A 72089-nucleotide genomic window follows, 5' to 3' on the forward strand; every position below is an offset into this window, starting at 1 on the left:
AAAAATCTCCACTATTACAATAATGGGAATACACAGGTCTATCCGAAATATTCAGATGACAATAATATCACCAATACCAACCAAGCCAATCTGCTACAAAATCACCCCCCAAAAATTATAACTGTCAAAGAAGTGAGTTTGGAAAGGTGTTACCAAACGAAGAGAAAATCCGAAATTTGAATCGGTAGATAAGTAGAGCTTGACAAGAGGATCGCGTGGGTAAAATTTCGTTTCAATCGGGTTTCGAATCGCCCTCCAATTAAGACCTTGAAGTCTCTCTCTCTAGCCTTTTCTCTCTCTTTGTCTCACTCAAAGGTGGCGGCTGGCCTTTTTTTTCTCTTTCTCGCACGAGGACCGAAGCTTGAATTCTCATTTTGCGGCTGCTTCTGCTTTTTATTTAAAGCTTGAGAAGCCCTCAAGCTTTTGCATAAGTGGGTTGGCCCACAAATGGGCTGGCCCACTCCCAACAGGGGGCAGGATACAACTTATAAAATCTATGCTAAATGGTGTTTTCTTATATTGGGTGCAGGCTTTTATCCTTCCTAAGTAGAGCTGTTAATCGAACCGGGCAGCTCGCGAGCCGAGCTCGACCCGGCTCAATAAGAGCTCGGCTCGGCTCGTTAACAGAGAGAAACGAGCCGAGCTCGAGCTCTCATAGGTACTCGTTTAATATACGAACCGAGCAGGGCTCGACTCGTTTAAGCCCGGTAGGCTCGAAAAATAAGGACATTTTCGTCATTTCCACGTGTATGTGGTAATCTAGTCAAAGGCATCTCTTGTCCGTCTGTAGCCCTAATTCATGCTTTCCTCCTTCAGTCCTTTGGTCTTTCGTTTTCTCCTCCCACAGCCGTCACCCCGCAGCCTCCATTCTCACACCACCGCACGCCGCATCCCTCAACCTCCATTCTCACGCCGCATCCCTCAGCCTCCATTCTCACCGCCAAGCGCCATCCCTAATTTTTGATTTCCCCTTTCTGTCATCTCTTTCCCGTTCCACAGCTGCAGCCACCATACGGAGCAGCGCCATACGGAGCCATCTCGGTAGAGCCAGCCGCCAGGGGCCTCTACCATACCCCGATTCACTGCATTCTGGTAAGTAGCCTTGATGGTTTTTTATCGTAGCCTTGATGTTTTGATAATTATTTGCCGTGGTTGATTTCTGTTCACATGTTTACTGTGTCACTGAGTGAGAGCCGTTGAAATAGGCCATACCCCAGTAAAAAATTTTCGCCATAGTGCCTATCTTGATCTCTGGAGTAGTGTTTGTTGCAGGGAAAAATGTGAGAAAGTAAAGAAAAATTAGTTATTTTTTCTTTCATATACGCTTGTTTACTAGGAAAATCAAAAACATTTCTTGCACTTTCGCTCACTTTCCTACATTTTATATCTTGCAAAATCTGCAAGATTTCAGGACTTTGTATACTGATCCATTATATTATATTTTTAAAGTCTTAGCAACTGCCAGCCACGGAGACCGCACGAGTATGCATTTTGCAGATTTATTGTGATTTTGCTTGTAGTTTTTTCTTCATTATCACTTACTAACAAAGCCAAAGGCTTCCCATGGGATTTTTTTTTTTAAGAAAATAAAAAAGATTGGGACTTTGCATAGAACAAGGCAGCAAAGAAAACAACAAATACTTCTGGAACTCGATTATTGTGACGGGTGTAGACATACTTCTGGAACCTTAAATCACTTGCCCAAATTGTTGTTTTGAAACTGGTGATGGTTAAATATCCAGCCATGGCAGATGGATTTTTATGCAGCAAATTGACTATTAGAAGCCTTTTTATTATGATTAATTATGGCCTTAGCATGTGAATAAATGTCTACCATCCATCTTGGATAGTTGAACAGATAGGTTCTTTCAACATTTGATTGGCGCCTCGCGCCTGGATTATTCTCTGCCCTTTTCAATTTTACTCCTTAAAAAAGGAAGATTCATTTGTCATTTGTCAATTCAGAATCTGAGGAATAATTCGATTAGCAAATATTTTTTAATCCTTGACCCTAATATTATTTTATCTTTATCACTTTCTTGTGGGTTATTTATACATTTATCACTTTCTTGTGGGTTCCAATTCAAGATCCCTTACTTGACCCTTTAACTTACCATCTATCAACTCCACAGGTCAGAAAGAAAGAGACAACCTTCAACCTGGGAACTTCACACATATTAAGAGTTCTTGAGCTGATGAATTGACATTTCTTAGATGGATATATCATTTCTTTCCTTGTTTAATATAAATGTCTACTAGAAATGCCACTATACTGTCCTTTCATTACTGTCCCCATGCACAAACTAATTGGAACTATGGATTCAGTATTTCCCTGGAATTCATCACTGTCCCTTGTTTGGATTGCCATTTTAAGAGTTTTTAAGAGCTTTTCTCTGTTATTTCATTAATCTGAATGTAAGCTTGAGAATTGAGATAGGAACAAGTTAAAGAAATGTTAAAATTAGCTTGAAGTGGGCATTATTTTTTGAAATCTGTTTTATTACTTTTGTACCTTATTTCTTAGAAATGTTATTCTAAATTTCTGTTTTAACTAATCAGAATCTGTATTGGTTATTAAATGTTTTTTATTAAGGAATGTACAACTCATTTCAAGGTTCATCATCAAGTCCTGCGATGGAGCAAAATAATGAAAACGTGGAACAATTGAATTACAACGAAGAAAGAGCTGATGAAATGAGTGAAGAAGAAATAGAAATAATAGAAGATGATGGCAATGAAGGAGGACAACAAGTAGATGGAGATGGAGGAGCTGGTCCTTTTGAGAAAAAGCAAAGGAAGAAGAAATCCAGCATATGGGATGAAATGACTGAAGTAGTGCTAGATAATGGGACGGTCAAAGTGAAGTGCAACCATTGCAAGGAGTTTTCACCAAGAGTACAACCGGAGCCACATCTCAGCACAAGAGACACCTGACTTCTTGCCTCCAAAGAAAGATGGCCATTGGGGAGCAAAGCAAACAAAAGCAACAAGTGCTTTCATTCACCGAAGGTGGACCATCACTTCCATCACAAATTTCTCGTATGATCATGCCAAGGTAAGAGAGCTTGCGTCACACATGATTCTTGCACATGAGTACCCATTTTCTATGATGGAGCATGTAGTTTTCAACAAATTCATGAAAGCAGTTTCTCCGTTTTATAAAAAGATTAATCGGCAGACTGTTAAGGAAGATTGTATGAGTACTTATACAATTGAAAAAAGGAAGCTGAAATCATTGTTGAAAGGTCCTGGTAGGATTAGTATTACAACTGATTTGTGGAAATCTGGTCAAAAAATTCAATATATGGTTGTGACTGGTCATTTTATTGATTCTGATTGGGTGCTTCAAAAACGTGTGTTGAATTTTTGCAATGTTCCTCCTCCTCATACTGGAGTTATTATAGCTGATGCTCTAAGTAAGTGCTTCATTGATTGGGGGATTGAGAATAAGGTTTCTAGCATAACTGTTGATAATGCTTCATACAATGATGTGTGCATTAGGAGACTTAGAGAGGATTTTTCTCTAAGAAAGAGATTAAGTATTGGAGGAAAAATTTTTCATGTTAGATGTTGTGCACATATACTTAATCTCTTAGTGCAAGATGGTCTTGGTCAACTTGGTGGTGTGATTGATGTTGTTAGAGAAGGGATAAAATACTTGAACAATTCAGAATCTAGGCTTCTTGAATTTGCCAAAATTAAAAAACAGCTTCAGTTGCCCTCTAGAAAACTAATTTTGGACTGTCCAACAAGGTGGAATAGCACCTATTTGATGTTAGCTTCAGGTTTAGAGTTCAAGGATGTCTTTCCAAGATATGCAGACATAGACCCTGGATTTCACTATGTTCCTACTGATTTTGAGTGGATGAAAGTGGAAGAAGTGTGCAAATTTCTAGGAATATTTCATGAAATCACTGATATGATTTCCGGGACTGAGTATCCAACATCTAACATTTTTCTTGTGGAGCTCTATAGGATTAAAGAGCTTTTAAATGAAAAAGCTCTTGATCCTTTTGAGCATATTCGGGCAATGGCTGGAAGTATGTCTGCTAAATTTGATAAGTATTGGGGGGAAAGTAATGTGCTGCTATCTTTGGGTGCAATTTTGGATCCGAGATACAAAATGTTCCTTATTAATCATGCTTTTCCGGTGATTTATGGTGAGGATGCAGCTCCTAGATTCATGGCTGAGATTAGAGACATTCTTTATGAGCTTTACAATGAATATGTTGATTGTCATGTTGTTTCCCATTCTGAACAACAGAGGCAGGTTGTAAAAAGGAGACAAAATGAAGGTTCTACTTCTTCTAGTAAGAAACAGAAAATGACTGCACCCGCCGTTTTAACTGGCAAAGAAAAGTTTCACATGCATGTGAGTGAAATTGATAGGGCTTCACCAGAAAAATCAGATTTAGATGTTTATTTAGAGGAAAGTAGGTATGCTTGTGATGCAAGGGCAAATCTGGATGTTTTGGGTTGGTGGAAAGGAGAAAGATTGAGATTTTATGAGGACCCGAAAATTTTCCGAATTTCTAGGCTTTATTTTATTGAATTGCACACTTTTATACCTTTTCTTTATTAGAAAATTCCCCAGATAATTTTTATGAGCAAAATATAGTTTTTAAATTATTTTTCTAGTATAAGTTAGTTCATGTGAAATTAAAAGTGTATATCCACACAATCATATTCATATTAAAACAGAAAAATCCCCAATAATTACAAAACTTCATCAATTCAACCAAAAATCACAATATAATCCATAAAGTTGCATCTTATATCACCACTAAGCATAAATTAAGCATCATTAGAGGGAGGAGAGTGGTTCTTCATAACTCACCTTAGAAACAAGAGAGAGAGAGCAACAAGTCCTCTTAGCTTTCCAAACAACTCTACCAAACCCCACACAAACACTCACTTAAGGTTTTCTATGCAACAAAAGTAAGATTAAGTGGTTGTTTTGATGATTTGGAGCAAGATGGAATCAAGAACTTGGAGAGTTTCCTTCTTTCTTCTTGAGAGAGAGGGCCGGCCAAGATGAAGAGAAAAATGGTGATTTTTTGGTGATTTTTGTGATTTATTTGGTCAATTGGACAAAAGGTGAATAGTGGTCTTACTTAAGACCAAATCCCATGGTGACACTTGTCACCTTCATTAATGCTTGCCTAACTTTTGTCTCTCTTATACCAATCCACTTAACATCCTCTACTTATCTCTTAACACCCGGTAAATTAAATCCAGTATCCAAAATTTAACCTAGTAGACCGAATTTTTCCAAACTTTTCGCACTAGTGGGTGTGTAAAGGACCTGGGAGGTGGAAAAAGTGGATAATTGCAATCAATTTCTGTTTTGGAAGAAATTTTGGAAAGTTAGGGTTTATGAAATTACATTCTGCCCGATTTTGTAGCTCATAGTTAGCGGCCGAATTAGCCTTGGATTAAAACATAAAAGTTGTAGGGAATGATATTTTAGAGGTGCCTGAAAAATTTCAGGTCAATCGGAGTAGCGTAGCTTGAGAAAAGTCAAAATTACCCTTGCTGTCCTGGTTTTACCCGAATTTGGGAATTGCTTCTGTAATTGGTTATTTTGGTAAGGAATGATTCCGAATTGGTTGTTGAGGCCTTCTGATAAAATGTATCCCTGTTTCTTAACTTTCAGATGGCTTTGGAATTTATGGATTTGGACTTATGTAGGCTGTTTGATGATGTTTGTACTAGAATGCGTTCTGTGAATCTGGTTTTGCGGTTCTGGTATAGTAGATTGCATTTTTGACCTAGTTACACTCGAAACTGGGTTGAGTGACCTTCTGTAATATTGTAGCCCTATCTCTTAGCTTCGAAACGGTGCATCTTGGACCTTCATCCGATAATTGTAGTTCCTTTGGTGCCATTACCGTAAAATGAGGTCAAAAACTATTTTTTTCAGGGCTAAAGCTAATGTCATTTCCGGATTTTCTGGTTTCCCCTAATGCTTGTATATGCTTATGGAACCCTATTTCAGTAGTATTTGGCATTAGTTTATGACTTGTAATCGAGTCTTATTGTGCTTATTGGAATATTTTAGGGCTTGACTTTCCTTTCCGGTCATTTTCCTAGGTAAATGACTTGAATGATTTTAAGCCTTTTGAGCTTGGTTTTGCTCGATAAACGGTAATGTGTTCTCTTGTTCAATCTTAGGTTTCACTGGTGACTAAGGGTAATATCCGGAAGGATATTTTGCACGTTATTTTGCATAACTAGGTGAGTGTTCCTTGTTTGCTATATTCCTTGACTTATTGGCTTGTTATTATTGATTGATAATGTGTTAAGTGCTTTCAATGATTGTTAAAACGAGTTTTCTAGGCGAGTGTGTACTTTATCGCACTCGACCTAAATAAATGTGAAAGTTTCAATGATTAATGATTAAATGCTAGTTGCGCATGAATGTAAGACGTTTGGCTGAATTGGGCCCTGCCCTTCGTTACCGATCGACTCGAGCCAGAAGCGGACTCGGTCGGGCGATATGGTGATCCTGGGTGAATTTGGTATACTCGAGTATTACCTTGTAGTCCGGCCACGTCCGGATGGGTGGAGTCCGGCCAATGTCCGGATGGGTGGAGTCCGGTCAACGTCCGGAAAAGGGATGAACGAACAAAAGGATGAACGAGGGATTCTACTTACAAAAAATGTATTTTTAAACGATTGGAGGAATAAGGGGAAAAGTCAGGGGAACGAACGACCAAACAAATAGCTCCATGTGGGTCGTATCCTTTTAATGAATGTTACTATCGCTTTCCATTGAAAATGTTTCTTGAATTATTGATATTCCATGTTTAATGTATTGAATTGATTGTTCGATTATCTGTTCGGAACCTCACTGAGCTTTTAGCTCACCCTTTTAGTTTTGTTTTCCTTAACAGGGGACGGCGAGCAGAATGAGAGCATAGACTAGCCAGTCTAGTTCTTTTGTTTCTTTTGTAGTGGTTCTCGCCTAGTGCTTGGCACGGACTGGACGTATGAAGGATTGAGAACCTTTGTATATTCGATCTTTACACGCCCGTTTGGGGATGACAATGTATATAAGTTTCGCTTTAAGTTTTGGATCGTTGCCCTATTTATTCTTGTGATTTATTCAGATTTTAAGTGAGGACTGTGGTGAACGACTGAATCTCGGCGAGAGCTGGGCAGGCGACCCGCCGAACCCTTTGGTTTGCCTTAGGGGGTGGTGGGGCCGTCACAGGTGGTATCAGAGCCTGCTTCGCGTGGTCTCTGCGCGGCGTGAGCCTGGACTAAGTGGTGAATGAGTATAAAGGACTAAGTGCTCATTTGAGCATAAGTTATGAATTGTGAATGTTATAGGCCTTAAATCTCTCTCATGGTATCTGAGGACCATAGATAGGTATGTCAGGTAGGAATTCCGATTGTAGATAGTTTACTCTTGGGACTGCAGCTCGAGATGTGAATTATCTTATTTCGGATTCTCGTGCCTGAGTACTTTAGAGTTGCGGCGCTGCTAAGTGCTTAAGACTTGCATTTTTGGAACATGAACAGGCTTTTTCTGACTAGAATGAGCACAAGAGGTCAGAGACATCTAGTTTGGATAGTAAGTGACGTGAGAGACCGGACGGGCTGATACTGGGACGACTTCACCTTTTCCTTCTGATTTACCTGTATATTGTTACTACATGACGTTAGTACACCTGTGTGTACATGGTTATCTATCCAACTTGATATGTATTTGTGTATTTGCTTATCCGTCTTCTTGCTATGGCGTGTTATGTGCGTATATATTTATTTGTGTATTTGGAATGCTAGAATTTGTTACTGTAGTCAATTTACTGTGTTTATTTACTAAATTACCTTTTTGGGGAAAAGAAAAGAAAAGAGAGAGGGAAAACATATATATGGACGGGAGACGTAGTCGTGGACGTGGAGCTAGTCGTGGCCGTGGAGCTAGGCAAGCTCAAGAACCGAGAGAAGAAAGAGAAACAGTGGCCGAGCAAGAACAGGGACCGAGGGTTGAGGCTGGAGATCAAATGGCGACGGCGATGCACCAAATGACAAATATCCTAGCACGATTGGTAGATCAACAAGGTCAAATGCCAGTGAATCAACCCCGGAATCCTGAGATCGGAGAGGATAAGGCTCTTGAGAGGTTCCAAAAGTTTCTACCTCCGAAACTTCAAAGAGGGCCTGATCCGGATATAGCTGAACAGTGGTTGGAGGTAATGATTAATATCTTAGCGGCTTTGAATTACACGGAGCAAAGACAAGTAAATTTTGCTGTATTTCAATTCGAAGGACTAGCCCGCGCGTGGTGGAATGTAATTAAGACCAAGTGGGAAAGAGAACAGACGGTATGGACATGGGCGAACTTTGTAAGGGAATTTAACGAAAAGTATCTCCCACCTTTAGTCCAAGAAAGGAGAGAGGACGAATTTATTGGGTTGCGTCAGGGAACCCTAAGTATGGCCGAATATGAGACCAAATTTACTAGACTGTCTAAATTCGCTTCCGAATTGGTGGTTACGGAGCAACGGAGAATAAGACGATTTAGACAAGGACTAAATTTGGAAATCCAGGAGGCATTAGCGGCAGTTCAAGTTAATACGTTTACAGAGGCTCTTGAGAAGGCCCAAAGAATTGAGGATGTGAAAGCCCAAGTAAAAGCCTGTCAAACGCGAAAAAGAGATACATCCAGCAGTATACCTGAGGAAGCCGGAGAAAAGATAATGCTCTCCAAAGTGCAAAAAGTGAACCATTCACCTCGCCTGCCTTGGACATTAAGAACATTAGATGAAAGGTCCATGAAAGGAAGTCAGATCGGATCAAAGGACATTTCTCGAGAAGATCCAACAGTAGCTCCTCGATTGGCCTGTGGATACTGTGGAAAGGCAAATCACACTGATAACGATTGTTGGCGGAAAGGGCAGAAATGCTTGATTTGTGGGAGTGGTGAGCACCAAGTTAGCAACTGTCCGCGGAGACAGTCACGCGGAGGTAGTATTCTGCAACTGGAGGGAACTAAAACAAAACAAGCAAATGAAAGAGGGAACCGAACTAGTGGGCCAGCAAAAATTTATGCGTTTGGCAACCAAGCAGTTCCGGACTCGTCTGAGGCAAATGAAGGTAAAAATTTCGAGGACGAAATTTCTTAAGGGGGAGAGAGTGTGAGGACCCGAAAATTTTCCGAATTTCTAGGCTTTATTTTATTGAATTGCACACTTTTATACCTTTTCTTTATTAGAAAATTCCCCAGATAATTTTTATGAGCAAAATATAGTTTTTAAATTATTTTTCTAGTATAAGTTAGTTCATGTGAAATTAAAAGTGTATATCGAACATGAGACCCACTAGTGCGAAAAGTTTGGAAAAATTCGATCAATTAGGTTAAGTTTTGGATACTGGATTTAATTTACCGGGTGTTAAGAGATAAGTAGAGGATGCTAAGTGGATTGGTATAAGAGAGACAAAAGTTAGGCAAGCATTAATGAAGGTGACAAGTGTCACCATGGGATTTGGTCTTAAGTAAGACCACTATTCACCTTTTGTCCAATTGACCAAATAAATCACAAAAATCACCAAAAATTCACCATTTTTCTCTTCATCTTGGCCGGCCCTCTCTCTCAAGAAGAAAGAAGGAAACTCTCCAAGTTCTTGATTCCGTCTTGCTCCAAATCATCAAAACAACCACTTAATCTTACTTTTGTTCCATAGAAAACCTTAAGTGAGTGTTTGTGTGGGGTTTGGTGGAGTTGTTTGGAAAGCTAAGAGGACTTTTTGCTCTCTCTCTCTTGTTTCTAAGGTGAGTTATGAAGAACCACTCTCCTCCTTCTAATGATGCTTAATTTATGTTTAGTGGTGGTATAAGATGCAACTTTATGGATTATATTGTGATTTTTGGTTGAATTGATGAAGTTTTGTAATTATTGGAGATTTTTCTGTTTTAATATTAATATGATTGTGTGGCTATGTATGATGATTGGAAATGGTGTGTAAAGGACCTAGGAGGTGGAAAAAGTGGATAATTGCAATCAATTTCTGTTTTGGAAGAAATTTTGGAAAGTTAGGGTTTATGAAATTACATTCTGCCCGGTTTTGTAGCTCATAGTTAGAGGCCGAATTGGCCTTGGATTAAAACATGAAAGTTTTATAGAATGATATTTTAGAGGTGCCTACAAAATTTCAGGTCAATCGGAGTAGCGTAGCTTGAGAAAAGTCGAAATTACCCTTGCTGTCCTGGTTTTACCCGAATTTGGGAATTTCTTCTGTAATTGGTTATTTTGGTTAGGAATGCTTCAGAATTGGTTGTTTAGGCCTTCTGATGAAATGTATCCCTATTTCTTATCTTTCAGATGGCTTTGGAATTTCTGGATTTGGACTTATGTAGGCTGTTTTGTGATGTTTGCACTAGAATGCGTTCTGTAAATCTGTTTTTGAGGTTCTGGTATAGTAGATTGCATTTTTGACCTAGTTACACTCGAAACTGGGTTGAGTGACCTTCTGTAATATTGTAGCACTATCTCTTAGCTTAGAAACGGTGGGTCTTGGACCTTCATCCGATAATTGTAGTGCCTTTGGTGCCATTACCGTAAAATGAGGTCAAAAACTATTTTTTTTAGGGCTAAAGCTAATGTCATTTCCGGATTTTCTGGTTTCCCCTAATGCTTGTATATGCTTATGGAACCCTATTTCAGTAGTATTTGGCATTGGTTTATGACTTGTAATCGAGTTTTATTGTGCTTATTGGAATATTTTAGGGCTTGACTTTCCTTTCCGGTCATTTTCCTAGCTAAATGACTTGAATGATTTTAAGCCTTTTGAGCTTGGTTTTGCCCGATAAACGGTAATGTGTTCTCTTGTTCAATCTTAGGTTTCACTGGTGACTAAGGGTAATATCCGGAAGGATATTTTGCACGTTATTTTGCATAACTAGGTGAGTGTTCCTTGTTTGTTATATTCCTTGACTTATTGGCTTGTTATTGTTGATTGATAATGTGTTAAGTGCTTTCAATGATTGTTAAAACGAGTTTTCTAGGCGAGTGTGTACTTTATCGCACTCGACCTAAATAAATGTGAAAATTTCAATGATTAATGATTAAATGCTAGTTGCGCATGAATGTAAGCCGTTTGGCTGAATTGGGCCCTGCCCTTCGTTACCGATCGACTCGAGCCAGAAGCGGACTCGGTCGGGCGATATGGTGATCCTGGGTGAATTTGGTATACCCGAGTATTACCTTGTAGTCCGGCCACGTCCGGATGGGTGGAGTCCGGCCAATGTCCGGATGGGTGGAGTCCGGTCAACGTCCGGAAAAGGGATGAACGAACAAAAGGATGAACGAGGGATTCTACTTACAAAAAATGTATTTTTAAACGATTGGAGGAATAAGGGGAAAAGTCAGGGGAACGAACGAACAAACAAATAGCTCCATGTGGGCCGTATCCTTTTAATGAATGTTACTATCGCTTTCCATTATAAATGTTTCTTGAATTATTGATATTCCATGTTTAATGTATTGAATTGATTGTCCGATTATCTGTTCGGAACCTCACTGAGCTTTTAGCTCACCCCTTTAGTTTTGTTTTCCTTAACAGGGGACGGCGAGCAGAATGAGAGCATAGACTAGCCAGTCTAGTTCTTTTGTTTCTTTTGTAGTGGTTCTCGCCTAGTGCTTGGCACGGGCTGGACGTATGAAGGATTGAGAACCTTTGTATATTCGATCTTTACACGCCCGTTTGGGGATGACAATGTATATAAGTTTCGCTTTAAATTTTGGATCGTTGCCCTATTTATTCTTGTGATTTATTCAGATTTTAAGTGAGGACTGTGGTGAACGACTGAGTCCCGGCAAGAGCTGGGCAGGCGACCCGCCGAACCCTTTGGTTCGCCTTAGAGGGAGGTGGGGCCGTCACAGATTTCCCATCTTGTCGAGGATGGCTGCCGATATACTCTCCGTTCCTGTTACCACTGAGGCTTCAGAATCTACCTTCAGCGCTGGAGGGAGAGTAATTGATGATCGACGAGCTTCTATGTCGGTTGAGACGGTGCAAAAGTTGCTTTGCGGCAACGATTGGATCCGCAGTCTTCATGGCCTAAAGAATAAGTCTCGTGTAAGTAATTGATTGGATGTTTTTGTTGTTGTTACAGTTGCTTTATTTCGGATTTTGATGAATTTTTTAACTTTCATACTTTTATTCTGTAGGAATCACTTGATGTGGCCGAATCAATCACATTTGAAGAAGTTGAACTTCCTGAATCATTCAATGACTAATTTGGTGGCTGTTGTCCGTTGATGTTGCTTGGGGACAGTTTATGTAATTTTTTATGTTGTAATCTGATCTGGTTTGGACAGTTGATGTTGCTTGGTGGCTGTTTATGTAATTTTTCATGTTATAATCTGATCTGGTTTGGACATTTTGGGTTGGACATGTTGTAATCTGATCTGGTTTGGATATTTTGGTGTGGACATGTGGTAATCTGATCTGGTTTGGATTACTGGTGGCTGTTGATATTGTAATGTGGCTGTTTATATAATTTTTCAGGTTGTAATGTGGACATTTTGGTGTGGACGTGGTAATCTGACCTGGTTTGCTGAAGTTTTAACTTCTTGTATTGTCATTTGGTGTAGTTTTAACTTCTTGCTGCAGTTTTAACTTCTTGTAATTTGATGTGGTTTGGACATTGTAATCCCGCTTTGGACATTTTGTTTCTCCATTTGATGGTTTTTGCTGTAGTTTTAACTTTAGACTCTGCCTTGTATTGTCATTTGGCATGGCTTGTTGAATTGAATCAGGGAAATACGAGTATTGTCATTTGGCATGGCTTGTATTGTCATTCTGGCTTCAAATGATAAATCAGAGAAAGTGTATCTTCTTGTGATATGGGCTCTCCCGTAAACGAGCTTGAGCTTCGAACTCGAGCTCAAGCTCGAAAAGCTCGACTCGAGTTTTTCGCGAGCTCGAGTTCGAGCTTCGAGCTCGGCGGCTCGATTTCAAAACTCGAGCTCGAGCCTGAGCTCGAGTTTTCTACCAACACATCGAGTCGAGTTCGAGCACCTTGTAGAGCTCGAATTACCAATCGAGCGAGCTCGAACTAGCTCGATTAGGGATTCGAGTCGAGCTCGATTGTCCTATGCTCGAGCTCGACTCGGCTCGTTTAACAGCTCTATTCCTAAGGCACTAGTAAAGAAAATAAACAGCTTACTGGCTTCCTTTTTATGGTCAGGGGATGCGATGCAGCATTTTAATGCTAAAGTCAGCTGGAAGGAACTTTGTACACCAAAGAAGGAAGGGGGTTTGGGATTATTTGATTGGCAGCTTTGGAATAAATGTCCTATATTCAAGCTGATTTGGAATATTTGTTGCAAAGAGGGATTACTTTGGGTAAAATGGGTGCATAGTTTGTCGTTGTGAAATTCTTGTTTTTGGGGAGTGAAGATTCCCGGGGATTGCTCGTCGGGATGGCGGAAAATTTTGCAGTTAAGGCCTCTTGTTCAGGATTATATTAAGATTATAGTGGGTAATGGCAGTAGTACAAGTTTCTGGTATGATAATTGGCATCCTATTGACCCATTATACCAAAAATTTTCAATTCAGCTGTTGCCTGCTTTTGGATTTACCATGCAAGAGTCGGTTGCTAAATGCTAAGCGTATTGACTCTGCACAGTGGAAATGGCCGGTGGGAAGGAGAATCAATTCAGAACTCAGGAAATTAATGCTAGCCACTCCTGAATATTTTCTTCCTTTGCCTGAGCATGAGGACCACCAGATTAGTTGCACTGCCAATGCTTCTGACATTTTTACAGTGAAATCTGTTATGGAAAAACTGAAAGAATCAGGACCTAAGGTGCAATGGTACAATATGGTGTGGGGAAATGGAAACATTCCACGCTTTCCCTCTATTCTTTGGCTATTGTGCAAGCATAGGCTTAAGACTAAGGATAGGTTGAAGCAATGGGGGGATTCAGTTGACTCTGATCAATGTGTACTTTGTAATCAGGATGCTGCAAGTATCGATCATTTACTTTTTATCTGTAGTCACTCAAGCTATTTGGCAAAAAGTGCAGCAAATGTGCCTTACAGCGGTGCTTACGCTTGGGATGAAGAATTGCCTATATCAATAAAATAGTTACGTGTGTAAGCTGTTTTCTTGCGTAGACCAATAAAATAGTTACTATTTTGCCTAAAAAATAAAGAACTTTTATTTCTTGATTGTCTTGGTGTGTAAAACATGCCTAGGTTTCCTGTGGTGTGAAAGGAACCATGCTAGTGCTGATTGTATTGGAAAAGCTGACATTTCGTTGGATTTTGATTTATCTTTTGATTGACAATTTGAAAACGCGTTACATTACGTGCTCATTTTGATGTCTAATGTAAGACCATTAAGGCAGTCACCATATTCCAGCTTTATACGTGGATGTGGAAAATGACTCCAAAGTTCAAAATCTTCCGAGCTGACTAGTTAATTAAAGAACCTTGAAAGCAAAGGACATCATGGTTTATTTTACAATATATATCAAACATGCTATTACATTTTAATGACGAGGCCTAAACTATATCTTGCAATGGCAAATCTATGCATACAACTCATCTTCTTGGTATTTCTCCTTCCAGTTTCTGCTTTGGCTCAAAATAATGGTACTGTGCCCAATAACAGTACTTTGACTGCAGGTGAAACATCCAGTTACTGGCTTTCACCTTCTGGTGAGTTTGCATTTGGATTCCAGCAACTTCAGGAGAAGGATCTTTTCTTGTTTTCCATATGGTATCACAAGATACCAGACAAAACTGTAGTTTGGTATGTTAATACAATCAACTCGGTTCCTCGTAACTCGACCGTGGTGCTTGATGGTCAAATTGGTCTTGTGCTTCGTAACCCTCAGGGCTCACAACTTTGGACTACTGATGTCAATTCTAATCAAGTTGATCATGGTTTTATGAATAATACAGGCAATTTTATACTCAAGGGGAGTGATGATAGCTGGCTGTGGGAAAGCTTCAAATTTCCTAGTGATACCATATTGCCAAATCAAGGATTGGCAATTGGCAATTCTCTTAGCTCTCGACAGTCAGCAACAAACTTCTCTCAAGGAAGATTTTATCTCCATTTTGATGGTGACGGGAATCTAGTACTTGCTACCAGAAGTGTACCAACGAATGTGTATGATGAAGTTCAGTACTACAATAGTCAGACTTCTAGTTCCACAGATGCATTGAATTCTGGTTATCAAGTTACTTTTGAGGGCACAGGCGCCATGTACATAAGGAAGGCGATCAATCAAACACAACAGCTGAATCTGGTTGCAGAATCATTACCACAAGCATCAGAATACTATCATAGGGCAACAATAGATTTTTATGGGGTTTTCACACATTATTATCATCCTAGGACTTTTACTGGCAACCCGAACTGGACAATTTTTTGGTATGTGCCGATTAATATATGTTATATTCAAGGAGAAATGGGGAGTGGAGCTTGTGGATTTAACAGCGTTTGCTACCTCGAAGATAATGGAAGACCGGCTTGCAAGTGTCCAAACGGGTATATATTGCTTGATCCAAAGGACGCGTATGGCAGCTGCATACCAAACTCTTCTCTTGGCTGTGGTGAAGTAGAGGGCTCTTCAGAAAGCCTTTTTGATTTAGAGGTGGTCAATGACATAAATTGGCCTCTGTCCGACTATGAGCGAATATATCCTTCACAAGAACCAGTTTGTAAGCAATCTTGCTTGCAGGATTGTTTCTGTGCTGTGGCCATTTTCAGTGGCAGTGGTTGCTGGAAGAAGAGGCTGCCACTTGCTAATGGGAGGGCAGAAAGCACTGGCGGTCAGTCAAAAGCTTTCATAAAATATCGCAAAAATGATGCTCCTCCAGTATGTCAAACTCTTCCCCCAGTTGGTCAAACTCTTCCTCCAGTTCTGACAGGATCAAAGCCAAAAAACCGAGGAACTGTGGTACTTGTGGGATCTCTGCTCCTTGGAAGCTCTTTCTTCGTAAATTTGGTGTTCATTGCCACTGCTTGTTTCGGTTTTTACTTCATATACCACAAAAAGAAGGTAATAACTCATCCAAATACTGATGCACTGAATACAAATTTGCTTTATTTTGCGTACAAAGAGCTTGCAGATGCTACAAATGAATTCAAGGAAGAGTTGGGCAGGGGATCTTTTGGTACTGTTTATAAAGGTGACTTGCAAATCAGATCCAAAAACACTACTTTTGCAGTGAAAAAGTTATACAGAATGGATCAAGATGCTGACAAGGAGTTTCGTGCTGAAGTGGAATCAATAGGCCAGACTAACCACAAGAATTTGGTCCGCTTGCTTGGATTCTGTGATGAAGGGCAACATCGTCTATTGGTGTATGAATATATGAGCTGTGGCACTCTCGCGAGATTGTTGTTCAATAATCCCAAACCTAGTTGGAGTATGAGGACTCAAATTGCTATTGGGATTGCAAGGGGACTGGTATACCTTCATGAAGAATGCAATACTCAAATTATTCATTGTGACATAAAGCCCCAGAATGTGCTCCTTGATGAGTATTTCAATGCTCGGATTTCTGACTTTGGATTGGCAAAACTTTTGATGATCAATCAGAGTCGAACATTTACTAGTATTCGAGGAACAAAAGGGTATGTTGCTCCCGAATGGTTCAGGAGCAACCAAATCACTGCAAAGGTTGATGTTTATAGTTTTGGTGTCTTGTTACTGGAGATCATTTCTTGCCGCAGATGTGTGGAGAACATTGAAAACCTTGGTGAAGGAGAAAACCCAATTTTAATTGACTGGGCTTGGGATTGCTTTCAAGAAGGAAGATTGGATATGTTTGTTGAAAATGATTTAGAGGCCCTAGAAGATCAAATGATGCTGGAGAGATTTCAGATGGTTGCCATGTGGTGTATCCAAGAAAACTCTTCGCTTAGGCCTAAAATGAGGAAGGTGAGCCAGATGCTTGAAGGAATTGTGGAAGTTATCGCACCCCCTTGTCCGTCTCCTTTTTCCACTACGGGATGAGTTTAGTTCGGTACTGCTTTGTGTCATTTCAATTGACGTCTGGGGAGAGTATTTTTATGCTGTTTTTACTTTCTTGGACTTTTTTTTTTTTTTTTCTGCTTTTATCCAGTGTATGAGATTTTCTTAGTGGGCAAACTTCCTGTTGGGATGGTGGCAGCGCATTTATTCAAAGTAAGATGATATAATAATAAGCTTGTTTGCTTTTTGTGTATCAATTATATTGTATTGTGGGAAAATACTGTAGTAACTATCGTTATGATAACTAAACAGTTTTTGCCTGATATAACATGTTATTTTATTTTTAGCGACCATTTAATTACCTGTTGAATCTATCCACCTAATTAGGATAATGCCTAAAAATAAGGAAGTAAGTTTCTCATCTAAAATAGTAAGTTAACCGTAATAATTAGTATTTTTTGTGTCTCAAAAGGTAAATTGGTATAAATATGAAACTTACTTTTTAAAGAGATAAATTACTATTTTATATCGCAAACATACTTTTGAGAGAGTAAGTTTAGTTCAAGTAATAGTAAGTTTTTATACACAAATAGTAATTCTTACTTATAACATAGTAAATTTGATTAATGACCAAAACTTACTAATTTATAGCACAAATGTACTATTTTGCTTAAAAAACTTATACCAAACCAATACTAGGAAGTTTATTTGAAATAACAATAAAATGTTTTATTAATGATTAAAACTTAGTACCTTAATTAGTAAGTACTCGTAATATACTTGTATAATACATGATTAATGAAACAAGTATTAGGAAGTTTATTTGAAATAATGCTAAGATTTTTTCATTAATGATTGAAACTTAGTATTATAGTTAGTAATTACTCGTAATGTAAATGTATGATACACAATTGTATGTATCATTTATAAATGTTATATGTTTTAAGCATTTTAAATATATTATGAAACCTATTTTTTTCACATGACCTTATAAAATATGTAAGAATAATTTGTCATATTATAAATTCTTAAGTATTTTTGAATTTGTGAAAGGTTAGAAAGTTTGGATTACAATAACAACAAATCTTTCGAGTTATATATAGAATTGCACTTATCTATACATCACAATTTCCATCTATTAATACCTATGAATATAATAAAATGGTAAAGTTTTAATAAATTTATTTTTTTGGGTCACAACTATAAAAATTAAAGTTATATTACAATTACAACAAATCTTTCTTTTTTTTTAAATAGACGAGAACAATTTATAGATATTAATGCTTGATAATACAAGAGTTAATTACAAAAAGGGGTAACTACCCCCATATCTTTCCTAGCTAAATCTGTTAACCATGTTGGGAAAGAAGTTTCCCATTCAATATTCCTAACCAACTTGACAGCGAGTTGTGCCATTGCATGACTACAACCATTCGTAGTCCTGGGAGCAAAGAGAACTAAGCAACTGTCAAAGCTATCCTTGAGGACCACAATGTCTTCTAGGATTGTTTGTATCTTACAATCCTGAACATTACCCGTATTAATAGAGCTCACAACATTTTTGCAGTCTGACTGGACTTCTACTTTTGTCCATCCTGCAGCTTGAGCCATTTCCAGCGCACTCCTGATCGCTAACGCTTCCTCCGTGGTAGCCTCCCCTCTTCTTCTTCCAACAATTCCTCGGGCTTTCACTAATTCCCCACGCCAGTTCCTTGCAACTATCCCTTGACCAGTTCTAACCATTTTTGCTGAAACTGCTGCATCCGTGTTAATCCTCATGATTCCCTCCTTGGGTGGCTCCCAAGTGTGCTGAGCCAGTCTTCCCCTCTCGGATGATGCAGCTGCCCAGGGATCTATTCCATTTGCCTCATCGTATTTGATCCATTCCTGTTGAGCTTTGTCGATGATCCCTTTTGCATCCACACTTTCCAGCTGAAATGCCATCTTGTTCCTCGCTTTCCAGAGCTGCCAGAGGATATTTACTGTGAGTTTTATTCGATCCATTCCTTGCGCTTCCTTAGCTGATTCCAACACCGCATCCCACCATCTCTACACATTGCATTGTAGTTCAACGAGCCCTTCCCATCTCACAGGAGCTAACCTCCACACCATTTGAGCTTTTGGGCAAAAGAAAAATATGTGTTCAATGGGTTCGGTAGCCTCTCCACAGCAATAACAAATGTTGCTTCCTTTTCCAACTCTCTGACGTAGTGCTTCATTAGTGGCCAGCCCACCTCCATAAAAAATGCTTCAGCTTCATCTTAATATTTAGACTCCCCACTCTTTTCCACACCGCCGTGCTTCCTTACTTCCCAGCTAGTCTCTGAATCAGGTTCTAATCTACGGTTTATGGTGTCCCTTCCCCCTTTTGCAAAAACATAACCTGATTTCACTGTATAGACCCCAGCTTTACTATGGTTCCAATATAGTCTGTCCTTCCTATCATAAAGGCTTAGAGGAATACTAGTAATATGCTCTACATCAGCTGCATTAAACCAGTGCTGCAAGAGATCAGTCTTTCACCTCCCTCCCTCAATTAACTCATGGACAAACTCTATCTGGCATCCCACTTGTCTTGCTGTGGCTACTTTCCCAGCAGTTGATCCAGGTAACCACCTATCTTTCCAGATTTTTATCGCCCTTCCATCTCCCACCCTTTTGTATAACCCTTGTTGAAGGAGCTCTCCCCTCTTGTGCAAGCTTTTCCAGCACCAGGAAGCTGTGTGCAGGGGCTTTTGGTCTAACCAATCCTCATCCTTCATGTACTTAGGTTTCAGGACCTTGCTTACTAACAAATTAGGATTGGTGACAACTCTCCAAATTTGTTTTGCAAGCAAGGCCACGTTGAGAGCTTCCAAGTCTCTAAAGCCCAAACCCCCTTTCCCTTTAACCTCCGACAGCTTACTCCATCTAACCTAATGAATTTTATTTTCTGCAACCCCACCACCCCACCAGAATCTAGCTATGGTTGCACTAATGGCCTTACACAAGCCTTTAGGGAGCTTGAAGCAAGACATAATGTATGTAGGCATGGCCATAATGACTGATTTGATTAAAACCTCCTTACCCCCTGGACTAAGCAACTTATGTTTCCACCCTTGAAGTTTTCTTGTGATTACACTTTTCAGGTACCCAAAAATCTGATTCTTAGCTCTCCCAATAGTCATAGGTAAGCCTTAGTATTTACCACTAGAGACTTCTCTCATGTTGTCCAAGACCTCACTAATTTCCCTTCTAATCAAGTTGGGAGTATTTTTAGAGAAAAACATAGCTGGCTTATCAAAATTTACTACCTGTCCCGTGGCTTGACCATATATCTGAATGATCTCCTTGACCTTTTGTGCCTCCTCCTTGCTTGCTTTGCAACACAATAATGAGTCATCTGCAAAAAATAGATGTGAAACCATAGGGCTGTCCTTGCAGACTTTGATGCCAGTTAGTTGCTTTTTTCCCACAAATTTCTTGATTAAATTAGACAGCCCTTCCGTACATATAATGAACAGGTAGGGAGAAAGGGGGTCTCCTTGTCGGATTCCTCTGGAAGGTTTGACGTTGCCCACCTTTTGTCCATTTAAATTAAAGGAGTAGTGGACTGTGGAAATACATAATTCTGCCTAGGAATTTCCACTCCACTCTGTCATAGGCTTTAGACATATCAAGCTTTAATGTCATGAAGCCTACTCTACCTCTCCTCTTGTTGTTCAAAAAATGCAACATTTCATGAGCTATGATCACATTGTCTAGAATTTGTCGCCCTGGTACAAAGCAGATTGTGATGGGCTAATACAATGCTTGAGGACTTTTTTCAGTCTATTGGCCAAGATCTTAGATATAATTTTATAAATCACCGTGCAAAGACTAATGGGTCTGAAGTTAGTAAGCACAACAGGATTTTCAACTTTAGGGATTAAGGAGATAATGGTCTCATTGATGGCCGTTAAGATTTTGCTAGAATGGAAAAAGCTAGTCACAGCATTAACAACATCATTTTTGATAATATGCCTGTATGTTTGGAAGAATAAATGGGGCATACCATCAACTCCAGGAGCTTTATTAGGGAACATGGAAAAAATGGCTTGTTGAATCTCCAACTCAGTCACAGGTTTAATCAACTATGTGTTCATGAGACTGGAAATAGTGCGAGGTATGCCTAGCAACACTTCTTCAAATTTGGTAGGATCATTAGACTTGAAGAGCTCCGCATAGTGTTTGCTAATTTCAGCTTCAATTTCCTCTTCACTTGCACATCACACCCCATTTGTCTTCTGGAGTATGCTGATATTGTTCTGTTTCCTATTAGCCATGACACTTAGGTGAAAGTAAGCTGTATTCTTATCCCCCTCCTTGAGCCATCTGCTTCTTGATTTCTGGCTCCAATATAGCTCTTCATCCTTGTATGCTTTACTCAATTGTAGCTTCAAGTTTGCAAAAGCTCCTTTCTTATCCAGCTCACTCCCCTCACGTGCTACCCTTAGTTGCTCCTTTAGCTCCTCAATTTTTGCCTTTGTATTGCCTTTATTTGCCTTGTGCCATTCAATCAAAGCTACTCTACATTCCTTGATTCGTCTCACCACTCTAAACATTCTAGACCCATGTTGCTCCAGCTCCCAAGCTCTTTGGATAACAGCCACAGACTCCTCATCCTTTGCCCATCTCTAATCAAAACAGAACCTTCTTTTTATACCCCTTTGCTTCAGTTTAGTATCCACCATTAGCAGGCAGTGATCTGATGCTTCTTTCTCAATGTGTTCAACTGTAGTATTCTCATACGCTTGCACCCATCCAACACTCCCTGAACATCGATCTAGCTTCTCTTTTATCTCTCCCTCCCCTTCCCATGTGTTGCTCCATGTCCAAGGAACCCCTTTATACCCTATATCCACCAATTCGTTCCCAAAGATAAAACTATTGAACTCCCTAAAACTACCCTTTGATCTCTATTTCCCTCCCCATTTCTCCCCATTTGAGCAGATATCATTGAAGTCTCCCACTATTATCCATTTTTCCCCCCATTCCCTTTTCTTTTCCTTTATAGTCTCCCATTGTTGCACTCTTACTCTTTCCTCAGTACTTGCATATATTCCTACCAGCCACCAGTGATCATTTAACTCCTTATCTACCACCATTGCTGCAATGTACCACTCAGTACTGTGTACATCAAGCAGTTGCACCCCCTCCTTCCAAAGCAAAGCTAATTCCCCTGCTCTACCCTTGGGATTCACGACAAGGCTATGTTCAAATTTAATCCTTTTTTGTACTTGCTTCATGTACCATTCTTTGTTTTTTGTTTCACACAAAAATACTATACTAGGAGAGTGGAGGTGGAGTACCTCCTTAAGTTGGGGAATTGTCAAGGGGTCTCCTGCACCTCAACAATTCCACACTGCCACCTTCATTGTGTTGGTGGAGGCATTGCGGGGCTAGCCTCCAATTCCTCTCCATGTTGTGCATCATCTTAATCCCTTTTTAAGCACTTGTGGTGTGGACCTTGTACTGTGTCCTTTTCCATTAGATCCAAGTCATGGCATTCTTCCTGTGTTTTTCTTTTCTCTCCAATGTTGCTCTCTGTTCCCCTGTCCTTGATATCTTTCAATGGTACTCTTTTGGTGCGCAAACTCCTCCTCCACTAATTTTTCCTTCCTGGTATGCTTTCACTTACTTGGATTCGGCTCATGGCATCTATTGTGTTACTGTCCTTGCTATTCAAACTCCCCTTTCCTGACTTGTCTATCCTCTCTCTAACAACACAATCATCTAACACCATATTCTCTGGGATCTGATTTTCTTTTCTAATCAAGTCTACTCCCAGGTCCACTACCACCTTATGGGCTTCAATATTTCCCTGCACTATAGTTCCACTCCCCTCTTTTTGTTTTCCCTCACCCTTACCCTCTTTCTCTACTCGTCCTTTCAGTCCTGTACTTTCCCTCAGAATCTCTCCCCATTTTTCCTCCATTGCCAGTTTTTCCTGATCATTTCCCTTAGTCTCCTTGTCACCCCCTGCTACTTATACCACCCATGACTCCAGATCCTTCCTCAAGTATCCCCCCTATCCTGCTATTGGATCCTTTGTCTACCATTGTCAACTCTTTAGGTTTCTGACTCGCCTCTGTGTTAGACGTGAAGCATGCTTTCAAGGGGGAGGCCATTATATTTCCTGCCCTCATCCAAGCACCATACTGGCCTTCCCTACAAGACAGTCCTTCCCTTTTGTCCCCTGTACATGACTTGTCCCCATGCCCAATGATCCCACAATTGTAGTAAAAATCTGGGCATCTCTCGTACTTAAATTCCACCCATGTGTTCACTCCCTCAAGCTTTACCAACGTACCCCTCGGGAGAGGTTGTAGCATATCCACTTCAGCCATAATCTTCAGATGTCTCCCAGACTTTCCCTCCCCTGGTGGAACCAGTACCTCTCTCACCGACCTAAAAATCTTTCCTAACTTAAAGCCCACTGACTTACACAACCAATGGACTGGAAGATTCCAAATTTGTACCCATATGTGTGCAAATCTAAAATGGTGGAGCTTCCTTTCATACCTAACCTCCCATTCCTTAATCACTAGAATCTGATTATCCATAATCCACGGTCCTCCCAACAGGATTTTTTCACAGTCCTTTCCCCTTTCTAACTGGAATTGAAAAAAATTTGGACCCAGCTCAGTAACAGTTAAGTTCCTGGGATATCCCCATGCATGATTAGTAAAATTCTTAATACCCGTGAAATGTGCAACCTTTTTGCCTATCAACCTTCGCACCAGACTCTGCCTACGGTCTTGGATCCCCTCACTTATATCGTCAGATGTCGCGCCCCACTTTTTGATGGTGTGGTGTGTGAGTAGTGGAATGTGAGCGTGTTCGAAATGAAAAGTAAAAAGGCCATGGGACTTGAGAATGCGACGATTTGGCCAAGCAAAGTTCAAAAAGGGTTTTTAATGAAAAAATGGAGTCGCCACTTGGTATAGAGTTAGGGTGTACCAAGTCACCCAAAAGTGATTTTTTGGAAAGCGAAATAAACAAACCCTTTTTAGAACTTTTAGGTCTACGTAACCAAAGCGAGGGATCGGGGGTCACATTTGATAAGGGAGAAGGCAAAGGCAAAGCCTAAGGCACTCCCTTACCCTAGCAAAAGCTAGTTGCGTGACTAGCCCTTCTTTTCCTAGTTTTTCTACCCAAGGTATGTATCGCATGTTGGACGAACTATATGAATGCAAAAAACCTAGACCTAGGGGGACATGGGGGAAATTTCTCTTCAAAGGTTGAGTGGTGCCAATCACATTAATTGTGAAGCCCAATAATGATCCTTTGGAGAGGTCACACATAATCCTAAATGACGTAAAAATGAGTGGAATGCATGCCATGTGAAAATGTGAGTTTGTGTGAAGTGAGAAAAGTGATAAAAATAATAGGATGTAAGTGGAGGTGTGCAAATGTATTTACAAGGTAAGGTGAGTAAAGAATGATAATGTGAAAATAACATAAAGTGCATGTGTGCGAGTGATATGGTATAAAGTGTGAGTAGTTAAATGAAAACATCCAAAAGTAGTGTGAAGTGAGAATGTGGAAAAAGGGATAGAGTATAAAGTAGAAGTGTATAGGATAGTGAATAAATGAAATGCATGAACCCTAGAGGAATGCATCAAGACGGGAACGGGGAGTCCTAACTTTGTGACTTTAATCTTCCCTTTGATTAGAAGGAAAAACTAGCGTGCTAAGGCTATTTCGTAGCCAAACTCGCTCGTTTCCCTTATCGAAAGGGGACTCTTCAGGCAAATGTACCCTAACTAGCATGAGATGCAAGACCTAAAGTGAGGGGAAAGGGGAATCGAGGAGCATGCCAAATGATAAAACTAAGGAAAAATGCATGATATGTAGTGAACAAGCAAATAATGCATTAATGAAAAACAAAGGAAAAATCCTATTGGGTCTAGCGTTGGACTAGCCCTTTCTATGAATTCCTACTAGCATTAGACTAGTGGAAACGATAAAAGAAGCCACAACTAGCGTTGGACTAGTGTGGTGACGTACATTCATCCATTCCATTCATCCACACTATGGAAAGCAAGTAGACATACCAAACACGTAGCACGTAACATTTAGCATGCTCGACTAGATGCAAAAGCCTAATAAAATGAATAACACTTAACACGTAGGCATGCAACCAAGCTAATGAACCTATTACATTCACTAACTAAAACAAAAGGGGAAGGGGAAAATGGACCAAATTGCTCGCCACAGCCCTATCTATTACAAGCCAAGAGGTGTACACATACCCCATTAAAATAATAACTTAAATAAAAGCAAAAGTAAATGAAATAAATGCAAGGAATTAAGGAAAGGCAAGGAAAGCGAAGTAGACATGCATATTCACATAACACGTAGGAGCACGTAGGGTCAAATGAAGTGCAAATAAGGGATAGGGTGTACCTCCCTTGAATCGATGCCCTAGCGAGGCGAAACTACTAATTTACCCTCCAAAATAATAAAAGGGTCAAGGTACCAATTTATTTGGAAAAACTAAAGAAAATGTACAAACACAAGCTCAATTGATCATAAAACCTTTAAAATTGTGACTTAAGTGCAATTTAAGCAAAGCATGGTAGCCAATTAAAGCAAACAAACAATGAAGTTGCAAAATTAGAGTTGCCAAGGACCAAATTGATGAAATTCTTCAATTGACTGGGTCATAGTAGAACGAGGGGAGACTTGGAGGGTCAAAATGCAAAACTCAGAATTTTTCCATGCATGCATACGTAGAAGATTTCTGCATTTTAAAGCTTTCTGCAGCTAGAAAACAAAGGCTGTTCCTTTTTATTTCCAAAGCTTCGGCAATACCCAGCAACAACTACATCCATTTCATCATACAAACAAGTTCATCAAACCAGAAATTATTGACCCAAATCTAGACATGACAATTTGTTTGCAAGATTAAGATGGCAAATCTGAGTTGATGACCGCCCAAGATAAGGAAAAACAACAAGACAGAATGCCGCAAGAATTTCTGCAAAGCTAGGAAGCTTTTGGCAACCCATAATGAATCAGGATTTTTAACCAAGCATCAAAGGCTTTAGATTAAACAACAGCTATCCAAAACCGCAAGCCCAAACAAGGAAACAAAAACTCAAGAAAGCTATCATGCAAATCTGGAAAATCAGAAGCTTTGCTGCAATTTTCAGCCGCGACTTGTCCAGAATTTCTAGTTTATCATGCAAACAGATTCAACAAGGAACCAGAATTCTACCTATCCATCATCAACTAAACACGCAACTTCGTAGCAGGATCGAAAACAGAAAAATGAAGCTGACCAACAAAAAATGAAAGTAAACAGCAAAAACAACGATAGAAAGAAAGAGACAAAGTGCCGCAAGCTTTTCTGCAATTTTACCCAGCCGCGACTTTTCATTTCATCAAGCAAACCAGATTCAGGTAACCAAACAACAAGCTGCTTAACTTTAAAGCTCCAAACAAACAAACAACAATGAAAGAACTGATTGCAACAAAGAAATTCTGAACAATACATTCACATAAAATGGTTTAGCAGCCCGAAAGATCAAATTTTTATCAAGATTGCTGCTAAGAGGTTTTGATCAACGGAAAAAATCTAGCCTTTCCCATAAAATCCTTGACAACGGAACCAAGAAAAGGAAGAAACAGAACAATATCCAAGATTACAGTTCATCCCTTCCTCAACAGATTTATGGAGAAGAAAAACAATCCTGACTTCAAGTAAAAATCTAAAACATAGCTTTGATGGATAGCTTGGAAATATACCTTGAAAGATGGATAGAAGCTAGTGCAGTCTGTGAAAGAACAAAGACAGCCGATGAAGAAAGTTTCCGGCAATTCCTCCTCCTCCCTGCTTTGGTTGCTGCTCCCTTTCTCTTTCGGCCGTAGCCTCTCCCTTTTCTTTTGCTCCGAATCTGTCCCAGCTTCACTCTCCACTCTCTTTCTCTCTCAGACCTCAGCCCAGATTTCTCTCCTTTGCTCTCGGTTTTTCCTTAGCCGTTCCTCAAAGAAAAACTTCCTCTCTTTTTTGTTTTCTTCTCTCCCCCCGACTCTCTCTGCCCGTCACCTTCCTTTTGGTTTCTTTCTTTTCCTTGTTGCTCCGCTCCTCTTCGATCTTCCTCAGTCTGTAGCTTCCTCACTCGAGCCTCCTCACTCCGAAAGCTCTCTCCTTTTTTCACTCCCGTTTTATCGCTTCCTTTTTTGCTTCCTATTTTCAGCCGTCATCTCTTAATCCTCTCTCTCCTTCTCCTGTTGCGGCTGCCTGCCTTTTTCTATTTATATGGGAGCCAAACCAACCCTAACACCCAGCCACTTCTTCTGTATTTGCAGCCAAGGGCTGCCCGAAGCCCTTCCTTGCAAGCTGCGAAAAACGCAGCTTGCAAGTCGCGTATCATTTTTTTTTTTTTTTTTAAACTTAAATAACAAAATTGAAAATAATAAAAATTAAAAACAAAAACAATTTAATTAACATTAGAAACAACAAAATGCAAATTCAATTTTCCCTTTTTTTTCATTTTTTCAAATTTTTCATCTTTTTTCTTTCTTTTTTCCTTCAAGAAAACATGGAATTTAAATCAAAACAACTAAAGCATATTTTTTGAATGCTTTTCTTTTTTTCTTTTTTTTTTCTTTCGAGAGATTCTATGCTAAAAACTTACAAATAAAAATAATAAAATAAAAACTAAAAACTAAAAACTAAAAAGTGAATAAAACTTAACACGACAAATAAAAATTAAGACAAAATAGTAAATGCAAAATACGCTAAAATTTTGGTGTCTACATCAGAGGAGAGATCTACACCTTCTAGTTCCGACTGAGACAGGTCGGACTTTCTAAAAGCTCTTGTTAAATCTTCCTCCATCCTCCAGATTCTAGTTGTAGAGGCGCTACCTTGCACTATTTCCAATCGCAGAAGATCCAGTTGAGTACCCCTGCAAAACAGAATAGGAAGGCACCAAAAAACAGCAAAAAAACCTAATCTATACTACCAAAAAAGACAACTACGAAATCACGCACATCAGCTCATCGAAAGTTCAAGTCACCTTTTCTGGGTTGCATCCTTCAAATGTTCCTAGGATCATGACCATTTCCACACAAGAAACAGAGTTACAGCTCAGAGAAGAGTTTATGGACGTGGGTTTGGGTGTCTCGGTTGTACGAAAGTTGAACAGTCACTATTGGAAGTAAAGCTAGCTCTGTGTAACTTTCTATTTTGGGTTGGCGCTGCAATTTTGAAACCTCCTACAATGAGAAGAAAAGCTCTCAAACTAGAGAGAGATGCTCTCAAGCAAGAGAGAGAGTACTACAAGAATAATTACAACAAATCATTCGAGTTGTATATAAAATAGCACTTACTTATGTATTGATAGGTTGCGATTTTATCATTTATTTTATTATTAATTTTTCCTATTACCTGACCCGATGTAGATTAATTATTAGATTCTACTCACTTTTCGTAATTTACATTTATTTCAGGGAGTAGAATTAAAATACCACAACCAATGCCAATTTGACAGTCATCGGGAAAGAGTTCAAATAGCAGGCATTCAGGGACATTTTTGGAATAAGGGGATGCAAGCCCTTTTTGGTAATTTGGCCGAAGACAGCAAGAAAAAAAAAGAGGAAGCTGGAGTCTTCGGTTTGGAGGCTGGGCCACCGCACAGTGGATGAGAGCAGGCATTAGATAGAAACTAGAAATTGCAGAGGATTAGCACTACTTGGGGAGTTTTTTTAGCTTTTGATTTTTCCTTCGGTGTTTTTGAGTAGTACTTCTCCTGCGCATGTCAGGAGCAATTAGGAGAGCTTTGACTTTTCTTCCTTTTAGCTCTTAGTAATTTCTTTTCCTTCTTCGTATGTCATCCGAAGTGAAACAAGGGATCACCTTTTGTAACTTTGCTATCTTTTCTTGATTGGAGCGAATTGAATTCTCCAAATTTCTGAGACAATGGCTGCTGCTTTCTCTTCAATTTTGCGTGGGTTTTTCGCATAAAATATGAACTAATTTCCTCACTCTAGTCAAGGAACAACGGAGGCTTTGATTCGCCTAAAAATTGTGAAATCGATTTAATTTTATCTTTCTCTTTTATTTATTGTTATTCGCATATTCCCTGGATACAGTTTGTTCAATTAATTGTTTGTCTTGGATCCGAATAATTAGTTAACTTGATAATCTATTGTCAATTAGGGCATTTAAATCCGTAATTGTTTAATTGTCTTGAATTAGTGACAACTGGCATGATTAGATTTGTGTCAAAGGGATACGCAGGCTAATTTGAAATAACCCTGGTAGTGTGTTATTTGGTTAGAATAGGGCTCCTCTAATACGTAAGGCAATTGGGGAATTAAATCTTATAGGTGTACTTAGGATTATTTCTCAATTAGAGTAGTGATTAACGGGCGTACCTTAATCACCAATACAATAAGGAGGGGTTGACTGCCATCACTTGTTTGATAGTTATAACCTATTTATTAATAAATAATTGGAATTGCTTGTGCATCGATGATCAATTAGGTGAACCATTGCTGAAATTATTTCTTGGCTAGACCTTTAATTATTGTTACTCTAATTTTAGTGAATTGTCATTTAATTTCTAGTTAACTATTTATTTTTTTTTATTCGAATTTCTTTGATTGTCATCGTTTATACAAAAACACCCCCTGTGTTATTTTGGATTTCTTAAGAGACAAATATCCTCAATTTCTGAGAATACGACCCTACTTGCCCTGTCTACGAATTCATAATTATTTGTGAAAAAAGTCATTCCGTTCGAATATATCGGATCAAGCAAACTCTTCGGGAATAGGGTGAATCAAGTAACTAATTGCACACCTAGAGTCCCTACTCTAGTACTTGGAATCGGGTTTTGGTTACTTTAACTAGCAATTAGGTTTATTTTATTATTGCACAGGTCTCGACAACCAGTCAATTTTTGGCGCCGCTGCCGGGGACTGTCATTTAATTGTTTCTTTTTTAGTTCATTTTTGTTCTAATTTTCTGGTATTTTTCGAGTGTATGCCTCGTTCTTCTAGTACAGGTGAATTAATTTTTGACCCTGAGGTAGAGAAAACTGGGCGCAGAATAAGGAAAGAGACCAGACAACTCAAAGAAGACCACTCCAGTGCTGCATCTCAGAGACTTGAGCCAGAAGTTGAACCAACAGATTCGTTTGGCGATACTTCGAGTGACTCAGATCAAGAAGAAGTCACTATGGCGAATGCACGAACATTAAGAGAGTTGACTGCTACTGATTTAAATCAGCAGCCTTTATGCATTACTTTCCCAAGTTTAAATGATAACACTCCATTTGAATTAAAATCTGGTCTAATTCATCTTTTGCCATAATTCCATGGTTTACCAGGTGAGGAGCCGTATAAGCACTTGCAAGAGTTTGATGTCGTTTGCAACAGCATGAAGCCCCCGGGCATTACAGAAGAGCAGATAAAAATGAGGGCATTCTCCTTCTCCTTGAAGGACTCTGCAAAAGATTGGCTGTACTCCTACCATCAGGTAGTATCACCACGTGGGACCAGCTGAAGAAAAAGTTCTTAGACAAGTATTTTTCCGCGTCTCGAGCTGCAAGTCTAAGGAAGGAGATCTGTGGTAACAAGCAGCACCCAGGGGAGTCGCTTTATGATTACTGGGAGCGATTCAAGAAATTATGCATCAAGTGCCCTTAGCACCAAATAAGTGAGCAGTTGCTCATACAATATTTTTACGAGAGGCTACTCTTCAGAGACAGGAGTATAATTGATGCTGCGAATGGAGGGGCACTGGTGAACAAGACCCTTCGAGCAGCGTGTGAGCTAATCGAAGAAATGGCGGAGAATTCGCAGCAATTTGGTACGAAGGAGGATGTCCCGATACACAAGGTGAATGAGGTAGAGACATCCTCTATCCAGCAGCAGCTGACTAAGTTGACTTCTTTTGTTAGACAACTGGTTGTAGGAAATGCATCTTAGACCAAGGTATGCGGGATTTGCACTGGTATGGGTCATTCTACGGAGATGTGTCCAATGATTCAAGAGGAAAGTGTAGAGCAACTAAACATGGCTGGTCACGCGCCCGCACCAAGAAAGCCCTACGACCCATATTCAAGTACCTACAACCCCAGTTGGAGGGACCATCCCAACCTCAACTATGCAGGGAACAGGCAGTCTAACTTTGTGCCAAATAAACAACAAGAGTACCAGCAGCAGTACCAACCCCGACCACCTCCGCCACCGAACTCTAGTCTATATTTGAAGGAGATGATGAAACAACTGATGGCTACCACCGCGCAACATCAACAAAAGACGGACTCCGAACTACATAATATAAGAAATCAAATGAGCCAGATGCAATCCATTCAAAATCAGATGAATCAAATGGCCATAACAATCAACCGTTTGGAGTCCCAAGTCCAAGGTAAATTGCCGTCTCAGCTTGAATTGAACCCGAAGAACGTAAGCGTGATGACCCTAAGGAGCGGGAAGGAAATTCAGGGGTCTGAACCTACGATTCCAAAGGACAAGGATGAGGAAAAGATCGAAAATGATCTTGAAAAGGAGGACAGCAATGACACAAATCCAAAGATACTCCCGGACTCAGTCATTACAGTTAAGACTAACCCACCTCCCTTTCCTAGCAGACTGGAGAAACTAAGAAAGCAAGACAATGAGAAGGAGATCTTGGAGGTATTTCGCAAGATAGAGATCAATATCCCCCTGTTAGATGCAATTAAACAGGTGCCGAAGTACGCAAAGTTTTTGAGGGACTTGTACGTCAATCGAAGGAGGCTGAGGGAAGATGAAAGAGTCATTGTTGGAGAGAATGTGTTAGCGGTCTTACGGAGAAAACTCTCACCGAAGTGTGGAGACTTAGGTATATTTACTATCCCCTGTAGGATAGACAACACTTTGATTAGGAAGGCCATGTTAGACCTAGGAGCATCGATCAATGTAATGTCAAAATCTATCTATGCTTCCCTAAACCTAGATCCATTAAAAGAAACTGGATAATCATTCAATTAGCTGATCGAACTAATGCATATCCTGATGGGTTGGTTGAAAATGTGTTGGTTAAAATTAATGATTTAGTATTCTCAACTGACTTTTATGTACTTGACATGGATGATGATCACTCACCCGATCCCTCACCCTTGCCATTAGATAGACCCTTTTTTAGTACAGCAGAAACAAAAATTGATGTTAATAAGGGTACCTTGTCCATGAAATTTGATGAAAAAATTGTGCATTTTAATATTTTTGATACTATGAAATACCCCTCAAACTCCAATTTTAGCTCTGTTTTCTCTGTAAGTGCCATTGACACTGCGGTGCAGGAAGTATTTGAAACTGTTGGCAGGGATGAGTTGGAGGTTGTTTTAACTAATCACCTCGAGTTGGAGACAACTCTTGAGGTGGAGTGGAGTGAAGATTTGAAATGTACAATAGGAGCATTACACTCGTTGCCAACCACAACGAAAGGTATGAAGTTTCACCTATTTTCATTCCTGAACCTCACCGAAGGGTATTACCATCTGTGATGCAGGCACCTGTGTTGGAGTTAAACCTCCTGCCGTAGCACTCGAAATATGCGTATTTGGGTGACAACAAAACACTCCCGGTGATTATATCAACTGCACTCTCGGAAACCCAGGAGGAGAAGATAATCCGAGTCCTTAGAGAGCATAAAGATGCGATGGGATGGACCATCGGTGACATCAAAGGGATCAGCCCCTCCATCTGTATGCACCGGATTAGGCTGGAAGAGGATGCCAAACCTGTACGACAAGCCCAAAGGAGGCTCAACCCCCTCATGATGGAAGTGGTGAAGAAAGAAATTTTGAAATTGCTAGATGTGGGGATCATCTTCGCGATATCGGATAGCCCATGGGTGAGCCCGGTCCAGGTAGTTCCAAAGAAAGCAGGAGTGACAGTGGAGGCTAACCAAACGGATGAGTTCGTACCAGTGCGCAAACCCATTGGATGGAGGCAGTGTATTGACTACCGTATGCTGAACGCCGTCACCAAAAAGGACCATTTTCCTCTTCCTTTCATTGACCAAATGGTTGAGCGTTTAGCTTGCCGGGCTTATTATTGTTTTCTGGATGGATTTTCAGGGTATTTTCAGATTGCCATCGCACCGGAGGATCAAGAAAAGACGACCTTCACGTGCCCATTCAGAACTTTTGCTTCTAGACAGATGCCATTCGAGTTGTACAATGCACCTGTAACATTCCAAAGATGTATGGTAAGTATTTTTTCTGAATATGTTGAGAAAATCATTGAGATTTTCATGGACGATTTCAGCGTATACGGTGATAGCTTCGATACCTGTCTAGATAACCTGAAACTGATTCTGTTGAGGTGTATAGAGACTAATCTCATGCTTAACTGGAAAAAATATCATTTTATGGTTTAACATGGGATAGTCCTGGGTCATATTGTGTCTTCTAAAGGTATCGAGGTTGACAGGGTGAAAATAGATGTTATATTTGCTTTACCTTACTCCGCGAGTATGCTGGAAGTGTGCTCTTTTCTTGGACATACAGGATTTTACCGAAAGTTCATCAAGGATTTTTCGAAAATTGGAGCCCCGTTGTTCCAGTTTTTACAAAAAGATGTGGCCTTCAAATTCGATAACAAATGTGAGAGAGCCTTCGACAAGTTGAAGGAGTTATTGACCTCGCCACCGATCATTCAACCCCCTGACTGGAGTTTGCCATTTGAGATCATGTGCGATACCAGTGATCATGCTGTAGGGGCTGTATTAGGATAAAAAGTAGGAAAGACAGCTCGCGTCATCTATTATGCATCCCGAGTCTTGAATGGGGCTCAACTGAATTATTCAACCACTGAGAAGGAGCTACTTGTGGTCATTTTTGTTTTAGAAAAATTCAGGTCATATTTGTTAGGTGCTAAAATTATTATATTTTATGATTATGCAGCGTTAAGGTACCTAATGACCAAGAAAGATGCAAAATCGAGGCTCATAAGGTGGATATTGCTCCCACAGGAATTTGACCTGGAGATAAGGGATAAAAAAGGCTCAGAGAATCTAGTAGCCGACCATTTGAGTCGCATACCAGTTAGAGAGGAGAACGAGCCATTGAAGGATGCATTCCCTGAAGAGCATTTATTTTCTCTAAATTCTCAATTACCTTGGTATGCTAATCTAATTAACTACTTGGTGACTGGTAATTTTCCTGTAAGTAGGCCAAAATCGAAGAGAGATAAATTGAAGAGCGACGCCAAATATTTCATCTGGGATGATCCATACTTGTGGAAGAGATGTGCTGACCAAGTGATGAAACGATATGTAAGCAAAACTGAATTTCAATCGATTTTAAGTTATTGTCATACTTTTGCTTGTGGAGGTCATTTTAGACCTAAGAGAACTGCTCATAAGGTATTAGAAAGTGGGTTTTATTGGTCTTCTTTGTTTAAAGATGCGTATGTGTTTTGTAAGTCCTGTGATCGATGTCAAAGGATAAGTAATATAACTCGTAGAGATCATATGCCCCAAGTCCCATTAATTTTTGATGTTTGGGGTATCGATTTTATGGGGCCTTTTCCTACTTCATTTGGGTTTATATATATTTTTTTGGCAGTCGATTATGTGTCTAAATGGGTGGAGGCTAAGGCCACCCGAACTAATGATTCGAAAGTGGTTGCAGATTTTATCAGGTCTAATATTTTTGTGTGTTTTGGGATACCAAGAGCCATTGTTAGTGACAGGGGGACGCACATCTGCAACAAAACTATAGCCGCGCTATTTCGCAAGTACGGTGTACTCCACAGGGTCTCAACGTCATACCACCCTCAGACCAATGGTCTAGCGGAGGTATCGAATTGAAAAATTAAGTCCATCTTGGAGAAAATGGTGCGCCCCGATAGGAAAGATTGGAGTCAACGGTTGGAAGATGCACTTTGAGCCTATCGGACGATGTACAAGACCCCCATAGGGATGTCACCGTACAGATTGGTATTTGGGAAGCCGTGTCACCTTCCAGTGGAGTTTGAGCACAAGATTTTTTGGGCAATAAAATAGTGTAACATGAATCTAGAAAAGGCCGGTGCTCAACGAAAATTGGATTTGCAAGAATTGGAGGAGATTTGGAACGAAGCGTACGAGAATGTATTAATTTACAAGGAGAGAAGCGGGGGCATTTTATGATCAACAAATCTCTAGGAAAACCTTTGAAGTTGGTCAGAAGGTCCTCCTGTACCAATCCAGGCTTAAACTCTTCCCAGGTAAACTACGTTCCCGTTGGATTGGACCTTTTATTGCTACTCATTTCTTTCCTTATGGTGCAGTTGAAATCTAGAGTGTTAAGACAGACAATAAGTTTGTGGTGAATGGACACCGTCTCAAGCATTATTACGAAGGTTTTCCAAGTGGAGAAGTGGAGACGATAAGTCTAGATGCACCGTCGTGTCTCAATTATTGACACCTTGCCTTGTCTAGCCAAAGATATTAAAGAAAGACTCTCATTGGGAGGCAACCCAATTTCTTTTAATTGTTTGTTTGGTTTTGTGTGATAGTTTAAATCTGTTTTCCTTGAATTTGACTGATTTCGAGTTTCAATTTTCATTTTTGATGATTTGTAGATGTCTCTTTGACATGATGCGCCCGCGTCAAGTCGTATGGAGAGCTCATGATCAGAAGGGTTCCTGCCCTCTTGATGTGCCTACGTTACGTTCGCGGGAAAGACAAGTATTCAAAGCTTGAGGACAGTTTTCGATTTTCTATTATTCTCTAATTTTGAATTTTGAAAATAGATTTGTATCATATTAATAATATTCAACAATAAAAATATATAAAAAAATAAAAAATATAAAGAAATGGAAAAATATAAAAAAAATTAAATAAATTTAAAATAATAATAATAAATAAATACATTCGAATTAATTAATTAAATAAAAAATTTTAATAAAAAGAATTCAAAAAAATCTTTTTTAATTAATTAATTTGATTTTAAAAAAAACAAATACTATTTTGTTTTTCTTTTTCTCTTTACTTTTTCTTACTTTTCTTTCTTTTTTCTTTCTTTCTTCCTTCTTCTTTCTCTCTTCTTCTTTCTTTCTCCCCCCGCTGTTTCTTCCTTTCGTTCGATCGAAAACCATCGTGCGCCGGCCCACTCCGTCGTCGCCGTGCGGCGACCCCTCGTCTCTCTCTCTACTCGACCGACTCATCGCGCCACCCATCTCCTCCACCTCGCTCGCCGCAGCCACCTCTTCCTTCCGTAGCAATGTGCGCCGCCAACGATCTCGCAGACGCCACCATTGCGCCATCGCCGCTGCTAAAGCCCCGGTGCAGGCGCGACCCAAAAGCTTCTGCCAACCACCGCTGCTCCCTTGTGCGTGCGACTCCAGTCCAAGCCCGCGCGTCTCTCTCAGCTCTCACTCTCTCCTCGTGTCTCTCTCTCTCTCTTCGATCCATAGCCGACAGCTCCACCGACTCCTTGGTCGAACCACTGCTCGCTGCCCTCGCACGCCACCCCCTTTTTCCTCCACTCACCGCGCCACCCATCTCCTCTGCCGTTAGCGCCCCACTGCCTCACTCTCACGCCCCGCACGCAGGACATCAGTCACCACCACTTCCACTTTCTTTATTTGGACTACAGTGGAGGTAATTGAAGTTCGATTTCAAATTTCTGATTTTATTTGGTATTGCTTGGCTTTGGCAGTCGTGGGGTTTGACCGTTTTGAGGGGTTTCATTTACTGTGATTTGCACCAGTGGTACTGGTTGGAATTTTTTTCACTTGAATTTGCTAATTCTTTTGGGTTGGTTGAAATTGTGCGATTAACTGTCAAGTTGGAACCATTTGTTGGGACTCTGGTTGAACCTTGCTTGCTTTTGACTGTTTAATTTAGGAGTCATTATTGTGATTTCGGGAGGGTATAGACTTCACTGTTGCCCTGTTGGGAGTTGGTTTGCCCAATGTTAATATTGGTGGCATTCAACTGCTTTGTCGGGTGGAAGTGAGTTCTATGGCATCATTAGGGTTATCACTGGTATTGGTTGGCCATTTGAGATATTTTTTTTCATTTACTGCGATTTGCGACTAGTGGTACTGGTTGACATATTTTCCCTTGCATTTGTTAACTCTATGTGGTTGGGTATTTGATTGACTACCAAGGGCTTGTCACTGTATTGTTCTTGCTAAACTTCTGGACTGCTATTGCTAGATTTAGCATATTGTTGGGGACATTTACTAAAATTTTGGGTAGACCGTGTTTGTTTTTGACTGTTGAATTGGGATCACTGGTGACTACTGAATTGCATTTGTTGGGTCCTATAATTGTTGGCATTTTTATATCTTATTGATTTGAGTTGACTGTTTGCGGCCATGGTGAGACCCAAATCATCTTCTAGATCTAGAGCCTCTCAGTCTCAGTCTCAACCCTAACCCTCCATTCCAGTCAATGCCCCTATCAACCAAACTTCCGCTTCCGGTGTTCGAACCCGGTTAGGCAGGGGGAGAGGTGCCCACGTGGCCTCCGCTGCTCACCTCGGAGGGCATTTAGAGTTCACTAGACCCGCCGATCAGTGGCGCTATGCTAAAGCCTGTGAGCGGCGTATCATTCCGTGCAAGTGCTCGGATGCCTTGAGTATGGCTTTTCTGGGTATCCAGGAGGAGGTTGAACACATGTACACCGCCATTGGATGACACCCCTATCTCGCTGTCTTCCAACCCGTCTTTGTCGAGTTGACTAGGGAGTTTTACTCCACTTTTGAGTTTGAATTACCTGCGAGGTATACTGTTGAGACTCCCAATGTCATCCATTTCCGTCTCATAGGTCAGGAATTCAATTTCTCCATTACCTAGTTTAATCTGGCTTTCGGTTTCATCACTCGGGAGTACGCTGAGATTAGGGAATACGCCGAGAGTGCCTGTGATTATGTGGAGCCATTTCTTTCCGCCTACCACGATGTGTGGTGGGACATGTCTGTTGACAAGTAGCGTTATGACCCGTCTAGATCTAGGAGCTCCTTTCTCGAGAACCCGAGTGCTCGGTATATTCAGCGACTTTTAGCATACAGCTACTTGGGTATAAAGGACAGCTCCAGTATAATCTCTCGCCGGAGCTCTTCTTCCTCTGGTGCATGAAAAATGGTTTCAAGGTCAACTTGGGGTGTTGGTTGGCCGCACAGTTCAAGACCGTTTTGGCAAAGAAGAACAAACCCCTGATGCTCAGGTCCTACATCACACACCTGGCAGTCCAGCTAGGAGTTCTCAATCTACAAGATCACGACCTTCATTTGGCCTGCGACATGGAATTTCTGAATGCTGAACGCTTAAAGAGGATGGGAGTTCTGGAGCATGTCGATGGTGCCTACCGATTTATTCCCCCGGGACCACCCCGCGCCCTACCTCGCTCTTCGTTTACCAGTTCGGCCCCGGTTGGCGATGAGGCCAGCCCGTCTACCTCCGCTCCGCCTCCTCCATCCCCAGGAACTGCTGACTGGAATCAACTTCGGACTCAAGTTCAAAATTTGGAGGCTCGGATGACCAACATCGATGCTAACGTGCATAGCATGGCGCAGAATTTGGTAGCTCTCATGCATCATGCGAGTCTTACGCCTTAATTTGGTTACCACTTACCACTTTGACCCGACTTTAGGGAAGTTTTGTTGCCCTCTCTCCTACTTTTGATGTTTGTTTGCTACATTGAGGGCAATGTATCGTTTAGGTATGGGGGAATCAGTTGTGGTGCTAGTTTTTCTAGTTTTTAGTTTTTAGATGTTTTTCCTTTATTTTTAGTTTGTTATTTGTTCATTTTCGTTCAGTCTTTTTCTTTCTTTCTAGTGATGAGCTCTCATGTGAATGCCAAAGTTTGATGTTGGATTGTTGACTCTAAATCTACTCTTGCCAAGTTTTAATAATAAAGGTGTATTGAGTTAATGTGGTTGAGTCCAAAACATATCTTTGGTGAATATCGGTGATTGTTTGGCTCTTTTGATTTTTTTGTTAACTTTTCTAGGCATAGGAAATGACTGTTGGCATTTTAATGTGAATTGGTCCAATATTGACTCTAGTTCTCCATGTTTGGCAATAATGAGGCTAGTTGCATCTATTTTTGTTTTCAGCAGTGTTATTTTGTGTTATTGTGTTATTTGGCTGTGAATAAGCTTGACTGTACTCCGCTATTAGTTACTATTGAGTAACCGGGGATCTTCACCTAAAAGTGTCGATTCTCGCGTCAAAAAGTAGTAATTTCTATGAGTACGTGGTTGTATAACGATAAGAGCTGAGTAATCGGGCTCCTTCATCTGAAAATATTGGAATTCGCGTCAAAGGCTCCAATGGCTAGAGACTAAGTCTTTTGTGCTATCTTAAAAAAAAAGAAAAAAAATAAATAATAGAAAACGTGGAAAGAAAAGTGTAGGTTGTGTTAGTGTGTGATAGAGGTCAGCTTGCCGATTTATGGATTTAATGTGGAGATTTTGGTTAATATTTAGACTATTTGCTGATAAATGTTGTGCGCCATTCCTTTTTCTTAGATTAGTTAACTTGGAATTGAAGGAGTTTGTGGTTTAGAAGCTAACCGAGGTGATGTTTCTCGGATTTTGATCACTGATACTTGATATATGATTTTCTCTTGGTATCTTGGCAATATGGTGGATAGAGCAATAGTCATTGTCAAATATTGGTATTTGTTTGCTGTTCTCATGCTTGAGGACAAACATGGTTTAGGTGTGGGGGGAATTGATAGGTTGCGATTTTATCATTTATTTTATTATTAATTGTTCCTATTACCTGACCCGCTGTGGATTAATTATTAGATTCTACTCACTTTTCGTAATTTACATTTACTTCAGGGAGTAGAATGAAAATATCACAACCAATGCCAATTTGACAGTCATCGGGAAAGGGTTCAAATAGCAGGCATTCAGGGGCATTTTTGGAATAAGGGGATGCAAGCCCTTTTGGTAATTTAGCCGAAGACAGTAAGAAAAAAAAGAGGAAGCTGGAGTCTTCGGTTTGGAGGCTGGGCCGCCACACAGTGGATGAGAGCAGGCATTAGATAGAAACTAGAAATTGCAGAGGATTAGCACTACTTTGGGAGTTTTTTTAGCTTTTGATTTTTCCTTCGGTGCTTTTGAGTAGTACTTCTCCTGCGCATGTCAGGAGCAATTAGGAGAGCTTTGACTTTTCTTCCTTTTAGCTCTTAGTAATTTCTTTTCCTTCTTCGTATGTCATCTGAAGTGAAACAAGGGATCATCTTTTGTAACTTTGCTATCTTTTCTTGATTGGAACGAATTGAATTCTCCAAATTTCTGAGACAATGGCCGCTGCTTTCTCTTCAATTTTGCGTGGGTTTTTCGCATAAAACATGAACTAATTTCCTCACTCTAGTCAAGGAACAACGGAGGCTTTGGTTCGCCTAAAAATTGTGAGATCGATTTAATTTTATCTTTCTCTTTTATTTATTGGTCTTCGCACATTCCCTGGTTACAGTGCTTCTGATTTTTCAATTAATTGTTTGTCTTGAATTTGAATAATTAGTTAACTTGATAATCTATTGTCAATTAGGGCATTTAAATTCGTAATTGTTTAATTGTCTTGAATTAGTGACAACTGGCATGATTAGATTTGTGTTGGGGGATATGCGGGCTAATATGAAATAACCCTGGTAGTGTGTTATTTTGTTAGAATAGGGCTCCTCTAATATGTAAGACAATTGGGGAATTAAATCTTATAGGCGTACCTAGGATTATTTCTCAATTAGAGCAGTGATTAACGAGCGTACCTTAATCACCGACACAGTAAGGAGGGGTTGACTGCCATCGCTTGTTTGGTAGTTATAACCTATTTATTAATAAATAATTGGAATTACTTGTGTATCGATGATCAATTAGGTGAACCATTGCTGAAGTTATTTCTTGACTGGACCTTTAATTATTGTTACTCTAATTTTAGTGAATTGTCATTTAATTTCTAGTTAGCTATTTATTTTTATTTTTATTCGAATTTCTTTGATTGTCATCGTTTATACAAAAACACCCCCTGTGTTACTTTGGATTTTTTAAGAGATAAATATCCTCAATCCCTGAGGATACGACCCTACTTGCCCTGTCTACGAATTCATAATTATTTGTGAAAAAAGCCATTCCGTTTGGGTATATCGGATCAAACAAACTCTTTGGGAACAGGGTGAATCAAGTAACCCATTGCACACCTAGAGTCCCTGCTCCAGTACTTGGAATCGGGTTTTGGTTACTTTAACTGGCAATTAGGTTTATTTTATTATTACACAGGCCTCGACAACCTGTCATGCATCACAATTTTCATATAATAATTCCTATGAATTTAATAAAATGGTAAAGTTTTAATCAATTTATTTTATGGGTCACAAGTATAAAAATTAAAGTGTATCCAAGAAAACTCATCCATTAGGCCTAAAATGAGGAAGATGAGCCAGATGCTTGAAGGAATTGTGAAAGTTATGGTACACCCTTGTCCGTCTCCTTTTTCCACTACGGGATGAGTTTAGTTCAATACTGCTTTGTGTCATTTCAATTGACGTCTGGGGAGAGTATTTTTATGCTGTTTTTACTTTCTTGGACTTTTTTTCTGCTTTTATCCAGTGTATGAGATATTCTTAGTGGGCAAACTTCCTGTTGGGATGGTGGCAGCGCATTTATTGAAGTAAGATGAGATAATAATAAGCTTGTTTGCTTTTTGTGTATCTACTATATTGTATTGTGAATGTGACAAGCACCTCAGACAAATGATTTTAGGAGTAACTGACTTAGTAACGTGTCTAATTATTATTTGAAAAAGTCTAAAGTAGCGATGGTAACGAAACTATTTTTATCTAATATAATAAGTAAAAACACTTTTAGTGACCATTTGATTACATATTGGACTAGTTACCTAAATAAGATAATATTTAAAATTTTGGTTAATAAGTTTTACATAAAAAATAGCAAGTTAACTCGATAAATTAGTAACTTTTATGTCACAAAAAGTAAATTGGAATAAATATAGAACTTACTTTTTTTGAAATAAATTACTACTCTATATCAGAAACTTACTTTTTGGAGAGTAAGTTTAGTTCAAATAATAATAAGTTTTTATAGATTAATAGTAAATCTTATTGATAGAAAAGTGAATTTGGTTGATGGTCAAAACTAACTAGTTTGTGGTATAAATTTACTATTTTACTTTAAAAACTTATATGAAACAAGTATTAGGAAGTTTATTTGAAATAATGCTAAGATTTTTTTTATTAATGATTGAAACTTAGTATTATAGTTAGTAATTACTCGTAATGTAAATGTATGATACACAATTGTACGCATCATTTATAACATTGTGTGCGTATCATTTATAAATGTTATATGTTTTAAGCATTTTAAATATATTATGAAAACTATTTTTTTTGCACATGACCTTATAAAATATGTAAGAATAATTTGTCATATTATAAATTCTTAATTATTTTTGAATTTGTGCTTTGCACAATCAAAATTGAGAATCGGTGAATGTGGTGCCGGTTAGATGGAGCAACCCAGCTCCAGCAGTGGTGAAGTTAAATACAGATGGATGCTCAAGGGGCAACCCTGGGAGGAGTGGAGGGGGGGTCTGATTAGGGATAGGAATGGGTAGGTCATATTAGCATTTTCCTGTTGTTGGGGAGATGACTAGTTTGCAAGAGGAAGTGAAAGCGCTACTACACGGGGTGTGGTTGGGTATAGCTCGAGGACTGGCCAATGTACACTTGGAGTCTGACTCGTTGGTCCTTGTCCAGATCATTCAGGGAAGAGTCAAGTGTCCGTGGGTTGTGCAGCGGGACGTACAAGAAGTGCTGCAGTATAGCCGCATTACAAAGAGATTTCACATTGCTTGCGAGAAGCGAATAAACCTGCGGATAGACTATCGAAGCTTGGAGCTGATTCGGGGGAGTCGGTAGTTTACGACTCCTTTGTTGATCTTCCCCGCTTGGTTAGAGGAGACGTTACTTTGGATAGGTGGGGTTGCCCTAGTTTCCGTAGGGGTAGATATAAAGGATAGGTTGGGTTACTTGTTCAGGCATGCTGGGGATGCTGTCTCCCTCTATGTACTTTCGATTCTTTATAATAATAAAATAAATTGATTAAAAAAAATGTTGTCTCCAAAAAAAAAAAAAAGAATTTGTGAAAGGTTAGAAAGTTTGGATTACAATAACAACAAATATTTCGAGTTATATATAGAATTGCACTTATCTATACATCACAATTTCCATATATTAATACCTATGAATATAATAAAATGGTAAAGTTTTAATAAATTTATTTTTTTTGGGTCACAACTATAAAAATTAAAGTTGTATTACAATTACAACAAATCTTTCGAGTTGTATACAAAATAGCACTTACTTATGCACCACAATTTTCATATATTAATTGCTATGAATTTAATAAAATGGTAAAGTTTTAATTAATTTATTTTATGGGTCACAAGTATAAAAATTAAAGTGTATGCAAGAAAACTCATCGCTTTGGCCTAAAATGAGGAAGGTGAGCCTGATGCTTGAAGGAATTGTGGAAGTTATGGTACCCCCTTGTCCGTCTCCTTTTTCCACTACGGGATGAGTTTAGTTCAATACTGCTTTGTGTCATTTCAATTGATGTCTGGGGAGAGTATTTTTATGCTGTTTTTATTTTCTTGGATTTTTTTTCTGCTTTTATCCAGTGTATGAGATTTTCTTAGTGGGCAAACTTCCTGTTGGGATGGTGGCAGCGCATTTATTGAAGTAGGATGAGATAATAATAAGCTTGTTTGCCGTCTGTGTATCTATTATATTGTATTGTGAATGTCACAAGCACCTCAGACAAATGATTTTAGGAGCAACTGACTTAATAACGTGTCTAATTATTATTCTTTAGAGATAATTTTTGAGACCTTCCTTGAGGTTTCTAGCAATTGTAAAGAGCGCCCCTCAAGTTCTAAAAATTACACCTACCTCCCTTACTTTTAAGATTTATATAATAATATAGTCCCAATAGTCTATACTTTTTCACAAATATCCTAAAATACCCTTCTTCTAGATAACAAGACAAAACAAAATAAGATTTTAATCTTTAATTTCTCATACGGGACATACTCACTAAAGTAAATAGAGTCCAGCGACTCCAACTCATCTCAAAATCCATTACTTGTTTATTCTTATCCAATGCAACTCTTTACCACTACTACCAATACTAAACCAAGTAATGTCCCCATGCCCCCAAAAGCATAATTCATTATTGCTCTAGCACACCTAGAAATAGAGACAAAATTCTACTTTCATAATAAAATCACAATCAATAGATGGAAATAAAAGAGAGAACTAATGAGTTTTTTTAATTCCTAGACTTTTTTACTTAACAAACATAATAGTCGCTTCTTTATCTTCCAACTCTCAATTTCATTTTTTTCCCTATATCACTACCACCTTTTCATCTTCCCCTAGTTTAATAATAAAATTCACAGTCTGCATGTTATTAATTTGGTAACTTCAATTGGCTAACATTTGTAATGAGTAAAAATATTGAAATAAAAAAAAAGAAAGCGTCTAAAATTTTTATAGTAAAAAAGAGGCAGGAAGACAAAAAAATACAGATAAATTTTGGAAATAATAAAAAATTGATAATTGTGTGGTTGGTAACAATGAAGCGTGATATTTGGTGAGAAGAGAGAAGCGCGATATTTGGTAACAAGAGAGAGAGAGAGGGAAGGAGTGAGAAAGGAAGAAATAAAAATTAGGAAATGGATGGAAATTGTTCTTTAAGATTAATAAATGACAAGTAGAATAATAAGAAGTATTTTATGGCTTTAGATGTCGCTTTATGAATTAACTATTAAATGAAGAATATTTTAGTCATTTGATTGGACCAAAAGAGGTCTATGTAATTATTGAAATCTCGGGAGTTGAGTGAAATTATAAAAAACGTCAAGGAAGGTTTCTAAAATTATCCCTATTCTTTATTGCCCAAGCTTCGGGTTACGCTGCAGCATCTGGGACTTTGTGAAACCGCGTGGGTGTCAATAAAATTGAGAGTGGATGCGCCTAAAATTTTGGGCGATAAAGAATGATACATTGCGTGGTAGAATAGGTTTTCTTACACATTAAAGTACAAATCATCTTAACGGCCTTTTAATGAATCATATAAAATTATGATTAAATTATGATGGCACTTGAAATATGGTTTTTTAACACATTACCACCTTAACCACAAGCACGTATCTCACTTTTGTTTCTAGTTCTAGTTTTTCATGCATGCAAACGATCAATGCTAATGATCTTCAATGCTTGTGATTGTTAGGGTATCAGGCCAATTATTTGAAAAGGAAAAAAACCAACAATTTAATAGAAAACAAAATCTAACACGAATGATGAACAACACACAAGAATTAACGTGGTTCGGCTTAATCACCAAACCTACGTCCACGGAGAGAAAACTTGTTCTTACTATGAGAGAAAAAACACCACAAGATTACAACTTGATTCCCAAGCCCCAACTCTTGTATAACCCTCTCACCCACTAAGAACTCTCTCACTCCTTTCTTGTGTGTTTGTAGTATGCCAATCTACCTATTTATAGAGAACATTACTTGGCCAAAAACCAAATAACAATTAGAAACCAATACTAATTCCTAAACTCATATAGAGTAGGAAATAACATCTAATTCTAAACCAAATAGGACTTTACTTGACTACTATTTCAAGTAACTAAAATCTAAGTAGGAAACTAGTTACTTTCCACACCAAATAAGAATTCTACCTAAAAGAAATTAAGCCAATTTCCTAACAGTGATGATAATATTTTTCTCTTTTGAAAAGAATGATATATTGTCGTAATGATCTGTGCATACAACTCATCTTCTTCTTCCTATTTCTCTTCCCAATTTCGGCTTTGGCTCAGAAAAGGGTATTGTCCCTGTGGGCAGCACTTTAACTGCAGGGGAAAAAATCTGCTGGTCCTTGGCTTTCACCTTCTGGCTATAATTTTTAATGGCTCTTTGAGTTACATCTTATGTCAAAACACAAATATAACTTTCATCTTGCACTATGCATAAATCTTTAACGGGGTGCTTGTAAATGGAAAAAAGAATATTGATAGTTTTGTCTTTTCACATTACCACTGTCGTAAATGGGAGTGCCAACATCAATTCCGTTTGAGTTCTTTCTAACAATTGGCCTCAATCATCTCAGGGTTGTATATGTGCGGGTCCTTGTTTTTTGTTGTTTTGTTATTTTTCTCCCTTTCAGCCTGTTTGAAAGAGAGAAAAAATCACTAGAACCGATAAGGAAAACCAGGATATCTCTTCTAATTATTGAGACGATCAAGACTTCTATACAATAATAATCAAGGCTGTCTGTACATGGACTACCCTTCCACCAACTCTGTTACAGTTTTGTAGTCATTAGATTCTCTATTAAATAACTAACGATGTTGAGTTTTTCACTCAAAAAAATTAGGACTTAGAGATCAAATTACCATTCACTGAAGTGTGGTTTAGATCGTAACACCTTTACGGTTCTCATATAGCCACTTTAGCCGAGGTAGTTATCAAATCATGGCAATTTTTTGAAAGAAGTTCCCAAATAGAGACAATTTTGAAATAATGTATTTAGCAAATGTATATTTAAAAATACAGATTCATTGAATGTGTTGTTTAACAAATAAAGGATTAACTTTTTATGCACTGATAATATAGTGATTTTTTTGTACTAGCAACATTGGATGTATGCCGCCACATGCACATGATTTAAATTTAAATTTGAATTAATGTTATGTGGCATAATCTAAATTTATTTATGTAAAAAAAATCTTTACACAGACAGTGTATAAAAAAATTATCCAAAAATAAATGTCTATACAAATAAAAGAACCCGTGTGTATGCTTCCTTTTAGGAAACTTCGCAATTATTAGATTCCTTTTTACCTTCTGCAAAAGTTTCACAAAACATCACTATTAAAAAAAATTTCGAAAAAATTCTCACTCTTTGGCAATTTATTCTACTTTAATCCATCAATGTGTAGTAAAGTTGGACCATTAAATATTCTATTAGTATGGACTTTATAAAGGGTAAGTTGACTATATCACATTTCTTCTCTTTTTTGCATTTTTACTCTTCTTTCTTTACCCTTCGTTACTTTTGCCATTTCTTTTTCCTTCTAATCTCCTTTCTTCCTTTTCTTTTTGCTTGCCTAACAAGAAAAATACTCTTTAAAATAAGTGTTCAAAAAATGACGTCCATTTAGGTCATCAAAATGAAGTCTATCATTCTAATTCCATTTAATTTTGAGTGAAGACAATTAGGCAGCCTACAAATAAAGAAGACCATTTCGTCTGAAGTCATCCCCAATATCAACGCCATGAGATTATCTCTTTTTAAGTCAACCACAGTATTGTTGGCGGAAGCTAGGAATAGTGAATCAATGCGCTGGCAACAGTCCGATATTTCTAATTCCAATACGCATATCACAACTTAATATTTTCTTTAGGATGAAATATAATATGGGATACATTCTATTTGTAATGTGGAAAATTGAAAAGTATAACAAAGTTTAATTGTCAAAGTCATCTTAACGCACAATGGTATTTTGGTACTTCACTTATTCTTAAGGCGCGTTTCCTTTTGTTTTACAAATTTGAGCGGAGACTTTTCTACGCGGCTGGTCCCTCAAATTGACGTAGATTCGGATGCACTGAATTGGTCGCCTCGGAAGTTGCGCCACAAATTAACGCACGTTGGTATTTTGGTGCTTCACTTATTCTTAAGGCGTGTTTCCTTATTATCAAAAAAAAAAAAAAAGGCGTGTTTCCTTTTGTTTTACAAATTTGAGCGGAGACTTTTCTACGAGGCTGGTCCATCAAATTGACGTGGATTCGGATGCACTGAATTGTCGCCTCGGAAGTTGCGCCACAAATTGCTGCATGTGTATATGTTACTGAGTAAATTTTATACACACGGATGATATACACACTATCATGATAGATAAAATTTAGATTTAAAATTTAAATTCAATATATGTGGCATTTATCTAAATATGATAATATATATACTGTTAATGTATATAAAAGATTAATTTTCTCTTATTTGTGCTGAAAGGTTAAAAATTTTGGGGTGAATTATTAGTTACTCCTTATAGTTGTACATATTATCATATGACTCCTTAACATTTTAAAATATTAACATAACTACCTTGTAGTTTATGTGAAATGGAAAATGGATGGAAAGCAACTTAGGTTGTGGCAATTGAGCTACACGAGCTCTAGAAATATGTACTTTGATATTATAATATCCACTGAACCTCCTTGTTGTTGTTTTTATATATATATCCATATACATCTATATAATAAAAATTGTTAACCCCTATTACATTCAGTACTTATGTAGGGACAATATTCTCATCACAATTAATCAGAATATGATTTTGTATATATCCATATACATCTACATAATACAAGCCGTTAGCCCATATTACATTTAGTGCTTAAGTAAGAACAATATTATCATTTCAATTAATGACATTATGGAGGTTACTTTCTATCAAAATTCTATTTTACATAAACCTAAAACATTTTTATGTGGATATTTTAAGGAAAGAGTCGAATGATAATAGAGGAAACCACAAGTGGGTACTTAGTAATTTACCTGAAACTTGTTTTTCTTGGTTGCTTCTTCTAAAGTAGATGCTTCTTCCTAGTAGTGGAGTCAGGACTTTTTTTTCGGGGGATACAATATTAATTTTAGATTAAACTTACAAGTGTTTATTAAAGTTTGACAGGCATGTACCAATTTATTCAATGTTACAAGAACAAATCAAAATGTTGTTCATATAGCTTGTTATAATGTTATTTACTATGTGCAATAGTTTTCAGGTCACCTAACGGCATAAAATTATAGTTAATGTTACGACTAAAACTATAAGATGTACATTCAAATATATAATAGCGAAATAGCATTCACAATTAAATTATTAAATAAATATTTGGTTCTCATGTAATTCGTATGGTTAGAGATACAAATGAAGTTCAGCTTTAAGTAAATAATATTTAGTAGAAAGAAAATAACAATAGCATAATATTTTATTTCAAGTTTGCATTTTAGAAATAGTAAGGCAACTATAAAATATTTCAACACCTTTGGAAGGCAATCATGGGGCTAGATAGAATATTTTGAAAAATCATGAGGGGCCAAGATTGAGGCAACATTAAAAAGGTCAAATTTTTAATAGGCTATTCAATAGTTTTCAAAAATTTGAGGGGTTGCCACTACACCCCCACAAGTGAATGCAGCCCTGCCCCTACTTCTTCATCCACTTGACATCTCACTTGAGTAGGCGAATTTCTCATAATAATGTCAAAACGAGGAAATATCACAAAAGTTGTGTTAGATGGGGTTGGGTTCCAATTTAAGGAGTCGCCGCAAATGGTAAAAGAGGCTTCATTAAAAAATTGTTTTAAATTTAATTTTTTTTTGCTGAGGAAGTAAAAGGAGGGATTTTTTTTTTTTTTTTGTGAAAAGGCTTTGCCGCTCATTTGAGGTGCGACGAAGCCTTTTTTTTAAAGAGATTGCCGCTGATTTGAAGTGCTGCGATCCTTTAAATTTTTTTTTAATTCCTAAAACGGAATCGCACAAACCCTAACCCTAAAACCTTAATCCCTAAACCCTAATGTGTAAGCCTTAAAATCCTAATCCCTAAACCCTAATACGTAAACCCTAAAACCCTAATACATAAACCCAAACTCTGAAAGCCTAAAAATTAATTTACCTAAAAAAGTTGTGCTAATTTCATAAATGGCCCCAAAATTGTGCTAATTTCCCTAAACCCTAATCCTTAAACCCTAACACTAAAACTCTAATATGTAAACCATAACCCTGAAAGCCTAAAATTTAATTTACCTGCAAAAAATTGTGCTAATTTCATAAACGGTGATTAATCATCCTACACAAATTCGTTAAGGTTCAAGTTGAAAATACAAAATTAATTGAAAATTAAATATGCCCAAGTCATCCATTTTTTTATTTTTTTGGTTTTAATGTTAATGTAAATAATGATAAATAATGTAGCATTCAACTCATTTATGAAATAACTTTATATTATTGCTTGAACTTGTTCTGAAGTCTTTGTTCAGAACTAAATTAGAGCCCAGTCTTTGTTCGTAATAGTTGTCTGAAATATTAGTTCTTGGTTAGTACCTGAGTTTTATTTTTTATTTTTCTTGTTTTTGCTACTTGCAGAATGTCTGTTTTCCTTTCTTCTTGGTTGATTTTCTTTTTTGCGCACATTAATATGCAATCTGATAACTTGTCTCATATACTATCAATTGGGGAAACATTTTGTTTCTGAGTTGGAAACAGGTAAAAACACTCAATGTTAAAGTAAAGATTTGGAACAGACATTGAACCTCAATACATAATTTATTTCATGAACCTTTTAGAATTTATATAGCTATTGCCGCATATCAGATGTACGGTTTTCAAAAAAAAATTCAAATCGCTGCAAATCAGATATGCGGTTCAAAAAAATTCAGATTGCCGCGAATTGAATCTATGGCAATTTTCCAGCCATTGATGAAATGGATCAACGGCCCACAAATTTCACCACAAATTTAATGTGCAGCATTAAAAAAAAAATTCATTTGCCTCAAATTTTGTGCGACAATAGAATTAAAAAAAATGTTGCACCTTTAAATCACAATCATTGATCAAATGTTAATCAATGGTCCATCTACGCCTAAAATAAAATATTCAGCTGAAAATCTTACCTTAAAAAATTCTTAAGCCGCTGAAAAAAATTCCAAAAATAAATCAGATTTATTTTGCGCTGATATTGGTACCTGCGGCGACCCTTATTTTAGACACAAACCCTACATAACACTACATTTGCGATGATTTCGTGTATCAACATTATTCTGAGAAATTTGTCCACTTGAGTACTTTTTGTCTTTTTATTCTTTACCCTTTTTTTATTCCTTACTCATTGAATATGTCCTAACATGTTGTTTATTGTCTTTAAATAAAAATTTTGTATCACAAAATATTCTTTTTTTTCAAACATCTAATATGCCAAGAATATAAGTTGGCTTATAATTTGCCGCTAGCCTTTTTTTTTTGTTTAAATACATTAAATTCCATTGAGCTTTATCTCCATTTGTAGTTTATCCCCCTGAATTCATTAGATAAACACTTTGTCCTCTACTTGATGTTTTAGAGAAAAAAAAATACTTTTGGTATATTATTTTGATTTTTTTCAATTCTTTAATGCCACTATGTCCTTCACTTTTCAATTGGTATTACTAATTGTGCTTATTATAATATTTTAGTTTTCTTTAAGTTATAATTTTCATTCTTATTTTAGTTTATTTTATTTTATTTATTTATTTACACTATCAGGAAATTCATGACAAATTATATAGCATGAGAAAATATTATATGCCTGTCATAATCAAGAGCATATATAACAATCAATTTAACTATGTGAACATACATTAGTAAACTAGAACTTTTAATACATAAAAGTATGTATTAGCTATTTAACGTTTTTAACATATATTAGCAATTTAAAAGTATATATCGAATAAACAAAGAAACTAGCATTTCATTTATGTTTGTGTTATGTATGGTTGGTTAAAAATTATGTTATTACCATATGCTTGTTTGTTTCTTTTGCTATTAATAATTAATTTCTTTCTAAACCCTAAATGTATTAATTCAATGCTATAAAAATATTCTATATGCATAACCAACACATACTTTGTTATACTGTAAAGTTTGTGATCATTATAACTTCTAATAATAAAAATTAAGAAAAGATACAAATTTATAAAGATTAAAACATTATATGACTGATATGAAGCATTTTTGTTATATATTTTATAATTAATTCCCTCTTATTGTCTTAACAAACATGCATTAATTGGCGGATTCCATTCACTTTTGGTATTTGTGCTTATTACAGGGAGTTGGAACAAAATGTGGTGAAACTGTGCAAATTTCCCACTCCAATTGCTGTTTGGCGTAGTCGCGTCGAGTCAGGTCTTAACGTGTCCTGAAAATGCGGGAAAGACGCGTGGCACCAACTGCCAATTGGAAGTGCAACGTGGGGCTACAAACATTCCATTAGTTGCTCGGTTGATTTGAATTGACAAGGGAAGTTTAGCACAAATAGGAGATGTGCCAATTAGGAGATCTCCTAATTTGTTGGCCGCGGCAAAAGAGGAAATGAAAGTCAACAAGGACTAGGACTTTTCTTTTCCTTTCCTTTCTTGGTAGCTGTATAGGGGTAGACAATGGATAGATAGGAATTAGATAGAAAGAAGAGGAGACGAATTTTTCATTACTTTTAGCTTTAGACTTTTTCGTCTTATTAATTGTTCTCTATTCCATCGAATTGAATCATCTCAATTGAGAGACAATGTACGCGGAAATCACTTCTGCAAATTTGCGTGAGATTGATTCAACAGGGATGTACTAAATCCATTTCTTCTAGTCAAGGAACAACGGAAGATTTGGTTTAACTTAAATTGTGAGATCTAACTGATTTTAATTTTCCTATTATTTTTTAGTATTTGTATATTTCCTGCTTTATTTTCTTAATGTTGCTATATTATTCAATTGTCCCGGGCCCGGATGTTAGATTAATTCAATAACCTAGAGCCAATTAGAATAATTAAATCCATAATTGTTTGATTGTTCTAAATTAGTGACAACTGGCATAATCGGGGTTATGTCAGGGAAATATAAGGGCTAATTTGTAGACAACCCTCATAGCGTGTTGTTTAGTAAGAACAGGGTTTCTCTAAATTTTAAAGTAATTGTGAAATTTAATTCTATGGTCGTATCTAGAATTATTTTGCAATTAGGGCAATAGCTAACGGTCATACCTTAGTTATTGATAATTACGGAGAAATTGATTATCATCGCTTGTTTGACAATTATAACTTGTTCATCAGTTTATATGTGAAATTATTCTTGCATCGATGATTAATTAGAAGAACCATTTCCGAAGTTGCTTATTGACTAGAGCCGTCCAATATTATTTGAGTTTCTGCAATTTGCTATTTAATTTAGCTAACGGTCATACCTTAGTTATTGATAATTACGGAGAAATTGATTGCCATCGCTTGTTTGACAATTATAACTTGTTCATCAGTTTATATGTGAAATTATTCTTGCATCGATGATCAATTAGAAGAACCCTTTCCGAAGTTGCTTATTGACTAAAGCCGTCCAATATTATTTGAGTTTCTGCAATTTGCTATTTAATTTTTATTTAATTGCATTATTTGATTAGTATAGTTTATTGTCAATTCCAAAAAAAAAATAAAAAATCCCCCATTGTCAATTTGAATTTCAAAAGAGATAAATATCCCCATTTCCTGAGGATACGAACCTACTTGCCCTACACACAAATTAACAAGTTCTCGTGAATAAATTCTAGTATATCGAATTTAGCAAACTCTTTGGAACTAGGGTGAATCTAGTAACCCATTGCATATCCAGAGTCCCTATTCTAATATTAGAATTGACTCGAAACTGCTTTTTTTGACAATTAGGTTTATTATTATAATTATTGCACAGGCGTCGACAACCTGTCAAGGACCACCACTTCACATTTTCTTTGGAGATTCTCCTCATGTGCTAATGTCTTATTAGGAAGCTCTAAATCCCTTGAGCTTTTGAGTGAGTTACACTTCCCCTCCCCCCCCTTCAACTTTTATAGTATATTTTCCCAACTCTTTTTTTACCTCTTTCATTTTTGCATTTTCTTTTTTTTTTTCCCTTTTTGTTCTATTTGTATTTAGTTCACCCTTTTGTTCATTCTTTTAAACAATTATGAGAGTCGGCTTCTTATGTCTTTTCTTTTCTTTTATAATTTCCTCTTATGCAAAAATAATAAAGAAAACCCGAGATATACCAAAAAAAAATTTTTTGGGCAAAATTTGAGATTTTATTGATAATGACAGGAAAGCGTACACATAGTAGCAGAAGCTACGAGTACTTACCTATATGTTCTATACACAAATACTAAGAGTCTGCACAAAAGGGTTGGCATTTGTCAAGGCACTTCTGAGAAATCCCCTCTCCAAGATAAAGCTCCCAATTTGTCCTATTACATGGAACTCCTTCCCAAGAATGGACAATATGCAGGGTGAATTCTTAGTTTATGATGGAAAAAAAAAGAATTCTACAACGAGGGCGGTTCTTGGAGTGTTTTCTACAAATTGGGGTCTTCGCATTTCGGAAATGCGAGCTCACTGAGCTCGCATTCCCGGAATGCGACCTCACTGAGCTCGCATTGGAGCTCGCATTCTGGGAATGCGAGCTCAGTGAGCTCGCACTAACCACCGCCAAGACCCCATTTCGAAAAAAAAGGACAAAAGTGAGTGGGAAAAGCAAAACGCAATATCGAAACATAACTGTCGAACAGCAAAACAAAGAATTCGGAATTGTCGAACAGCAAAACAAAGAAAACAGAGCTAGTTTCTGCACATCGAAGCATCCAAAGACCGGAGCTGACTGGAGCATCCAAAGACTGGTTCCGCGAGTGTCGCTTCCCAAAATTTGCCAGCATTGCCGTCCCATTGCGACTCTCAAACAGCATAAAGGTTAGGCTTTTCCACTTGCAATGCCTCACTTATAGCATTTTAAGTTTAATTAATACTTGAATACTTGAATCCAAGGGCAAGTTCAGATTTGTTGTGAAATTTGGGTTTAAATTTGATGTGGGTTGTGCTTATTTTTGCAATTTTTGTGGTGGATTTGAGGATATATGTTATATTTTTCGAATTCGGGCAATTTTCTGTTTCCAATTTGTTGCAGTTTATTTGCAGTTTCTGCAATTAGTGCAGAAAAAGCATGATCCGAGCTCGGATAAGACTCAACACAGAAGGATCCGACCTCGGATCCTTTTGATACGAGCTCGGATCCATAGTTGTTCACTCAGATCCGAGGGCTCGTCTGATCATCTGTTGAGACGGATCCGAACCCTGTTGGAACTGAGGGATGCCATAAATTATCCGAGCTCGGATCCTTGCATTTCATAATAAATGCGAGGTCTAGTTTTTTTTTTATTTTTTTTGGATTTCGTCGTTCGAAAATTCGAGCTCCGTGAGTTCGCATTTGCTGAATGCGAAGACCCTTTGGACATAATCCCATGCTCAAAATGCCCCATTTGTAGAATTTTTTTTTAAATTCATCATAATTTTTTGTTTTTAAAATCTATTTCGCGGCTATTACTTTTGGTCGAAACACTATCTACATTGGACATTGTATGTTTTGCAATTGGAGCTTAGAAATTTTATTGACATTATGTAGTTTATAGATTGGAGCTTTTGAATTTCATGGATATTTGGATTGTTTGACAGGGAGTTTTAGCCCATTTATAGGGGAGACTATGTCGAAATTTTTGTAGATCTTTCTTTGTGAGGGCAACTGACTATTAGGTAATTTATTTTATATTACAACTACCATTTCTTATGCATAAGGCTTAATTCGGATTTGATACAAGCCATTAGCTAATTTATGTTATATTACAACTATTGGATGTTTGCCGACAAGTTGAAATATTATAGTTTGTTAAATTTCGTTTCAGTAGAAAAGGGCGTTAGAATATGAAATACGGATTTATTTTAAGGCGAATTGATGGATTGAAAGTCAATGACCAACCTTGTAATGTTTTTTGTAATTGGCAAAATCTATAATGCTAAAAAAGTGGCAAAATCTGCTACAGGGAAAAACATTAATTTTGTAAGATTCATTGCTAGAATATCATATCATTGTGCATGTGGATCTTGTTATGCGGTGTGAATGTGGAGCCCAAATATATATAACTTTTCGTACATTTCTTACGCTTGTATTTTGAAAATTATAGGGTCTCTTGACAATATGTAGTGTGGCAAATGTGATTACTACTTCATATAAACCCTGTTCGGATTGGTTGGCAGGGAGTTTTAGTGAAATTTGTGGATTGGTTGGCAGGGAGTTTTAGTGAAATTTGTGGATTGGTTGGCAGGGAGTTTTAGTCTATTTTTAGGGGAGACTCTGTCCAAATTTTCTAAAAATTTCGTTCCTAGTTTTAGGCTATTCCTATCGTCATTTATAGTATATTTCATACCTATTTTCAATTTTTTCATAAACATCTGGATCGAAATTAGTCTATTTAATAGTTCCAATTTCGACCTAGAGTCCACCCTCTTTCATTTGTTTGGACCCTTGGACTACTAATTCTAATTTATTGTCCCCAAAATAGGGATTCATTTCACAGACATGTCTGTAAAAAGACCATTGCGGGTAAACCTATACTGGAGAGGACAAATACATTACGAGGGTGACTTTGTTTGTTATTTGCCTCGTAGTTCCAACCGGACATTCACTTTGAGACATAGAATTGGATACGGAGAGTTGGTTGACAGGATTTACCACTATATTGGGGTCGATAAAAGGATGTTCAAGCTGAAATTGTTTCTTCGTCAACCGTTGGAGAGTTCCAAATATACTGTTTCCACAGTGGTGGATGATGAAACTCTTGATGTAATGTACGATCTTTGGATCAAAAGAGTTTCATACATGGCGGAAATTTATATCGAGAAGGAAGAAATCGTCCAAATACCTGTAGTTAATAGCGTATTCACTGGACCAATAGGTAATGTTGGTCCAATGATATCGCTTGTACATGCATTCATGGATCCAACAAAGTTTAACTTCGGTTCTAGTTCAGTCGTTCCAGAGACTTCATCGGCATGTCACTATATGCATGATGATCGATCTATGGATTCATTAGAACCAAGACTCACATCAGGGTCCATGGGTGCCCAGGAATATTTTCATGGCCTGGATTCGATTCCAAGTTTTCGAGATCCAGGTCCATCATGCCATATTTCTTCACATCAGCTCGAGTCTAACCCTGGTCAAGGTTATCGCAGTTCAGCTGAAGATGATGTATATGCTAGTATACATGATAGGCTCCTTGGCTCTCTTGAAGATGATCCGGAAGAAGATGACCCGGAAGTTGATGCGGAAGAGGTTGAAGAGTCGGAGTCGCAAGATGTGTCTGGTAGTGACTCGGATGATGAGCATGAAGGTGGGGGTTTATGAGTAAACCTCGATATGTTCCAAGAGGACAGACGCAATAGCACAGCTGGCAGCTCTGCATATGTTCCAAGGGGAATGGCATTTTTCTCCGATCTTGGGAGCATAGATGATGATGATATAGAAGAGGAGGATGGATTGGAGCGTATTGTAACATTCAGTGAGGAGAATAATAATATACGTCTCCATATGAGATTTGAGAGTAAGCAGCAGCTCAGCCGGGCAGTTAGGATGTGGTCCATCAATCACAATAGGGAGTTCAGAGTTATTGAGAGTAAGAGTAACACGTGGTTTGCTAAATGCAAATCATCAATTGAAAGAACTCCTTCAACTTCAACCGCGCCATCGTATCCACCATGCGACTGGTGTGTTAGAGCCGTAAAGAAAAAGACTCATGGAATGTGACAAATTACAAAATGGGTCAATGACCATAACTGCTTGGGCGACATGATTAGAAATAACAATATAAGCCTGACGGCTTCCGTTATTTCAAGACACATCCTCCGTAGCATTGAAGATGACCCTGGATTAAAGGTCAAGAACATACTAAGTTCCGTTAAAGAAAACTTGAAAATTGATGTGTCTTACAAAAAAGGCTGGTATGCCAGACGTAAAGCAATTGAGCTTGTGTTTGGATCTTGGGAGGCGAATTTTGCCGAACTACCACAATATCTCGATGCACTGGTGCAATCCAATCCAGGCACCGTGGTGGAGTGGTCACATCATTCGGATAGTTCGGATCGAGTTAAGACTTTTAAGTATGTATTCTAGGCTTTTGGACCGGCTATTGAAGCATTCCACATGTGTAGGCCGGTTATATGCGTTGATGGCACTCATTTGCGTGGCGAATACAAGGGCAAACTCCTTGTTGCAGTCACTCAAGATGCGAACAACAAGATTCTGCCAATTGCTTATGCCATAGTGGATGAGGAGACGATTTTCAGTTGGTCGTGGTTCATGGAACAATTAAGATATAATGTGGCACTTGATCGACATCCTATCTGTGTCATTTTCGATCGCCACAATGGTATCATCTATACCATGACACACTTTGACTATTGGGAGGAACATTTAGCCTACCATAGATTTTGCCTGCGACATGTTAGGAGCAATTTGATGACACATTTCAAAGGTTTACACCTTAAAATGTTGTGTTGGGCAATGGGAAGGGCAAGACAATTACGCAAGTGGCGGATGTTCAGAAGAGAACTACGAAACATGTTTCCAGATGCTTGGAATTATCTGTCAGCCATGAATCCAGAAAAGTGGTGCCTAACATACGACGATGGCCGTCGTTGGGTATTCTAACTACCAACATATCCGAAAGCTATAATAATGTCTTGCGCGGGGCACGCCATTTGCCAATTCGTGCATGCATTGACATGACATTTCATCGGACAGTTGCGTTATTTAAGACGAGAAGGGAAGATGCTTCACATTGTCGCAATCCTTTTCCCCCAAAGATATGGCGGCTCTTTAACAATGCTGAGCGGAAGGCAGGCACCCATAGAGTCATTGAGTTCGATGGCCCATCAGGCGTATACAAAGTTATCACAGGGCGGCGTGTCGATGGTAAAGGAGGTAATACGCAAACCATCAGGTTTTTTGATAAAACATGCTCTTGTGAAAAGTGGTAGAATTACAGGCTTCCTTGTTCACACGCTTTGGCGGTGTGCAGGAATAGAGGTGACAATCCGGGATTGCTTGTGGACCAGCAGTTTACCAAAATAAGGTGGGCCGTGCAGTATTCAGGGAAGTTTAACCCTTTGCCGCATCAAGATACTTGGCTCCATCTTGGGTGGGAGCTGCAGGCAGACAGGAGCAAATTTATTACACGTCGGGCAGGGCGGGTTCAAGCTAGCAGAATTCGGAATGAGATGGATGAAAGAGATCCAGACGAACCAAGAAGATGTCGAAATTGTCATCAGATGGGTCACAATAGGAGAAATTGTCTGAATTATAGGTCTTGATTTGATCAACTCCCTAGAAATTTGAAACTCATGTCAGTGCATTTTTTTTTGTCGTGTGGTTCGAGCTAGTTCATTTGTGTTCGATTCTGGATTTATTTTAAATAATTACATTAGTGACTTTCATTGTTCATTTGTCAAATGCATGCTTCGTTCTGTACTTTGATAAGTATTGAAATAACCAGTTTACACGTGCAGCCCAACAGTTTTATTCTTTTATTGCTAAATCCCCTATCCATTGATTTGTTGACATATCTGTTAAAGGAATGCTCGGATGGTGTGTTATATGTGTTAATGCTCTTGCATATGCAGGATATGATATTTTTTAGGAGCTATTGACAGGGAGTTATGGCCGCTTTATAGGGGAGACTCTGCCAAATTTTTTTAAAAATTTTTAAAATATTACTACAAATACATTGCTGCAGTATATGAATACATAGAGGGATAACAAATGTTTCTAAAAATATATAACTGATAGACATGGAGTTAGACATGGAGTTTTAGTCGATGTATAACGGATATATGGTCAAAATTTGCTAAAAAAAAGCCGTGACCGCGATTTATAGGTCCAAATTCGATACAGCTGACTTTTTGGGTTTTACTTATGCATAACTCATGGCATTTAATCGATGCAGATATTTGCTTGGGATTATGGCCGACACTCCTATCCCTGCAGGCCTACATCCAGGACCATACGTGCACGACATTATATCGGTGGGAACTGCACACCGGGCACATTCCATTTTTCACGGACATATTGAGAGCAATCAGTTAGATGTCAAACGGTGTGACAGAGAATTTTGGGAGCATACGCCTATTCCTGATCGGGTTTGTCGTTATATTGCCTTGACTGGATTTGAGGGGGTGCTAGAGAGTGGATATCAGATGGTTGATCACTCTTTGATCACAAATTTAGTGAAGAGATGGCGGCCCGAGACACATACATTCCATTTACTGGTTGGAGAGGCTACCGTGACATTACAGGATGTAGAGGTGTTGTGGGGGTTGCACATCGATGGTCCACCAGTTATAGAGGTAGACACATACCGCAGCATTCAGGAGTGGGGAGCCATTTGTAAGGAGCTCATTGGATTTTCTCCTGCAGTTGGATACTTTGATGGACAGAGGCTAAAATTGAGATGTTTAGCAAGAGTCTTGGATACAGAGTTGCCACCCGATACTTCAGATGCCGAATATAGGCAGCGTGCGCACATCTATCTCTTACTGATATTAGGTGGACATTTATTGTCCGATAAGTCCGGCAACAAAATCCCTTTGTTGTATCTTCCATTATTGCGGGACTTGGAAACTGTTGGGCAATATAGTTGGGGTAGTGCGTGTTTGGCAACTCTCTATCGGTCACTTTGTGATGCCATGCATCCTGCCAAATCGGCTATTGCCGGTCCATTAGTTTTGCTACATGTACATTGCACCCAATAGGGATTCACATCTTCGGTTTTTTGTATTTTATCATTTTGCAATTTTAACATTGATTCTAATTTTCTAACAGCTCTGCATTTGGGAACATATACCCACCATTCGTCCGGACCGAATCGCGCCGTTGGAGCATTACCCTGGTCCATATGGAGCTAGGTGCGCGTTTCGCCCTTATTTCGGTTGTTTTAATGACATTTGTTATCGAACCAACTTTAATTTGTTCTAAACAGGTTCCTACTTTATTAAATATAGGTGGAATAATGACTTGGACGTACACAGAGTTGTTAGGCATGTTGTACCCGCATTCCGAGATCAGTTGACAGGCCTGCATCCTGAAGAGGTATTGTACATATGTCCGGACAATAGGAATTTTTGACAATCGTGCCAGTAGTCTTTTCTACCAATTTTTTGTCAATCCAAAGCATAAGTTTGTCATACTGCATTTTGTGAATGGAAATTGAGTTTGTTGGCAGGGAGTTAACCTCCAGTTATAGGGGAGACTCTGCCGAATTTTTTTTAGAAATTCATAAATGCCTTTTAATAATGGTTGACTAGCATTTGATGTGCATGTAATGGCCAAAAGTCCCATTTTTTGTGTAAAATGGGAAAATTATCAAAGAACCTCACCCTTCGATTTGCAATGTAGATGTGTTTGATGTATTTTAAGAGATTGGATATTGTACTTTTGGTATATTACATGTGTGTGGGAGGTTAGATTTGATAAAACGCTTTTCCAACGCGTGTTTTGGAATTGGCTGGAAAAAATTCGAAAAAGTTTGAAAAATTGCAGTTTTTGCAATTAGTGCAGATAAACTGCAGATCCGAGCTCGGATCCTAAGTGCCAAGACGGATTCGACCACGGATCGATTGATCAGAGCTCGGATCCAAAAATGCTTCATATAGATCCGAGGGCTCGTCTGTGCTTCCGGCGGTGTGGATCAGAACCATGCCGGATCCGCACCCTTTCAGATGCGAACCGAGCACGGATCCTAAGGATATAGTAGAACCGAAGCCTCGTTTCTGCACTTTTCACAGTTTGTCGGGCACTTTTTTTAATCTTTTAATTTACCGCAGACGAGCACTTTTTTCATTAGAATTGAATATTGGGAAGTTTTATTATTTCTTAATAGAAAAAATGAAACAACTTTGATTTTATATTTTTTTCAGTTCATATGGCAGCCATATTTGGAGGATGTTCTCGCTTCTCTTCCTGCATATTGTACTGCGGGTCGGGACATTTGGAGGTCCGTAACGTATCTTATTTGTTGGGATGTAGTTGAGCCGCACCTCCCTCATCGGGTTATGCGGCAGTTTGGGTTTCATCAGTCCCTGCTTGATATGAGGTTGACGGATAATCAGGCAGCTCTACATTCTCTAGATCGTCGTGGTAGGGCGAATCAAGACTGGAGCACCACGCATAGACAATATATTGATATTTGGACTGAGCGACGTGTTCATGTACAAGATGGCACTGTAATTGAAGATACTACATATCCATCGGATGAGTATGTTCAGTGGTATCGAGAGCTGACGGTGATTTATATTTCAAATCCGAGTCGATTTCCCGCTTTCCCAGAGGGCTTTCAGGGTGATAGCGCTAGGGCACAATATCTTGTAAGTTTATTTCCAACCCACTTAGTGGAATCACTTTGAGTTTGCTCACTTTTTAAACTATTTTTTCCCACAGTATCTCCTTCTAATTCTTATATTTGTTTTTCCAGAACGATGCCATGTCTCGCATGTATTTCATGGCACAGGACTCTCTTGTAGTTAGTGATGAACAACACAGCAGATATTTTCAGGAGTTGAGGGACTTTGCATCCACATCTTTGCATCATGTAGGAGAGTCACGCCGACTTGCATTTCGCCCTGCCCACATACGACAGGAGATTCCACTATACCCTGATCCATGTCGTGTTCAGCGAGCTCCTAGAAATACCCAGGGAAGTCAGCATGGCGGTGGACGACGTCGTAGACTCCGATCACCAAAACCCGCCATACAAACTGGATTCCATGGAGGTTCGATGGCTACTGAGGACCAAGCTGGCGCATCTACTTTTGTCACACCTCAGATCGAAGTCATGCATGAAAGAGATGTATCGATTGGGCATTCTATGTCCCCAATTACTTTTCCAGAGTTTACGCCCGATAGGGACTCATATCGGCATACTTCTGAGCAATGTGAACGAGGTGAAGGCACAAGCACTCAAATTCAAGATTGTGAGAACCCTGAAAATAGATATATAAGCCAGTGCATATTTCATTTGCATTTCTTTTATTCCTTAATAATTTCTAGCATTACTTTTACTTGTTCGCAATTAAATACGTAAAAATAGGTTTATGTGAAAAATAATATAATTTTTCCTAAGTTATGAAATTTCTTGGTTTTGTTAGACTAAATTAATATCTTTAGGGTTAGATTAATTTTTTTCGCCTTAATATAAAATGTAAGAATACTTAATTCCTTTATACTAAATTAATGATACTTGAGTCGATAGCTTTACTATCTTAAAATAAATTATTTAAATCACTATGATTAATTCCAATTAGTTGCTAATGTTAAATGTTAATAAGAATTTCCGTGTTAAGATAAAAATCAATGAATTTTTGATAAATATGATTCTAATATATTAAACATGCTTAAGGCGTGAAAATTCGATAAATATATCCTTATCTTTCCTTGTTTTTCAAGTAAGTGCGTAAAAATAATTTTTGTGTGTGCAAATTCACACCCTTGGAGTAAATTATTATTTCATTTGACTTTATATTACTAAATCGATAAATTTCGAGTTAGACTAACTCTATTTCTTGAGCAATAATAATTGGAAATTCTAATAACTAATTTAATTGCTAATTAATATAAGAATTACTAGGAACCTTAACATTCAAGTTTAATCGATACTTATTCGATAAAAATGGTTTAGGTATATTAGGGTATAATTAGGCGTTCAAATCACACTTGGGGATAATTTTTAGAATTAAGTTGGAATTGAGAAATTAAGTTGAGATTAGGGAGCAAAGTGAAAAGACTAAAATACCCTTACCTTTCCATGCAAACCAAACAAGACGTCTGACCGCAAATCAAATCACATTTGTTATTACCAATTCGATACGCAACCAATGTTATACGCAATCGATCCTTACACGAAAACCTCTGTCTCTTAAACCACGGCACCACCATATGTCCTTTCTATCTCACGGCTAAAACCACAATACCATTCATTCTATTTCACAAACACAAACCGCAATTTCCAAATTCCTTCTCTGCACAACAAAACCGCAAACCATTTCCTTCCTTCTTAATACCGAGATACCATTCTCTTCATCATCTCATTTCTTTTGCACAATTGCACCGCAGCTGCTACTCTTCCTCTCCACAACCGCACCTCACCTCTTCCTCTGCATTCGACCAAGAGCACCCGAGAGAGAGAGCTGCCTGGTGAGCTGCATCCGAGAGCTAGGAGGAGCGAACGTGAGCTGCCAGAAATTTTTCTGGTTCTGCCGTAAGTTGGAGTGAAGCCAGGGAGGAGATTTGCAGGAAGCTTCACCATTCTGTACCTTCATCTTCAACCAACCGACCTCAAAGCCACCAGCTACAACAAATTACAGCCGCAACTTAGGAGCTAGAAACCACCGACTGCACTTGGCCGAGAGCTAGGGAAGAAATTTCTGGAATATTTCGTGTGAAGGATTAGCTGCTAACTGAGGTAATTTCTGATCTAATTAGGTTGATTATTGGTTGAGCAAGCTGCATCTGAGCTTGCATGTTTAGATTATACAATCGGCTACTGGAATCAAACCATTAGGAAATTTCTGTTTTGACAAAATGTTGCTACCGAGACTTTGAGGAGTTAATGCAACTCCATTTGCGTTTTCTGTGGCATCTGAACACCTAAGTGCCTTTAGCTGAGTGAAGACTTGAAGATTTAGACCATGCATGTTGTATTGTACATTCGGATGATGTGTTAAAGCAGAGGAAATTTCTGGTTTGGGTTAAGAAAATTTCTGCCGAGAGCTTAGCTTAATTATTGCAGCTTAATTTGGTTCAATTTTGTTGCTGTCGAACTGATTTCTGGTCTGGATATGATAGCTAGTTAATTCAGCAGTTGTGCATGTGAAATTTAAGTGCAAAATACAAGATTTAGCCGTAGAAAAAAAATTGGTTTGTGACTAAGCGAATGCTGGAAGAGTTTCTGATTTGGCCGAGAGCTTAGCTTAAAGTTTTGCAGCCTGATTTGGTTCAATGTTGTTGTTTAAACTTATAACCATGATTAGATGATTAATAACAAGTTAATTAGGCTCTGCATGCAACTAATTAGTTAGTTTAAACCAGAAAAATAAAATAAAAATGCAATCTGTTGCATGTAAGTTGTCCGAAGCTAGCTGTGCAGAAATTCTGGAAATTTTGGGGATTTGTAGCTGTTGTTTAAGTTAAATTTTGAATTGGAAATATTAATTAGCTCGATAAGTTTTTGCATGACTAATTTGGGTATCTAAAACCATGTTTTAGCCAAGGAAAATTGGATTTATAAACACCCAAGGGTTGGAAAAATTCTGGAATAGCCGAGAGGTATGATCAGAAATTTTCAGTTTGTTTTCTTTTGGATTTTAAACTATTTCTGGATTTTCTGGATGATTTTAGTCACTGAATGAAATTGGTTTTGAAGTGGAAATTTTTAATAGCTAGCTAAGTGTTTAAATGCTGAATTTGAATACCTAACACCCTGTTTAAACCAAGGGAAAAACTGGACCTAAAGTATATTAGTTGCTGGAATTTCTTATGTGATAATTAAAGGTTGAGTTGGGATCTTAACTTGATTTTTAAATTTTTCCCTGAATCTTGATGGATGGAAATGTCTGGAAGTTGTTGTTTTGGAGTTCTATAAGAAGTGTATGGATGGTTGAATAAAAATATTTTGGTGTTAAAAGAGAAAAAGGAGTTTTTCACAAGTGAAGAATGAAACTTCAGATTTTCGGATGTTCCTGACCAGTTTCAGTAAAATACTTATATCTTGGTATAGAAAAATCCGTTTAAGGCGCCGTCAGTGGCATTTGAAACTAGAAACATAGGCCTTTGTCCTTTATAAATTTCGTATTTTTCCTCCATGTATACTGCTGTCTGTAAATCCTTGAAGTAGACTGTTTTGGTAGGAATGTCCTGTTTCTTTGTGAAACTGAAATTGGGTTTTGGATTGAACTTGTAGCTTACTTGTGGTTTAAATTCTTGATTAAATTGTGGTTAGAAGTAATTGATGTTGTCAGGGACTAATAATTGATGAAGCCCTTGGCCATTTGAATGATTTTATAAGTAATACAGGGTGATGGAAGTTAATTGCTGGAGTGTCTTGGAGGCTTTACTTTTATTTTTAATTGTTTATGATGGGCTTGCTGAAACCAAGTGCTAATGATTGATGAAGCCTTGGTTGACTATTTTATTTTATTCAGAGATGCACTTGTTGAAATCTAGGGCTAATGATTGACGAAGCCCTAGTGATTTGCTATGTGATTTTGCCATATTTGATCCATAATATGATTTCGAAACGGAATCAGAGCTGTGGAAGTCGTTTCGACCTTGCGAACTCGGGTAACTGTGATCAAATTAATCAAAAAATATTTTCCAGCTAGTATTAGTTTATAAACTTAATATCTAGTGTTTCGCCTAAAACTTTCCAAACCGATAATTTCCTTTAGCTCAAACTAGCCTTGATAGCTATAGTAAATAAATTCTATAGCTTTTGAAAACCCTAAGTCTTATTTTAATTCCTTTTCTTTCATTAAGTATTGCTCCTGGCTAGTTAACTATAGGAAAAGTTTCAAAATACGAGTTTTAATGAATTTTGTGAAAAGCCTGGGAAACTTGCTCGGCCAGAAACCCTATTTTAGGAAAAATAGTTTTTAGGGATAATTTTTGCAAAAGCCGTAACTTTAGAGAAATGTTCAAAGTAACTTTCTAACTCTGATATTAAGAGGTTTGTCGACTTATTTCAATAAAATAATACTAGTTACCCTTTTTATAAGAAAAGTAACTCAAGGAAAACTATAGGAAACATTTCTTCTACTTTTGTCAAGTTTTAACCTAAGGGACTCTTGATTTTTCTAAGGAAAAGTGAACTAATAGTATATTAGATATACTTCAATGTCTATAAGCTTAAAAACTAAGTAGAAACTTATAGTTTCAAAATTTGGTTTTTAGGGTATTGCGAGGACGCGGAATTCAATTCCCAACTTGATATCTGAACTCCACTCTTGGGGAGTGTCCCTGCCTGTTCTATGCTTACCTGCTTAAAGTACCTTCTTGACTTGATATGTGATAAGTTGAAAAATTGGTTTCTGATCCATCGAAGTGAGCTGTGTGTACTTTATCGCACTAGCCGTTCGAGTGGTGACTTGTGCAAAACATTTTTCTCCTGAATCCATAAATGTAGTTGCGTCGTTGGGTGAATCCCTCGGCTTCTGTATCCAACTACCATAAATCTAATTGTAGTTGCGTCGTTGGGTGAATCCCTCGGCTTCTGTATCCAACTACCATAAATCTAAATGTAGTTGCGTCGTTGGGTGAATCCCTCGGCTTCTGTATCCAACTACCATAAATCTAATTGTAGTTGCGTCGTTGGGTGAATCCCTCGACTTCTGTATCCAACTACCATGACGGGTATATCTCGAGTATACTACGTCCTTAGTCGGTGAGCGGGCCCGGGATAGGGGTATGAATGGTGACGGTTTAGGTATCAAAATGAGACGCTCTACATGGATTATAAGTAGTGAGAGTTGACGGAGTGTCAACTACGAGAAATGGTGATCAAGCGAGGAAAATGGCTCCTGAGAGCCCACGTATCCTACCTTGTGTTGTTATCCGCTTTCTAACTGTTTAAATTTGCTAAGTTATTAACCGCTGTTTGATATTATGTGATTGCATGTTTTGGGGCACCACTGAGCTTTAGCTCACCCCACGTTTATTGTTTTCCTTAACAGGTTCTGGAAACTGAAAGCTGGATGCTTACTTATGTTTACCTTTTTGATTGTATTCGAACACTATGACTTATTCTGTGGGCTGTAATGTGTTATTTGGGATAATGTAATTTCTTTTTTTTTTTGATTGCCACTTGAAGCTGGAAAATGTGTAAACCCTAATTCGATTACTTGGTTTGTAAGTTTGTTTTTGGGATTTATGTATTTTATCTCCGGATTGGTACAACTTTATATCTTTGGTACGTAGCACGTGGGACGTTTAAGAGCCTCGACTGGTTATTTTTATCACTGCTATCTCTGAAGTTAATGTAGATTTAAGGATGATCCTATTCGGGAAAAGTTGTTTTGTAATAGATTAGGTTATTCTTTGAAAGGTTTTGGGTTAGAATGCTTGCGTGAGTCCTGGCGAGAGCTGGGCAGACGGCCCGCCAACCCTTTGGTTCGCCTTAGGGGGAAGTGGGGTCGTCACAGGTGGTATCAGAGCTCTTATCGAGCTCAAACCGGGAAAAAGGTTCTCAGACCATGGGGAAAGGCCTATTAAGTGTTGAACTAATTACTATTGCTAAGGGAATTATATATGTATGTTGGGTAGGAATCTCAAATATAGGTGATTCATGCTTGGGACTGGCCAGCTTGAGTTGTGAATCATCTTATTTTCGGATTCTTGTACCCGAGTACCAAATATTACATTTAGTGGAGTGTTTGCAAATTGGGAAGAATTTAGTATATTGCATTACGATGTTACTAGAGATTAAATCTAGAAAAGTAGAACCGAAAGTAACAAGTTTAGCTTTTGAAAGTTAAAAAGGTGAAGAGCCAATAGTGAGACCTTGAAGATTAGTACCAATTCTGCTTTTGAGGTGAATTTGCCATGTGAGGTGAGTTCTCGATGACATTGTCGTTCCTTAAGTTTTACTGGAGGATTATTTGGGGCTAACGTTCAAAAAGGATAAAGATAACTAGTTGCTAGGTTACTAGAAAAGCCAATGTATGAAATGTTTGAGATCATTTAGAATACTTAAGAGCCACTGATGTACTTAAGTAATGATAATACTATTTGATTCGATATTAGACGTAGTAGATCTACAATTCACTAGGGAAATTTGATTAGTGTTACTAAGGGAATCTAGTGGGATTGTCCAGGACTAAACTAATGAAGGTTAAGTTGAATCTAAACTAAGGGTTGAGCTATTAGCTGTGTGGTTATGATAACTTGTGTATTGTTGTATTGTTTTCTGTCATGTTTATAAAGATCGAAGTTTGAGTTATGTATAAAAATATTGAATGTACCGTGAATTGTTTGGCTTTTAAAGTTGTATGAACTTTGGTATGTGAAAATATGCTTTAAGCGTTTTATTTTCTTTCTCTTGGTATTCATGTTGACTTCACTTAATAATAACAAGTAAATAAATAGCAACATCTTCGCTTGATCACTTTATTTTTATCAATAGGCATAACTAGGCTATGGATCTCCAAGTTAGAGGTAGAGGACGTGGGAGACCAACTAGGCAACACCCCGAGGGTAGTGGTGATAGGGAACCTGAAGTCAACCCAGACCATGGTCAGGGAAACGTGGCCGGAGATCCAGTGACCACCGCAATCAACAGAATAACTGATGTGTTAGAGCGCATGACTGAGCACCAAGCCCCTGGACCGGTGCATCACCAAGGAGGCCCAATCGATACTGAGGATAGGGCATTAGAGAGATTCTTGAAGTTTGAACCTCCTAAGTTTTATGGAGGACCAGAACCTGAGGTAGCGGAAGGTTGGTGGGAGAGGATCTCTGATATTTTTGCCGCCCTAAATTATTCGGAAGAGAGGCAAGTGACTTTCGCAGCATTCCAGTTTGAGGGAGCTGCTCGTTCCTGGTGGAACCTAATTAGGGTAAATTGGGACAGGAATCATATTCCTAGGACCTGGGCAAACTTCACGAGGGAATTCAACGCCAAATTTCTTCCTCCTCTCATCCAAGAGAAAAGAGAGGATGATTTCATCAAGTGTAGGCAGGGGGCGATGAGTGTCGCCGAATATGAGATTCAATTCACGAAATTGTCCCGTTATGCTCCCGAATTGGTAGCTACGGAGCAAAGGCGTGTAAGGAGGTTTGTGCAGGGACTGAACGTGGAAATTCAAGAGGGATTAGCTGCTGTTCGAATAGACACATTTGCTGAAGCTGTAGAGAGAGCTCAAAGGGTTGAAGTTGCCAGAGCTCAAGTAAAAACTTTCCAGGCCAAGAAAAGATTTGCACCTAGTAGCAGTCGGGAGCCGACTTATGCAAATGCTCCACCGGCCAAAGTGGGTCGAGGAACGGGTGGAGTAAATAATCATGGAGCACCACGAGGCGCTCTAGCAAGAGGAGCTGGTGCCAGAGGTGCCGGAGAAAGAGATAATGGAGCTAATGGAGGGCCAAGTGGAAGGAACCAACTTAGGAACGCCCCACAAGGAGGCCGTGTGACCACATCTCAGGTAACTTGTGGGTATTGCAGGAAGGCTGGTCATATTGAGAACGAATGCTGGAAAAAGGGAGGAAAGTGCTTGAGGTGTGGTAGCAGCGAGCACCAAATTGCCGGGTGCCCAAAAATACAAGAAGGTGAGAATTTTGAGGACAAAATTCATTTTAAGGAGGGGAGGATGTGAGAACCCTGAAAATAGATATATAAGCCAGTGCATATTTCATTTGCATTTCTTTTATTCCTTAATAATTTCTAGCATTACTTTTACTTGTTCGCAATTAAGTACGTAAAAATAGGTTTATGTGAAAAATAATATAATTTTTCCTAAGTTATGAAATTTCTTGGTTTTGTTAGACTAAATTAATATCTTTAGGGTTAGATTAATTTTTTTCGCCTTAATATAAAATGTAAGAATACTTAATTCCTTTATACTAAATTAATGATACTTGAGTCGATAGCTTTACTATCTTAAAATAAATTATTTAAATCCCTATGATTAATTCCAATTAGTTGCTAATGTTAAATGTTAATAAGAATTTCCGTGTTAAGATAAAAATCAATGAATTTTTGATAAATATGATTCTAATATATTAAACATGCTTAAGGCGTGAAAATTCGATAAATATATCCTTATCTTTCCTTGTTTTTCAAGTAAGTGCGTAAAAATAATTTTTGTGTGTGCAAATTCACACCCTTGGAGTAAATTATTATTTCATTTGACTTTATATTACTAAATCGATAAATTTCGAGTTAGACTAACTCTATTTCTTGAGCAATAATAATTGGAAATTCTAATAACTAATTTAATTGCTAATTAATATAAGAATTACTAGGAACCTTAACATTCAAGTTTAATCGATACTTATTCGATAAAAATGGTTTAGGTATATTAGGGTATAATTAGGCGTTCAAATCACACTTGGGGATAATTTTTAGAATTAAGTTGGAATTGAGAAATTAAGTTGAGATTAGGGAGCAAAGTGAAAAGACTAAAATACCCTTACCTTTCCATGCAAACCAAACAAGACGTCTGACCGCAAATCAAATCACATTTGTTATTACCAATTCGATACTCAACCAATGTTATACGCAATCGATCCTTACACGAAAACCTCTGTCTCTTAAACCACGGCACCACCATATGTCCTTTCTATCTCACGGCTAAAACCACAATACCATTCATTCTATTTCACAAACACAAACCGCAATTTCCAAATTCCTTCTCTGCACAACAAAACCGCAAACCATTTCCTTCCTTCTTAATACCGAGATACCATTCTCTTCATCATCTCATTTCTTTTGCACAATTGCACCGCAGCTGCTACTCTTCCTCTCCACAACCGCACCTCACCTCTTCCTCTGCATTCGACCAAGAGCACCCGAGAGAGAGAGCTGCCTGGTGAGCTGCATCCGAGAGCTAGGAGGAGCGAACGTGAGCTGCCAGAAATTTTTCTGGTTCTGCCGTAAGTTGGAGTGAAGCCAGGGAGGAGATTTGCAGGAAGCTTCACCATTCTGTACCTTCATCTTCAACCAACCGACCTCAAAGCCACCAGCTACAACAAATTACAGCCGCAACTTAGGAGCTAGAAACCACCGACTGCACTTGGCCGAGAGCTAGGGAAGAAATTTCTGGAATATTTCGTGTGAAGGATTAGCTGCTAACTGAGGTAATTTCTGATCTAATTAGGTTGATTATTGGTTGAGCAAGCTGCATCTGAGCTTGCATGTTTAGATTATACAATCGGCTACTGGAATCAAACCATTAGGAAATTTCTGTTTTGACAAAATGTTGCTACCGAGACTTTGAGGAGTTAATGCAACTCCATTTGCGTTTTCTGTGGCATCTGAACACCTAAGTGCCTTTAGCTGAGTGAAGACTTGAAGATTTAGACCATGCATGTTGTATTGTACATTCGGATGATGTGTTAAAGCAGAGGAAATTTCTGGTTTGGGTTAAGAAAATTTCTGCCGAGAGCTTAGCTTAATTATTGCAGCTTAATTTGGTTCAATTTTGTTGCTGTCGAACTGATTTCTGGTCTGGATATGATAGCTAGTTAATTCAGCAGTTGTGCATGTGAAATTTAAGTGCAAAATACAAGATTTAGCCGTAGAAAAAAAATTGGTTTGTGACTAAGCGAATGCTGGAAGAGTTTCTGATTTGGCCGAGAGCTTAGCTTAAAGTTTTGCAGCCTGATTTGGTTCAATGTTGTTGTTTAAACTTATAACCATGATTAGATGATTA

At 38.2% G+C, this 72089-nt stretch overlaps 3 protein-coding genes and 1 non-coding gene across 4 annotated transcripts; 3 read left to right on the forward strand and 1 right to left on the reverse strand.

The window, feature by feature from the left end:
* Positions 1-3076: 3076 nt before the first annotated feature.
* Positions 3077-7538, forward strand: LOC113767410 (zinc finger BED domain-containing protein RICESLEEPER 2-like). Its single transcript, XM_027311499.1, has 2 exons — positions 3077-4475; positions 7528-7538. Exons 1-2 carry the CDS (start codon positions 3077-3079, stop codon positions 7536-7538), a joined length of 1410 nt encoding a protein of 469 aa, XP_027167300.1.
* Positions 7539-13498: 5960 nt separating this feature from the next.
* Positions 13499-14104, forward strand: LOC113767418. The gene has a single exon (XM_027311512.1). It carries the CDS (start codon positions 13499-13501, stop codon positions 14102-14104), a length of 606 nt encoding a protein of 201 aa, XP_027167313.1.
* Positions 14105-14513: 409 nt separating this feature from the next.
* LOC113767425 (G-type lectin S-receptor-like serine/threonine-protein kinase RLK1) lies at positions 14514-17112 on the forward strand. The gene has a single exon (XM_027311525.1). It carries the CDS (start codon positions 14514-14516, stop codon positions 16989-16991), a length of 2478 nt encoding a protein of 825 aa, XP_027167326.1. The 3' UTR covers positions 16992-17112.
* Positions 17113-30536: 13424 nt separating this feature from the next.
* On the reverse strand, positions 30537-30643 carry LOC113752840. Its single transcript, XR_003464916.1, has one exon. It is a non-coding gene; the product is annotated as a small nucleolar RNA R71 (small nucleolar RNA).
* Positions 30644-72089: the final 41446 nt, after the last annotated feature.

Source organism: Coffea eugenioides, chromosome 1 (genome assembly GCF_003713205.1).
Source record: "Coffea eugenioides isolate CCC68of chromosome 1, Ceug_1.0, whole genome shotgun sequence".
Classification (NCBI taxonomy): domain Eukaryota; kingdom Viridiplantae; phylum Streptophyta; class Magnoliopsida; order Gentianales; family Rubiaceae; genus Coffea; species Coffea eugenioides.

Coding starts and splice junctions, on each gene's coding strand:
- LOC113767410 (XM_027311499.1), top strand. CDS start 3,077: ATGATTCTTGCACATGAGTACCCATTTTCTATGATGGAGCATGTAGTT.
- LOC113767418 (XM_027311512.1), top strand. CDS start 13,499: ATGGCAGTAGTACAAGTTTCTGGTATGATAATTGGCATCCTATTGACC.
- LOC113767425 (XM_027311525.1), top strand. CDS start 14,514: ATGACGAGGCCTAAACTATATCTTGCAATGGCAAATCTATGCATACAA.